Raw genomic sequence first — 72,089 nt, forward strand, 5'->3', positions numbered from 1 at the left:
TAACGAACAAATTTTGTAGTTGATTTACGACAAAATACATTTTTGCCATTGATCAACAACGAAAATATGTTTTGTCACAAGATCAGCGACGAAAATGTGTTTCATCGCAAATAAACAATGAACAAATTTCAACCAATCAGCGATGAGAACCATTTTCGTCACTAATGAAAACCATTTTAAACTGATTTAAATTAGTTTAAGTTTTTTTTATAAATTATGAAGTAAAATTTATTTTATCTATTATTTCAGTGATTTTTATCTTTGTTAATTGTGTTTTACATTGACTAAATTGATGAAAGTTCCCCACATTTCAAAAATAAAAACTTCTTTTTTATAATACAAATGCAAAATTTAAATTGGCCTTTTAATTTAATTTTGGCATGAATAGTATCTATTTTATGGATTTTTTTAATTTTGAGAATTTAATAAGTATCCATCTATACATAGTGTTTATTATTAATAGATTTTTTTTTAAATGGCATTTTATTTTTATTATCATCGAAATGTCCACTACTTTCTTAAAATATCAAAAGACACACTACATCACGAAAATACTTTTATTTTAAATAAAAAACCTTTAGTAAAAATTATTCACTCAAAATTATTAAGTAATTCTTATCATGATTATTTTAATATTAAATAAAATTACTTATGATTAAAATTTGTACGATATAAGCTGTTTTGCTCAATTTCAAAATGGGATGCAATTTTGATCATATTAAAAAAAATGATGCTCTTCTAATTTTTGCTGATCTTTTCATTATAATAACTTATACGCTTTAATTACTTGACAAAACATCCTTTAGCAAAACTATTTCAACATAATTCAAAATTACTAAGTAATTATTATCAAAATTATTTTAATATTGAATAAAATTACTCAAATATTGATTAAAATTTAATTAAAACTGATCAAATATTATATACAATGCTTTGCTGAATTTCAAAATAAGGTGCTATTTTGATAATATTGAAACTCTTTTAATTTTAGCCAGATCTTTTTTATAATAACTTATACTCTTTAATTAATTGATAGTTAATTATCCCACCATTAATGGAAAAAATCCAATCTAATGTTTTATATAATTAACTAATGTTTTAATAATTCAAAAAACAAATTTAAAATTGGCATCTTAATTAATTTATTCTTCCATGTGTGAAATGCTACCATTTAAACATATGATTCTCCAAAATTAAAATAAATCCCTAAATATATAATCGACTTGAATTTGTTCTTCAAAATATAGATTTGGTTATTGATTATATTCCTAAATAGTAATATTAATACTACCAATTATTCACTAACTTGATAATCTTTTAATATTAAGGCAAGGTTTGGTTTCCATAAGCAAAAGATATTTAAAAAATTTTAAAAGGGAAAATATATGATTTTAAAGTTTCCAAAAATTATCTTAGTTTTTGATTCTAAACTCTATATAAATCGATCACTATATACAATTAGAGAATATAAAAAAAAACTTCTTTGAAACCAATTGAGGAAGACATGGCTGTTAAACTCTCGACTTTGGTCTTCTTCGTTTTAGTCACATTGGTGCTCCTTTCGCACGAAGGTAAGTATATATATATATATATATATACACGAAGGTAAGTATATATATATATATATATATATATATATATATATATATATATATATATATATATATATATATATATATAATTCTTCCATTTAGATGGCTCTTAAACTATATAGTGATGATAATAATAAGATGATTTTATGCAGCTGAAGTTGAAGCAAGATCTGGATATACGATTTTAGATGACAACATCGGGTGCAATTCTCTCGGTTGTACACCAACACTAGATATGTGTGATCAGAAGTGTGAAGCTGCACATTGTGGCCTTTGCGTACCTGAACCGCGGCGCGGCCGATCAGGCTGTTACAATTGTTGTTGTGTAGCTTAAAACTAATATGTTAAGGATCTTTTCGATTCAGCATGAATAAAAGTTAATTATCGATATTTCATCGTCATTATTACTTGCTTGATGTGCCTCAAAATTGAAAGGATAGAACTCCTAGCTAGAACCCTAAAACAAAGTTAAAATTTTGTAAAACCACAAATAAAAATTTAGTTACATGATGATTTAGAAAACTAATTAAGCAATTTTTAGTAGTTAAAATGAAAAAGAAAACAAAAGAAATAAATTGTGTTAATCTCTTTTTTCCTGGTCCCTTTCAATTCTCATATTATTGTGTTACTTTAAGTTATTTATTTAATTAGATGTTTAAATTTATTCTTCTTTTGAGAATAGATGTTTAAACTTAAAATTATAAGTTAAATTTGCAACATTATAGAATTTATTTATTTTTCACGCAAGATATATATTAACTATTCTAGGCACGTATTAGCTATTCCAAGTGAATACTGTTCTACATGTTTAATTTATAAAAATAAAAAATTCTTAAAATCTTTTATAAAAAAGAATAGTCATGTGACAAATACTTTAATATTTAAGATTATATTAATCAACTAATTACAATCGATTTAATGGATTTATGAAATTTAAAATGAAAAATCAAACTAAATAAATACAAAAACTATTTTTAAAAAATAAATTAGATTTAACCTATCTTTTCTCACCCCTAAATATAATCACGAAAACAAATCATAGTGTTAAATCTTTTTGCTCAAATTTGAGAATAATTGAACTTAAACTCTAAATAATTGAACAAAAAGCTGGAGTGATATCAGATATCATTAATCTGATTTCAATCAGAAACTACAAACAATTAATTATAAAAAATTGAAAATAAAAAGAAAAGACTAAAACAAAAATTTTAAACCCGATTAGAAAGTTGAATGATGATTTTATAAATTGAATCATGAACGTGACAGTTTTATTGTAGTATTATTTGTAAAAATAGGGATTTTAATAGTTTGGTACGGAGCCGGTAAAAGAGAGGCAAATGCGAAGTAATGACACGGTCATCGCCTCCCTTTAATATAAATACATATCTTTCGTCTCCTCAATATAAAATTTTTAGCTCTCCATCCCTGGTAATAGGTTTCTCCGTCTCTAAAAAGATATTTGAGAAGAAGAAGATTTATTGATGGTAGAGTCTTACTTCTATGTCTTAGAGTAACAATTTCCATTGTGCAATCTAATAAAAAAAATTAGAAGCTATTCACCCCATGTGTGTGTCGAAAGTGGGAATGTGGAAAACTAGGGATGTGGTGGCTTCGCTTACTGACTGCAGATCTATCTCTGCTCTGTAAAACAGGTAATGTCAGGGGGCGTTTGGTTCTTTCCTAGGAATAGGAATCGGAATGGGAATCATTGTATTGTGGAATGGGAATGGGTATGAGCATGGATATCACTCTTAAAAGCAATGTTTGGTTAGTTACATATTTTCTATCGGAATAAATCAAAATTTCCTTTTTTACCCTTAAAAGAAAATAAGAGAAAAAAATTAGATGTGAGAGAAAGATGAATGTAAGAGAAAAATATGATGAAAGAGAATGATGAGAGAGAAAGTCTCATGAGAGAGAAAGTGTGATGAGAAAGAATGAAGAGAGAGAAAGTGTGCTGAGAGAAAATGAGAAAAAAGAGTGTGATAGGAGAGAGCATGATGAGAGAAGATGAGAGAGCAAATATGATGTGAGAGAAAGTATGATGGGAGAGGATGAAGAGAGAGAAAATGTAATGTGAAAAATGAGGAGAGAGTGATTGATGAGAGAGAAAGTATGATGAGAGAGAAAATGTGATGAGAAAAAAAGAGAACAGTGAGTGATGGGAGAGATTAAAGAGAGAGAAAGTATGATGAGAGAGAAAGTGTGTTGAGGGGAAAAAAGGAGGGAGTGTGACAAGAGAGATTGAGGAGAGAGAAAGTATGATGAGAGAGAAAGTATGATGAGAGAAAAAGAAGGAAGAGAGTGCAATGGAAGAGATTGAGTAGAGAGAAAGTATGATGAGAGAAAAAGTATGATGAGAGAGAAAGTGTGATGAGAAAAAAAAGGAAAGAGAGTGTGATAGGAGAGATTAAGGAGAGAGAAAGTGTATGATAAAATGATGAGAGAGAAAATATGATGAGAGAGAACAAGGAGAGAGAAGTGATATGAAAGAAAAAATAAATAAATATATTTTGATATTTGATATTAAGGGAGAAAATTTTAGTTTTAGGTCAAGGGTATTTTTGGAATAAGGGAATATTTTGATTGATGAAAATAGGGTAATGAGTCATTGAAGGGGAGGTACATGGGAATGAGTTATTACCCAATTTCAAGGATTCATTCCCTTATTTGCATTCCTATTCCTATAATCCAAACATTAACAATGACAATCAATGATTCCCATTCCCATTCCCTACTCCTATTCCCCTAAACCAAACGCCCCCTCAGTGCTGAGCCAGGGAAGTGGTCCCTAACGTTAGCTCTCCGACACTCAAGTCAGTCACCAGAAGTGTAGAAGGAAAGTAGAGCAATAGTAATGTAGGCGCAAATAGTGAATTACACGTACCTCCAACGGTGATGGACCCCCTTTATATAGAGCCCTGGTGGGTGACGTGCACGCTCCTTGAGGCGTGGGCACGTTCTCTAATATGTCCCATGAAGAGACCTGTCAGAAAAGTACTTTTAACACCATACCTTAACAGGACATGCATATCCCTGACAAGACAGTAGAAGCTTCTGCCGTACGATTCGCATGTCGACCATGCCTCGTGTCAGTGACAAGAGCAAGCTCACGGACACGGAGATCAACACCGCGGCCATGGACGAGCTGGAGAGCCATGGCTTGCAGCTGGTCGGCTCCTACGAGGATCTGCTCGGTGACAACGAGGGAATGTAAGCGCTGGAGAACAGAGGGGGAGCCAGCCAGACGGCTGCTAGCGGAGCGGCTACTATAGCAGACCTTCCTCCTGAACGACCGTCGATGCTTCCGATCGCGGTGGCTTCGGAGTCAGCCACTTCTAGCAAACCCTTACGACAGCGCAAGAGATGTCGTGCGGAAGCATCCTCCGGTTCTGCCACTTTCACCCTACAGACTCCAGCATGAGGTGGTTTGAGACCATCCTCCAAGCGGGGCGAGACATCTATTCCCACTCCTCCCGAACAAGCAGAGGCAGCGCTTCACACCTCACTTTCATCCGATCAGACACCGTCCTTGTCTGGGCTACCTCAAGGGACCATTTGTACACCGCCATTCGCCTTCATGCCACCTCCATCTATACCAGTAGCCCAAGTGTCAAGAATCCGACCGATCCCCTCGTCCCGATCTGTGAGCAGGGCGACCTCGGAACCCTCTAGCACAAGTAGCCAGAGGAAAATAATGACGATTATCCATTTGCCGACAGATAAGTGGCGTAGTATAGATGACGTGGCATCCCACACCCCCGAGCACCAGATAAGGATCCAGGGGCCACTCGCACAAATATGGGTCGATGCCTGGGCCCGTGCAATGGTCATCTCTCCAGGGGAACTTGCTAACAGTCACACCCAGATGTCCACTGGGATATGTACACTGCCCCGGTACTTCTTTTTATCCGATCGTCCCTTTCAATTTCCCTGCTATTGCAGTTCTGGGTAGAGAGTCTAGCCATGTGTCACAGGTTCACTTATTTGGAGCACAAAGTCCAGTAGATGCACGCTCCGAACGGTCAATCAGCAGCTTCAGAGATGCGTGTGGAGTAGCTATCAACTAAGGCCGCTCAACTGAAGGCCGATCTGTAAAAGAGCACCGAGCTGCTAGAGGCAGAGAAGGGCAAAAGCACCGAACAGGCTTTGCAAATGGCGTTGCTCAATAAGTAGGCTAGCACCTTCAAAGCGAAGATCCACTCGACCAACACCAGGAAGCTCCGAGCCATCGAGGATTTAGAACTCAAGAACAAAGAAGCTCGGGTCCTGGCTCAGAGTCTGAAGGAGGCGGAGGCAACACTGCAGGCTGAGTAGGAGAGTCGATCGGCTAAACAAGCAGTGGCGCAAGAAATGTTGGGCACTAAGGATGCCCGCTGGCTTCCATGAAAGCCGAATTAGAGGCCTCCCACACGGCTTTGGAGGTTTATCAAGGCACCGAATCAAGCCGGTTCGAGCTTATAAAGTGGGGCTACCTCCGCTCGAACCCTTTCAATGATTGGCTCATCGATCGGGCGCTTCACCTTTTCAACCTCGCCATCGATGGGATGCTCAACTAGCTGAAGGATGGTGGCCATATCCCTACCACTCTAACCAATAAGGTCATCAGCCAGGATAAGCTGATCGAGTCGCTGCCCGACGATATGTTAGACTATCTCAAGTGAACCTGCCTCTTACGAAGTTTGCCTCTTTTTTGTACTGCCCTTTGATATCTTGTATAAATTTTCTAAGTGTTAGTGCAAGTTAGCCCGTTCGGCATACCTTTATTTGTCCAAGTATGTTTATTGAAGCATTGCCCCGCACCGCCGTTCGGCATTTCCTCACTTGTTTGATTTGGCACTTGTTTATTCATGTGTTACCGTTCAGGCTTGAGTAAGACTACGAGCCATTTACTATTTTATGGGAAAATTCTAAGTACGGCTCCATGGCCTACCGATTGGTGACTTAAATAGTCCCTGAGATGCAAAGCGATCACTTCAACGCTGCTGAGTGGCCTTTTCAAGAGAAACTATTGCTTCTCAGAGCAGCATGTGTCCCGACCAGCCTTATTCTTGGCTTAGATGTTCATCGATCGGCTACTCTTGTCATAGATTTAGTTTAAGATAGGCCGATCAGACATAGTCATTGTAGACTTGGGTGTATAGTCGTCGCTCGGCTGTTGATTTGTCAACTTGCATTTAAGGTCGTCGCTCAACCGTCGATGAAGACTATGGTTTAAGGTCGTCGCTAGACCGTTGGTGAAAACCAAGGTTTAAGGTCACCACTCGACTGTTGATGAAGACCAGGGTTTAAGATCGCCGCTCGACCGCTGATGTAGACCAGGGTTTAAGGTCACGGTCGATCGTTGATGAAGACCAGGGTTTAAGGTCGCCGCTCGACCTTTGATAAAGACCAGGGTTTAAGGGCACTGCTCGACCCCTGATGTAGACTAGGGTTTAAGATCGTCGTTCGACTATTGATTTGCGTAGATGAGGGTTTAACATCACCGCTCGATGGTTGATGATAACAAGGGTTTAAGGTTACCGCTCAACCATTGATGTAGACTAGGGTTTAAGGTCACCGCTCGATCGTTGATAAAGATTAAGATTTAAGGTCGTCGTTCAACCATCAATTTGTGTAGACGAGGGTTTAATGTCACCGCTCGATGGTTGATGACAACAAGGGTTTAAGGTCGCCGCTCGACCATTGATTTAAGTATACGAGAGTTTAATGTTGCCGCTCGATGGTTGATGATAACAAGAGTTTAAGGTCACCGCTCGACTGCTGATGTAGACCAGGGTTTAAGATTGCCACTCGACCATTGATGAAGACCATGGTTTAAGGTCTCCGCTCGACCGTTGATTTGCGTAGAAGAGGGTTTAACGTCACCGCTCAACGGTTGATGACGACAAGGGTTTTAGGTCGCCGCTCGACTGTTGATTTGCATAGACGAGGGTTTAACGTCATCGTTCTATGGTTGATGACGACAAGGGTTTAAGGTCACCACTCGACCGCTGATGTAGACCAGGGTTTAAGGTCATCGCTCAATCGTTGATGAAGACCAGGGTTTAAGGTCGTCGCTCGACCGCTGATTTACGTAGACGAGGGTTTAACGTCGCCGCTAGATGGTTGATGATGACAAGGGTTTAAGGTCGTCGTTCGACCGTTGATTTGCATAGATGAGGGTTTAACATCGTCGCTCAACGGTTGATGACGACAAGGGTTTAAGGTCACCGCTCGACCACTGATGTAGACCATGGTTTAAGGTCGCCACTCGACCGTTGATGAAGACTAGGGTTTAAGGTCGTCACTCGATCGTTGATGGAGACTAGGGTTTAAGGTCGTCGCTCAATCATTGACGGAGACTAGGGTTTAAGGTCGTCGCTCGACCATTGATGTGCATAGACAAAAGTTTATAGTCGTCGCTCGACTTTTAACTTGGTCGGTCGGTATAAGAGTTTGGGACACTTGGGATTTTTATTCATTCTCTTCCTGCATCCACAAGGCATACATTTACACAAGTACATATGTATTTACTCAAGCACCTCTCACCCGACCCTATAGGGTTGGAGATGGTTCACACTCCAAGGTTATTCGAGCTTTCTTCCTTCCTCGTCCTGCAAGTAGTAGGCTCCCGAGCTGAGCTTCTGCACGACCTTTTAAGGTCCCACCCACGAGGCTTCGAACTTGGTGATGTCTCCGACTGCTTTATTCTTTTCCACACTAGATCACCAACATGGAAAGATCTTGGGATCACCCTCCGATAATAGTTTTACTTCATTCGTTGTCTATACTCCGTGATCCGAATGACGGCTTTATCCCGGACTTCATCCACCAAGTCAAGCTCCATGAGTATCCACTTGTCGTTCCCCTCATAGTAGAGTTGCACCCGGTCAAATTCGACTCCGACCTCGACGGGGACCACCGCCTCACCGTCGTATACCAGTTGGAATGGTGTGATGCTAGTCGCCTCCTTTGGTGTTGTGCGAAGAGCCCACAAGACACTAGGAGTTTATAAACCCAGATACCTCCTACGTGGTCAAGCTGAGCCCATAAGCCTCTGAGGAACTCCTGTTTGGTGACTTCTACCTGGCCGTTGCTCTGGGGGTAAGCCACTGAGATGAAGGCTTGCTGAATGTCATAACCTTCGTACCACTCTCTGAGCCTCCATCTGGCGAACTACCTCCCATTGTATGAGATGAGCTGACGAGGGATGCTAAACAGGCACAAGATGTTTTGCTAAATAAACTTGATGACCATCTGTTCGGTTATCTTTGCTAGTGGCTCAACCTCTACCCATTTTGAAAAATAATCTACTTCAACGAGTAGGAATCTTCGCTGAAGGGTTTCCATTGGGAATGGTCTAACGATGTTCATGTTGGTGCGGTTAGCACTAACGGTCTAACCCAGGTTTTGATGAATGACAAAATAGGTTAAATTAGTTTTGTTTGTGATCTAACACTCTGACCGAGTGTGCAGGAGAAGTCCAGTTAGGTCGACGGGCTAACCGGATGTCTGGCACGAAGCCCAGGTAGGTCGACGGGCCAACCGGATAGCTGGCACGAAGTCCAAACGGGTCGACGGGCGGACCGGACATTTGGCACGAAGTCCAGCTAAGTCGACGGGCTGACCAAATAGCTGGCACGAAGTCCAGACAGGTCGAAGGACTGACCGGACGTCTGGCATGTAGGTGAAGGTAAGTTACTGGAGGGGAGTGACTGTGAGGACGCATTCTCGGGAAGGGAACTTAGGCATCGATCCGACTTAGAACCGTTTCGAAACTCTAAGTCGAGATCTTGACTAGATTCCGGTCTCGAAGAGACGAAATCTAATTACTATTCTTTTTCTTATCATAAACTGTGCTAACACATTGTTTTGTAGGATATACATTTTGTATTTTATGCTCCGGACTAACATTTTATTGCAGGGATTGAAGAAGCTGGAAAATGGAGTCCAGGCGCCCGGAGGTCCAGGTGCCCGGAAGGACCCAGGCGCTCGGAGTCTGAGCGCCCGGAAGGGATCTGAGAGCCCGGAATGTAAATTTTATCCCCAACGCGTGTTGCCACATGGAGCTTCCTGATTGGCTGAGGTATGTCACATTCCAGGCGCCCGGAACCTCCTATATAAGGAGGGTGAAGGCTGGAGCTAAAGACACAACTCAGAACTCAAAATCTGCTCTCCTGTGCTCCTACGACGTTGCGACGCCACTCCGACCAAGCGCTGTTTTTTTTCTATTCTTCACTTTCTGTCGATATTATTTTCATTAGCATTTTTATACTTAATTTGTAATGAACTTTCGAATTGTTAGTGAATTGCCCACCAAATACACCCTTGTGTGTAGGCCTTAGAGTAGGAGTCGCCAAAGGCTCCGAACCAAGTAAAAGGTTCTCGTGTTAGCATTGTTTCATTTTCGTACTTTCTGCTGCGTACTCTTTCGAAAATTTATAATTTCTATTCACCCCCCTCTAGTGAAACTCACGATCCAACAAGTGGTATCAGAGCAGGTACCGCTCTGATTTGGTGCAACCACCAATCAGACAGGGGGTGAAACTTTCCTTTTTATTTTTTTTTCGGCTTTCAGTTTTTCGCATAATTCCAAACTAGTACTATTACCTTTTTGGAAATATTTTTTCCATTGTAATTAAATCTAAATTGGTGCAACACCAATTTAGTTCCTTTTATTTTTCTTAATTCTTCCCGCACTACTAATCTAAGACCAAGTCTTGAGACTTTGCTTGTGTAGTTGCTTTATTGTGTGCAGGGTCATCATGTCTCAGATTGAAGGCTTCAGCACAGTACGTCCTCCCCTATTCAACGGGGACGATTTTCCGTACTGGAAAAAATGATGGAAGTCTACCTGAAGACAGACTTCGACCAATGGTTCAGCATCACAAAAGCCTACAAAGCACCAGTTGACAACTCCGGAAATCCACTAGACCCGGAACAGTGGACTCCAGACATGAAGAAGAAATTGTCGACGGAGAACAAGGAAATCAACACGCTACAATGCGGACTGACAAGGGAAGAGCTGAACCGGGTAGGACCGCACCAGAACGCGAAAGAGCTATGGGACAAGTTGATCGAGCTGCACGAAGGAACCAGCGACGCTAAGGTAACGAAACACGATTTGTTATTAAATAGAGTATTTAATATAAAGATGCAGGAAGGAGAAACGGCGAGTCAGCTGCACGCGAGGATCAAGGATATCCTCAACGGACTCCACGTGATAGGCCACCAGATGGAAAACCGCGATCTAATCAGGTATGCATTAAACGTGTTTCCATGTAATAGTTTGTGGGCATCTATCGTGGATGCTTACAAAATTTCTAAGAATTTATCTAAGTTAAAATTAGATGAACTATTTTATGAATTAGAACTATATGAATAAACTAACGCTGGATCCGAGAAAGGTATTGCTCTATTTGCAGGTTCCTCCAAGGAAAAGAAGAACAAGCTTGAACTCGCAGAAGATTCTGACCAGAACTCTGAAGATGAAGAGCACCTGGTGAACCTGGCAAGAAAAGTGTTCACCAGGAGAAAGAAAAGCTTCAGCAAAAAGGACCAATAGAAGATCAACTCCCCAACCAAACCAAGGAACGTGAAGTGCTTCGGGTGCAATAAGAAGGGGCACTACAAGAACGAGTGCCCAAGGTTGAAGAATGAAAAGACAACCAAGAAGAAGGCCCTCACAGCAACGTGGGACGACTCGTCTTCGGAAGAATCAGAGGCCGAAGATTAGAAACACCAGAGTTACCTCGCACTAATGGCCTGCGAAGCAGAATTGGAGGACGAATCGGAAGACGGGTCTGAACCCGAATCGCGCCACGAGTCCATACTCATTTCCGAAGGTCCCGAAGAGGTATACCTAAATTTAAATAGAAAGTTCTTTAAAATTATTTCTTATTTAAATAGTAAGTTAGTTAAATTAGAAAATGAAAACAAATTGCTCCTTGAGGAAAATCAAAACCTCAAGGAACAAATTACAAATAATAATCCAACTCAAGATTTAACGCTTGAGGAAGAAAATTTGACACTAAAATTAGAAATTGACGAATTAAAAGAAATGTTAGAAAAATTTACAACAAGATCCAAGAATTTAGATTTAATCTTAAATAATCAAAAAGCAATTAACAATAAAACTGGACTTGGCTATAAGTCAAGCTCAAATAAAATATTTAAATCATTAATAACCCAACACAAACAATCAAATAAAGCTTGGGTTCCGAAAGCGTGCTTAACCACGCAAGTAGGACTCAACCAATACTACATACCCAAAGAAAAAATATATTATATAAAATCAAATCAATCGAATCAAAAACCTAAATACAAGCCTAAAATAAGAAATTCAAAATCTAACCAAAACACAGAATATCATCAAGTCAAATTTAATTATAAAAGAAATAGACATAAACCTAAAACTAAGAATTAAATTAAAGGCCAATAATGCAGGGGGAGGCTCCAAAATAGCTGGCACCTCCAAAACTAACTTACCCGATAGGGTAACCCAAACAAATATACCCGGCAGGGTAATTAGGATTAGTTAAAAAGGGACCGAATTTAACTTAACCCACTGTACTGGTGAAGTTTTGGATGATAGTATGTTAAGGAAGCTTAGTCTATGCATCTCTAGGAAGATATGACTTCGACCTGGTGCATTTGGCTAAGTGAAACTAGATGAAGCTACCCCTTAAGGATCTTAACTAGTTAGACCAAGGTTTTGTATTAAGTTCAGTGGATAGGACTATTTGGAAAACCTCGAAGGCATGGTTACTCTAATGATGTCTAGGTGACTCACCATAGCCCAGAAGTTTATTCAAAGAATGTCTATTTGTTGAGCTCAAAACTAAACCTGAATCTAACACAAAGTTAAACCAAACCCTAAAATCGAATCTAATTCATCTCACAAAATTATAGGATTCCTTGATTGACAATTTAGATCGAGTGAGATGACTAAGGATTAAAATTAAAATTAAATTAAAATTAAAATTAAAATTAAATTAAAATTAAACTTAAAAAATTTATTTTAAAATTAACTTTAAAAATTTATTTTAAACTTAATTTTTAAAAAAAAAACTTTAAATTTTATTTTAAAAATTAACTTTAAAAATTTATTTTAACTTAAAAAAAAAAATTTACACTTAAAAATTTATTTTGAAAATTAACTTTAAAAATTTATTTTAAACTAAAATTTATTTTAAAATTAACTTTAAAAATTTATTTTAAACTTAAATCTATTTTAAAACTTAAAATTTATTTTTAACTTAAAATTTTATTTTAAAATTAAACATAAAAATTTTATTATTAATTTAAAATTTTATTTTAAAATTAAAATCAAAATTTTATTTTAAACTTACAAATTTTATTACTAACTTAAAAACTTATTTTAAAACTTAAAATTTATTTTAAAATTAAACTTAAAAACTTATTTAAAATTAACTTTAAAAATTATTTTTATATATATTTCTAAACTTAAATAAATTAAATTAACTTAATTTTTTTAAAAAATTTAAAGAATGACTCTAAGGCTAAAATTTAGACTAACTTTAATTCCTACCTATTGTAGAAAACTAAGTGGATTTTAGACAGTGGTTAATCCAAACATATGACTGGAGATCACACCAAATTCACTCAACTCACTTACAAAAGCTTAGGAACAGTTGCCTTTGGAAACAATGACAAACTCAAGGTAATTGGTATAGGTAATATTGAATTAAAAATTGATTTCATTATTATAAATGTTTTACTTGTTGAAAATTTCAAATATAATCTCCTAAGTATAAGTCAATTGTGTGACACTAGGTATAAGGTTAAGTTCTTATCTACAGAATGCTTAATCAAACATCTAAATAATCCTACTATAAGTCTAAAAGGTTTTAGAAAAGACAACATTTATGAAATTAACTTAACCACTTCTTCAATTAAGTGTTATTTAACACAAAAAGAAGAAACTTGGTTATGACATAGAAGGATGTCACACACAAATTTCAGAAATATAAGAAAATTAAATGGATTAGTTAGAGGATTGCCAAAATTATCTAACTTAGACTCAACCATATGTAATGCTTGTCAACAAGGTAAACAAACAAAATCCACTCACAAACCAACTAATCAATCACAAACTAGCTCTATATTAGAACTCCTACACTTAGACCTATTTGACTCCCATTGGGTCAAATCAATAAATGGAAGTTTATATTATCTAGTAATAATCGATGACTATTTTAGGTTCACTTGAGTAAAATTTTTAAAAAATAAAGATGAAAATTTTGAAATCTTTACAAAATTTTGCAAACAAGTTGAAAATGACAAAGATCTTAAGATTAAAAGAATTAGGAGTGACAATGGGGAAGAATTTAAAAATCATAACTTTAACAAATTCTGTCTTGAAAACGGATATCATCATGAATTTTCGTATCCTAAAACCCCTCAACAAAATAGAATTTTAGAAAAAAAGAATAGAACTCTACTAAAAGCATCTAGAACTATGTTAAATGAATATGATCTATCTAAATATTTTTGGGCAGAAGCTGTTAGTACAACCTGCTATGTACAAAATAGAACAACACTAAATAAAAGACATAATAAAACCTTTTTTGAAATATATTATAATAAACAACCCAATATAAAATATTTTAAAGTATTTGGGTGTCTAGCCTTCATCCTAAACATAAGAGAACACTTAGGAAAATTTGCTTCTAAAGTAGAAAATGGAATCTTTGTAGGATATTTACTAAATAGTAGGGGTTACAGAATATATGATAAAGTTACATTAAGAATTGAGGAAACCACAAATGTAAAATTTGAGGAATCCAAAGAAACCCTAGGACAAACCCAACTCCAGCCAATTGAGTTTATTCAAGGCAATCAAGAAGGAACCAATCAACTCCTAAATCATGAAGAAGAAGAAGAACCTCAAGAGAGTCAACCTCCTAGAACTATAAGAGTCAATCCAAATCATCCAACTGATCAAATAATTGGTGACCCAGACCAAGGGTTCAAACTAGGTTATCCTTTAAAAACCTAAGTCAAATATCTTTAATATCAAAAATTGAGCCCAAAACCGTAGCTAAATCCCTACTTGACCCAGACTGGGCCATAGCTATGCAAGAAGAACTAGCTCAATTTGAGTGTAATGAAGTTTGTGACTTAGTACCACCACCTAAAAATAAGAAAATAATAGAAACAAAATGGGTATTTAGAAACAAATTATGTGGAACTGGGGAAATTACTAGAAATAAAGTTAGACTAGTTGCTAAGGGGTTTAGTCAAGTAGAAGGACTTGACTATGATGAAACTTTTGCCCCAGTAGCCAGATTAGAGTCCATTAGAATGTTACTTAGTTATGCAACCCACAAAGGGTTCAGATTGTATCAGATGGACGTTAAATCTGCCTTCCTAAATGAACTAATAAAAGAAGAAGTTTACGTAGGACAACCACCTGGGTTTGAAAATCTAGAACACCCTGACTATGTCTTTAAATTAAAAAAATATTTATATGGACTTAAGCAAGCACCTAGGACATGATATGAAAGACTAACTTCTTGCCTAATCTCTAAAGGGTTCAACCAAGGTCAAATTGACCCAACCCTTTTCATTAAGTTAATAAAAGAGGACATTTTTATAGCCTAAATCTACGTAGATGATATAATCTTTGGGTCAACAAATTCAGAATTTTTAGATGAATTTACAAGTTTAATGGAACACGAGTTTGAAATGAGTTTAGTAGGTAAATTGACTTACCTTTTAGGATTACAAATCAAACAAACAAATGAATGAAACTATATTTATCAACAAAAATACACTAAAGAATTACTTAAAAAATTCGGAATGGAAAATACTAAAGAAATAAAAACTCCTATGGCAGTAAACACAATCCTAGATAATGACCCCAATGGAAAACCAGTTGACTTAAAATACTATAGGAGTGTCATAGGTAATCTACTGTACTTAACTGTAAGTTGACCTAATATCTTATTTGCAGTTAGTATGTGTGCTAGATACCAAACCTGTGCTAAAGAATCTCATTTGACTCAAGTCAAAGGAATCTTTAGATATCTTAAAGGAAAAACAAATGTAGGAATTTGGTATCCTAGAACTAACAATTTTGACTTAATAGGATATTCTGACTCAGATTATGCTGGATGTAAGTTAGACCATAAAAGCACAAGTGGTAGATGTCAACTACTAGGTCCATCACTTGTTAGTTGGTTTAGTAGAAAGCAACACTGTGTTGCTCTATCTACAACTGAGCCAGAATATATAACTATAGGAGAGTGCGTTGCACAACTATTATGGATGATGCACACCCTAAAAGATTTTAACTTAAACCTTACGAATGTAAAAGTTTTAACTGATAATATTAGTTCAATTAATTTAACAAAAAATCTTGTGCATCATTCAAGAACCAAACACATTGAAATTAGGTACCACTTTATCAAGGATCATGTTACTAAAGGCGACATTGAACTCAAGTACATTGAGTCCAAGTCAAATTTAGCTGACATATTCACCAAACCTCTCCTTGAAAGTGAATTTAGCAATCTACATAGAAAATTAGGAATATGCTTAATAGACTAGGATTTTCAAAATTTTAAAATTATTTTCAAAAATAATTTTTTTAAATTCTAGGTTAAAATTGTTTTTATTTTTCAAAACTTTCCTATTTTTAAAATTTCAAAAACAGTTTTAGCCTTAGACTAGTTCAAATTCCTTAGAAATCATGTACCCATAGAACTAGTACTTGAACATCTCACCAACACCCTAGGCTTACATTGCTTGTGATTGACAAATATAGAAAGGGGTGAGATGCATAGGTCAATTGTCTGGACTTAAGATGTTTATTTCAGTGCATCGATATAAGTCTGGGCATTAAATACTAAACAGACATTGATCAGGTTAAGTTATTCAGTTTAGTCAAACACTCATTGATAACAATTAAACTTAACCTGACTAACCAAGTGAAAACTGTTATCTTCTGATAATCAGTAAGTAACTAATTGGTTGGACATTAGTTCTAATGTCAAGTTCAGGGGGAGGATCTAATTATTTACTTTAAAATCAGTGTTTGAAAAACATGTTCTTAAAAATATTCTAAGTCTGTTTCTTTTAAAAACTAAGTTGGTTTTAAATTTCAAATGTTACAACCGAAGTTATGTAAACTAGATTTTACAAACTCAGTTTTACAAGTCATTTTTGAAAATCAAAATTTACCTAGTTTTAAAATTTTAATTTGAAAGTTGAACTCTACCAACTCAAAGAATTATTATCTCTGAAAATCTAAGTTAATAAACCTAAGTTGTAAAACTATCTTTTATAAAACTAAGTTTTTACAAGATTTGGATCTTAAAAAGTTTTTACTAGGTTTTAAAAGTTAATCTTGAACATTGGATCTAACTTAGAGTTAAAAATTAATCATTAGATTCAAAACTTAATTTGAAAATTCGATTTTTACTTAAACTTTGAAAAGTTAAAAGCTAAATTTTCTAAAATTAGTTGTGTAAATTACTATAAACTTAATTTTGAAAATTTTAAAAATTGGATCCAGCTTAAAGTTGACTTAACTTTACTTAGTTTTGAAAATCTGAATTTTTGCAAAGTGAGTTTTATAAATTACTATCAACTTGGTTTCGAAAATCTTACTTTTATAAAATTATCTTTATAAAACTTATGTTTGAAAAGTATGTTTCAAAACTTAGCTATTTTATAAAATTAGCTATTTTCTCAAAACTTAGCTATTTTGTTTTAAAATTTAGCTATTTGACAAAAGTTAAAAGATAAAGTTTAATTGTCTATGTTTTGACATTTAACTCCCCCCAGTCAATCTGACTTTTGAATTTGAATTATTGTGTTCCTTCTTGCAATTATTCTATTTATTTGATCTATATATTTGATGAATGCCAAAGGGGGAGGGTTAGGTGGTTAAGTTAGCTAAAACAAATTGAAAATAAAAACTAACTTAAAAACCTATTAATACCTGTTTTACTTGCATTTTACACTAACTTAACCTGGTTATTATTCCATCAAAAAGGGGGAGATTGTTGGTGCGGTTAGCACTAACGGTCTAACCCAGCTTTTGATGAATGATAAAATAGGTTAAGTTAGTTTTGTTTGTGATCTAACACTCTAACCAAGTGTGCAGGAGAAGTCTAAATAGGTTGACGAGCTGACCGGATGTCTGGCACGAAGCCTAGCTAGGTCGACGAGCCGACCGGATAGCTGGCACGAAGTCCAAATGGGTCGACGGGCAGACCAGACGTTTGGCACGAAGTCCATCTAGGTTGACGGGCTGACCGAATATCTGGCACGAAGTCCAGACGGGTCGAAGGACTGCCCGGACATCTGACAGGTAGGTGAAACTAAGTCACTTAGAGGAGTGACTGTGAGGACACGTTCCTGGGAAGGGAACTTAGGCGCCGATCCGACTTAGAACCATTTCGGAACTCTAAGTCGAGATCTTGACTAGATTCCGGTCTCAGAGAAACGAAATCTAATTACTATTCTTTTTCTGATCATAAACTGTGCTAACACGTTGTTTTGTAGGATATACATTTTGTATTTTATGCTCCGGACTAACATTTTCTTGCAGGGATTGAAGAAGCTGGAAAATGGAGTCCGGGCGCCTGGAAGGGATCCGGACACCCGGAGGTCCAGGCGCCCGGAAGGACCTGGGCACCCGGAGTCTGGGTGCTCGGAAGGGATCCGGGCGCTCGGAATGCAAATTCTATCTCCAACGCACGTCACCATGCGGAGCTTCCTGATTGGCTGAGCTACGTCACATTCCAGGCGTCCGGAAGGGATCCGAGCACCCAGAACCTCCTATATAAGGAGGGTGAAGGCTGGAGCTAAAGACACAACTCAGAACTCAAGATCTGCTCTCCTGTGCTCCTGTGACGTTGCGACGCCACTCCGACCAAGCGCTGTTTTTTTTTTCTATTCTTCACTTTCTGTCGGCATTATTTTCATTAGCATTTTTATACTTTTGTAATTGAACTTTCGAATTGCTAGTGAATTGCCCACCGAAAGAACCCTTGTGTGTGGGCCTTGGAGTAGGAGTCGCTAAAGGCTCCGAACCAAGTAAAAGATTTTCGTGTTAGCATTGTTTCATTTTTGTTCTTTTCGCTGCGTACTCTTTCGAAAATTTATAATCTCTATTCACCCCCCTCTAGCGAAACTCACGATCCAACAGTTCATGCTCCATTGGTCGAACAGGAAAGACACTGCGGATGACTTCATCTCATCGGTAGGTCGGTGTAAGATGTTGTGAAATTTTTGGTATGAGAGACAGGTGGCTACTGTCCAAGTAGTGTCTGCTTGAAGCGTGCGCCAAAAATATCCAATCAGAAGGATCTTTCGGGCTGGTGATTGGCCGCTCGGATGGCTTCCGCAGGAGGCTTGATATACTTCTTGGAGAATGTACTCTATGTCTTCTGATTCAACACACTTGAGCAGCGGCCTTAAGAAAGCTCACTTATAAAGTCGGTCCCCAATCAGTGTAAATCGTTTGACCCTCTTTTTCAATAGTTGAGTTGCTTCTTGATCGGATGGTGTGCTTCTTGATCAGAGGAATTCAATCAGCGGTGTCCTCCAGTCACTCGGAAAGGAGATCCCCTCCATCCAATTGATGTGCACCACTAGTGAGACCTGCTCGATCGGCTAGCTTATCACCACCAAGGATAATGAACTAGCTAACTTAGCTAGTTCGTCTACTACCTGGTTGTCTGCTCGGAGGATCTTCTGTATAATGACTTCTTGGAAATTTGCCTTCAGCTTCTCGAAAGCTGTTGCATAACTTGAGTCGGGAGCTATTTATTTCGAACGTCCCTAATAGCTACTGAGTGTCCAACTGAGAGTCTGAGTGGATGAGGATTTTTGTAGCTATGACATACGAAGCTGCTTGTAAGTTGGCTATTAAGGCTTCATATTCGGCTTCATTATTAGTGGCTCGATAATCCAGACGAACGGACAACTGCATCTTGCCTTCCCACGGTGAGATAAACAAAATTCCAATCCTATTGTCTTGCCGAGTGGACGAACTGTCGACATATATTTTCCAAGTTGCATCTGGCTCAGTGTTCTGAACCTCTATGACGAAATCAGCTAAAGCCTGGGCTTTAATCGCCATTCGGGGTTGATATTGAATATTAAACTCACTGAACTCGATCGTCCACTTGATCAGTCGTTCGGACGTCTTGAGGTTTAGAAGGACCCTTCCTAGGCGCTATTGGTCATCACGATGATCGGATGTGCCAGGAAGTACGGGCGGAATCTCTGAGCGGCTAGAACTAATGTGTATGCTAATTATTCAAGACCGGTGTAACGAGATTCTGTATCTTTCAATATATGACTCAAAAAATACATGGGCTATTGTTCATAACCGTTCTGCTTTACCAATGCTGAGCCTACCGCATACTCGGTGGATGACAGGTAGATCCAGAGTGGCTCGCCAACGCTCAGCTTGGCCAAATAGGCAAGGAGTTGAGGTACTCCTTAAGCTCTTCCAAAGCCTTGTTGCACTCCACATCCCATTGAAATTTTGTTGCTCGACGCAGCACCTTGAAGAATGGATAGCTTCGATTGGATGACTTGGAAATGAACCTTGACAGTGTGGTGATCTGTCTGATCCGTCGTTGGGCCTCCTTCAAGTTGGGGGGCGGGAGCATGTCTTGTAGCGCCTTCATCTTGCTCGAATTCACCTCGATGCCCCGTTCGGTGATGATGTATCCAAGGAAGCAGCCACTCTTCGTGCCGAACAAACATTTGCTCAGGTTTAGCTTTATCTCATATGCCCTTAATGTTCGAAATGTTTCTTCGATATCTGCACAAAGATCAGCAGCTCAGAGAGATTTTATTAATATGGCATTGACATATACTTCTATGTTACGGCCGATCTGTCAACGGAACACTTTATTCATCAGCCTCTAGTAGGTGGCGCCGGTGTTCTTCATTCCGAATGGCATAACGTTGTAGCAATACGTTCCATCGGCCGTGATGAAGTTGACCTTCTCTTGATCCTCTCGAGCGAGCAGCACTTGGTGGTATCCTAGGTATGCGTCGAGCATACAGATCAGCTCGCAACCCACGTAGAGTCCACCATCTGATCTATCCTGGGTAGCGGATAGAATTCCTTTGGGCACACCTTATTCAAATCATGGAAGTCGATGTAGACCCGCACCGGCTTGGAGACTAGTATAACATTAGCGAGCCAGCTCAGGAATTGAACTTCTCGGATGTGGCCAACCTCTAGCAATTTTTCTATCTCTGCCCGGATGATTAGGTTTTGTTCTATGCTGAAGTCCCTCTTCTTTTGCTTCACTGATTGAGCGTCCAGTCAGACATGAAGCTCGTGTTGAGCCACTTTCAGCGAGATGCTCGGGAGCTCGTGTGTCAACCAGGAGAACACATCATGGTTTTGTCTGAGGCATGCGACCAATTTTGCTTTCTTCTTGGTCTCCAGGTTGGCGGCGACAAAGGTGGTTGCCTCTAATCGGCTTGGGTGGATTTGAACCTCTTCCTTTTCTTCATAGACCAGCATAGGAGGCTTTTTCGTGATAGCATTCACCTCTAAGCTCGGGTTTTTCGAGTGGCCCTTGCTTTGGCTTTGACCATCTTGACATAGAATCGCCGAGCGGCCAGCTGGTTGCCTTTGACTTCACCCACCATGTCGTCCATCGGGAATTTGATCTTCTGGCAGAAGGTGGACACCACCGCTCAGAACTCATTGAGTGCTGGTCGGCCCAATATGGCATTGTAGGTCGACGGTGCATTCACCACAATGAAATTTATGGTCTTTATCCTCTTTAGCGGCTCCTCCCTTAGCGAGATGTCCAGGTGGACTTGGCCGATTGACAACACTTTGTTTCCTGTGAATCCATAGAGTGGAGTCGTCATGGGTAGCAAATCACTCCGGTCGATTTGTAGCTGATCGAATGCCTTCTTGAATATGATATTCACCGAGCTCCCTGTATCAACAAAGGTTCAGTGAATAATGTAGTTAGCGATTACCCCTCAGATAATCAGCACGTTGTCATGAGGGATCTCCACTCCTTCTAATTCTTTTGGGTCGAAACTAATCTCAGGTCCTTCGGCCTTCTCCTTGCTACAACAGCCAACGACATGGATCTCGAGTCGCCAAGCATGCAATTTCCTCACTCGGTTGGAATCATTGTCGGTCGACCCACCAACGATCATTCCTATTTATTGCCCAACGACGTTACTCCTGTTCTCCTCCTCTTGAGCCGAAGGTCTACTCCGCTCGATAGAGGCTCGAGCAGGATTATGGTTGCTCCTCCTCTAAGATTGATGAGGGTGTGGTTCGGTCGTCGTCCTTTCTTCCTCCCTTCGCCCGGCTGATCGGTGCATGTGTCGCCAATCAGGAGATGGTAATCGACGATGATATCCCCGCGGAGCTGGCTTGCTAACTATTGACATTAGGTCGTAGCAGTCTCATGTTTTATACATCGCCGACTAGTGGAAGGAGCAAAACATTGGAGTCCACACTTTGCCTTTTGTAGCCTTTGGGCGGCCGGCCGCCACATGCTGTACGACATGCGTCCTAGGCTCATTGTGTGGATGCGCTCCCCTCGATTGAGGCCCTTTGGAGGCTGATGGCTGCTCGATGGACACTGCGCATGCGTTGTTGTGGGCTCGTTCGGCACCTCCCTTCTTCTTGCCGCTTGGGATTCCTCCATGTTTATGTATTCTGTTGCCTTCCTTTGTAAGTGGTCGAAGTACCTCGACCACTTCTGAATGAGCGATCGGAAGAAATCTCCCTTAGTGAGCCCCTGAGTGAAGGCGTTCACCAATACATTTGAGGAGACCGTTGGAATATCCATAACCACCTGGTTGAAGCGTTGTATTTAGGCCCTTAATTCTTCCCTAGGCCCTTGCTTCAACAAGAATAAATTCACGCTCATCTTCTGGTGGCAGCTGCTGCTAGTGAAATGGTCTAGAAACGCCACTCAGAAGTCCTTGAAGTTGTGGATTGATCCGTTCGACAGCCTCTTAAATCAACGTTGTGTTGATCCGAAGAGAGTGGCGAGGAAAACCCTACACTTCACCCTGTCAATGTACTGATGAAGTGTGACTGCGTTATCGAACTTAGCCAAGTGATCGTTTGGATCGGTGCTTCCGTTATATTCCCAGATCGTCAGCGGAGTGTAATGTCTAGGCAGAGGGTCGTTCAGAATCCCTTGTAGAAGTTGTCGATTGATCCGCTCGGGTGAATCATCATCCCTTGGTTCCTTCCCCTTTCTCGCGTCCTGTACGGGTTCATCATCTGAGGAAGACCCTCGATCCTTGTCCGAATAGCCCCGTTCCTCAGATGGGATCCTGAGCAATGCTCGATGGAAGGGGATCGGCGCATTGGTCGCTTCCCCATATGAGCAGGTCGACTTCTTGTTCTTCCCTTGAGTGGATATTTAATCCATTCGGTCTCCTTGTTCATTCGGTCGGCCAGCGGCTGATGCTACAGATTCCTGCGCTTGGCGCTCGGCCAGTGCTCCACTATTTTTGCCGCTCGAGCTTATATTAGCATGTCGAGCTCCTCTTGTGTCAGTGTCACTGTGGTGAATCATCCAGCATCCTCCATCTTCTCGTTCGGATGCAAGTTACGTTCCCACAAACGGCGCCAAAATGATCCTATTCGAAAGCGAGAAGGTGGAAAGCTGGGGATGTGGCGGCTTCACTGACCGACTGTAGATCTCGCTCCGCTCTACAAAACAGGTAATGTCAGTGCCAAGCCAGGGAAGGGATCTCTAGCGTTGACATCCAACGCTTAAGTCAGTCACCGAAGTGTAGAAGGAAAGCGGAGCAACAACAACGTAGGCGCAAACAGTGAATTACGTGTACCTCCACTGGTGATGGACCTCCCTTTATATAGAGCCCTAGTGGGTGACGTGCACACTCCTCGAGGCATGGGCACATTCTCCAATATGTCCCATAAAGAGACATGTCAGAAAAGTACCTCTAACATCATACCTTAACAGGGCATGCATATCCCTGACAAGACAGTAGAAGCTTTCGTCGTACAATCCGCTTGTCGACCTTGCCTCGTGTCAGCGACACTATCTCCCAGAAGGATATCAAGTGATACGACAACAATCCTGCTGCTTGGTCGAGCGGGTAGCCGCTCGGCTGAGACCCCTCCGCTCTGTCTCAGTTGCTCTTCTCTATGGTGATTGTGTAGTAGCGTGACCTCCACGTTCGGAAAAGCTCTCCGGTCTTCTTGGTGTCCTGTTGCTCCATATTGATCATCTGATTATCTTGTCATTTTATCGCTGGACATGTGGTCCGCTTGGACACATCTCGCACCGATCGGGTATTGACTATCCCGACCGGCTATTGTAGTCTTCCTCCATTCGACCCTTTGACATCTTGACTTTGACTTCTTGACATTGATCATCTTGACTTTAACCTCTATCTTGGCACCTGACATGTGTCAGATGGAGCTTCCTATATCACTACATCAATATACTTGATAAATGATATACTGACATTTGAAAAACATGCACTTTAGCTTATCTCCAATTTATAATTACTACATAAATCACAATCATCAATTTTAAATATATAATTTTTTTTGGTCTTTTGTTAATAACTTTTTCTGTATATCTTATGAATATGAATATGAACATGAACGGTTAGAAGCATATATGAGTTTCATTTCCAATAGAACCTAAACCGGAGGGGCATTTATTGGCTAGCTAGCTAGTTTTGTCATACTACTCTAGCTATAAATCAATGATAAATTATTTACTTTGATTATCGACAGCACAACCACTCGATATGAATAATTTGATTGTAGTAAAGGAAACTGAATTAATGCTATCGTATACTATGAATTTGTAAGCAATTAATGATTCTTGTCATCGATCAGCTTAATTAAGTATCTACTTGCTCTGCTCTTTTATTAGTATTTTTAAAAGTTAAATTGCGTTGAAAAAAAACGAAAGAAAAACAATTAATTAAAGAAATCTAATAGGCAATAACACATATCAATTGAAAAAATAAAATTAATACAAGGCATAGAATCTAATTAATTAATTAATATGAAACAATATTATTGGTTAATGTTTGTGATTTTGGACGAGAAGATTTAATTAAAATTTTAGAGACCATCTCTAATTGGAATAGCGTGGATAGTTATTCAAATATAATAAATAATTATTATTTATAAAGTAAAAGATGATTCCGTTCATCCTCATATCCTTCATCGTCAGCCTCCTAGCACGTAGCGATAATGAAGGTAGTGTGTCATCATCACTAAAAAATATTAAGGTCATGGATATAGTGTATCATCATCTCGAGATAATAGTTTTTTTTTAAATTTTTTTTAAAAAATAGAGAATAATGCAGCGGAAAGAAAGAAAAAAGAAACAATGCTAACAAGACCGAGTTTTACTTGGTTCGGAACGTATGACGACTCTTACTCCAAGGTCTGTCATCCTTGATCATTTTCATTGGGAAATCATTATAATTTTTTAAAAAAATTACAAATTGTAGAATTATAAGTGCAAAACTTAATTACAGTAATTTAAAATTATACCGACAATGTGGAATTGTTAAAGTAAAGCTTTCGGTCGTCGGAGCAGCATTACAGTTTCATTGGATCGTCTTTAGAGCAGCACGCAAGAGAAAGATCGTGAAGATGAGTTGTATCGAAGCATATGCTTGTGGTCTCCATTTATGGACTGTTGAAGGCACCTTCAACCCCATTGAAGCGCCTTTAACTCAGATTTCTATCCTCAAATCCGTAGTATCGATAAGCTCCACTTTCTGCTAACTTCATCTATTCGAAGGCGCCTTCCATCCCAACTCCAAGTCGCTTTCAGACTCTTGGAGGGCGCCTTTGAGCCTCTCCACGCAGGCTTTCAACCAAGCCTCCTGAGGCCCCTCCAACAGCCCCGGAGGCGCCTTGAACACTGTCCATCCGAGCCTTTTATATGCTTTTCTCTCCCTGTAAAATACGCTAGTCCAAAATATCAAACATATCATACAAACCAAAGTTAGCACAATAAAATATAAATGATAAATTATTTGACAGTCTTCGAACTGTCCGGTTCTAACTTTTAGATTTTTCAGAAAACCTAGGTCTAACCGACGCCTATTGTTCCCTCAACGGGGAACGCATCCTCACTTATGTTGGTAGCATGGAGCACCAAACGATCGAACCTAAGTTTTAATTATGGCAAAAGGTCCAAAGTTAAGGTTACTTGTTGTCTAACAAGGTTGAATGAGCTTGTAGGAAAGTCCTAAGTATTCATAGGCAAAAGTCCTAGTGGATGCTAGGCAGGTAGAAAATCCTAAGGGAAGATAACCCTAGGTCTTAGGGGAGGTAACCCTAGGTGGTGGAAAGTCCTAACTGTGATTAGGCAAAGCGAACTCTTGGCGGGTCAAGCATTTTAGGTGAAATCCTAGAGTCGGGGACTCTAGGTGAAAATCCTAGTAGTCGTGGACCAAGTGAAAGTCTGGACGGATCGTGAAGTGGACTTTCAGTATGAAGACATGAAGTCTCGGACGCTGAACAAAAGTCCAGACGATCATGGAGGACCGATCTGGCAAAAGGTAAACTCTATTGAGAGGAGTAAGTGAGGGTGCATTCCCTTGAAAAGGGAACAGTATGTTGGGTTTTTCGGGCCGCGAAAACCGCTTTTCGCGTCGCGGAAACCCCGAATCGCCCAAGCCACGGATCTCGTGCAAGGTAAAACCTTACGAAAATACGAGTACGAGTTTGAAAAACTTTAATTTACAGTAGATCTACATAAGGATAAACCATTTATACCTTTGATGCGATGCCCTTCGCGTTCCCGCTCGTCCAAATGATGCCGGATCTCAAGACCGTCAAGCGCCGGTCCTCTAGAAGTATCCACACGGACACACTAGATGGAGATGACCAAAAAACCAAGGTGTGCTAGCACCTATGTGGTTCAGCCAAGGGAGGAGAGGGAGAGGGAGAGCTTGAGAGGGAGAAGGAGGAAGATACACACACGTGAATGAAAAATGAATTTCTTCACACAAAAACCAAGTGGCCGGCCACTTTCAAAATTCACATTAATTGCATTAATTGCAATTAATATGAAACCATAAAATCACATTAATTGCATTAATTGCAATTAATATGAAACCATTAAGAGAGTGGCTTTGTCACTTCCATGAGGTGGCACCCATGATGATGTGGAACATCATTATTGGTCCACCTAATGCCAACTCACCAATGAGGTGACAAAAAGGTCAAGTCAAAATTGACCTTTGGTCTTCCTTCTCAAGTCAAGTCAAACTTGACTCAATCTCTACCATGGTGGATCTAATCCAACCATTTGATTCGAGCCAACTTAATATAATGAATCTAATTCATTAAATTAAATTGATTCAATGAATCAAAATCTAAATTAGACTCATTTAACACATGAATCAACTTGAGTCGAACTCAAGTTAGCTCAATTAGGATTACTCTTAATCCAATTTGATTCATCAAATGAATCTAATCCTCTTGCTTCATCATATGAACCTAATCTCCACCTAATTGTCCTAAGTGTGTGACCCTATAGGTTCTTGTAACGTTGGCAATGCCCTAAACCCATTTAGGAGCATAAGTAATGAGCGGTGTCTAGCAACACATCATTACTACCCAAGTTACAAGAATGTCGAGATCCGACATCACCTTGTGACTACCAATTGTGACTACTCACAAAATAATGACAAGTGTCCTTCTATCCTAGACATCTAGATTGATCAATATGAGGCATAGACCGTGTCATCCTCTAATCAATCTAAATCTTGAACTCCAAGTTAGACTCACTCGATCAAATGAGTTCAACATCTAATGTTGACTCATTTGGGCATGACCATGGACTTAGTGGTCTCACTCTATCAAGAATACCGATGTCGCTCCCGTCATATGGGAGGGATAGATCTCATCTACATCACTCACATCCCTCTACATAATTCGTTATATACCCAGTAATCGCCTTTATAGTCCACCCAGTTACGGGTGACGTTTGACGAAACTAAAGTACATAACTCCTTATGTAGGGATCCATGGTGACTTCAGGTCTAAGGACTAATAGTCATACTAATAGCCACATGAGAAAGTATATGACACTCATATAACGATCCATGATACTTTCTCATGGCGGGTCATTCAGTATACATTCTCTAATGCATACCCATGTGTCAGCTTGATATCTCTATATCCATGACTTGTGAGATCAAGTCATCGAGCTGACCTACATGCTAGTCTTATTGTATTAACATTGTCCCTGAATGCTAATACTCGACTAGGAATGATTTAGAGTAGTGTTCCCTATATCATCTCACTATCGATTCAACTAATCGATTGATATAGGTATGAACCTTCTACTCAAGGACGCTATTATACTTAGTCTATTTGGCACTAATATAAATAAGTATAATAACCAAACAAATGCCTTTATTAATATACAAGAATATGATATACATGAGTCCATACAATCATCAAATGATTGGCTCTAGGGCTCTAACTAACAATCTCCCACTAGCACTAGTGTCAATCAGTATAGGCTCTAAGGCCTAAAGACCTAGTGTGACCATCATGCTTCCTCTGTGCCAAAGCCTTGGTCAAGGGATCTGCGATATTAGCCTCTGTAGGTACTCTGCAAATCTTCACATCTCCTCTATCGATAATCTCTCGAATGAGATGGAAGCGCCGTAGTATGTGCTTGGTCCGCTGGTGTGAGCGAGGTTCCTTCGCCTGTGCTATAGCTCCATTGTTGTCACAATAGAGTTCAACTGGGTCAGCGATGCTAGGAATCACCCCAAGTTCAGTGATGAACTTGCGGATCCAAACTACCTCCTTTGCTGCCTCTGATGCAGCAATATACTCGGCTTCTGTTGTAGAATCAGCTACTGTATCCTGCTTCGAACTCTTCCAGCTGACAGCACCACCATTAATGCAAAATACGAACCCTGACTGCGATCGGTAATCATCCTGATCGGTCTGAAAGCTGGCATCACTGTAACCCTTTACAGTTAGCTCATCATTGCCTCCATATATCAAGAAATATTCTTTAGTCCTTCGTAAGTACTTAAGAATATTCTTGACCGCTATCTAGTGACTTTCACCTGGATCTGACTGGTATCTGCTCGTCATGCTCAAAGCATACGAGACATCAGGTCGAGTACATAGCATGGCGTACATGATCGATCCTATGGCTGAGGCATAAGGGATCTGATCCATGCGGTCTCTCTCCTCTCTAGAAGAGGGACCTTGAGTCTTCGAAAGACTCACGCCATGTGACATCGGCAGAAATCCCTTCTTGGAGTTCTGCATGGCAAACCGAAGGAGTACCTTGTCAATATATGTACTCTGACTTAGGCCAAGCAATCTCTTAGATCTATCTCTATAGATCTGTATCCCAAGAATGCGAGATGCCTCACCTAAGTCCTTCATTGAGAAGCAACTCCCTAGCCATGTCTTGACAGACTGAAGCATAGGGATGTCCTTCCCAATGAGTAGTATGTCATCCACATACAGTATGAGGAAGACAACTATGTCCCCTACAACCTTCTTGTAGACACAAGGCTCATCTTCGTTCTTGATGAAACCAAACTGTTTGATCGCATCATCGAATCGAAGATTCCAGCTCCGAGAAGCTTGCTTTAGTCCATAAATGGACCTATGCAGCTTGCATACTCTACTAGTATATTGTGGATCTACAAAACCCTCGGGTTGTGTCATGTACACATCCTCAGTAGGTTTCCATTCGAAACACGGTTTTGACATCCATCCGCCATATCTCATAGTCATGGTAGGTCGCAATAGCAAGCATGATCCGAATGGACTTAATCATCGCCATTGGAGAAAAGGTTTCATCATAGTCAATACCATGAATCTGCTTGAAACCTTTAGCTACCAAGCGACCCTTATAGATAAGTCCATCCATGTCAGTCTTTCTCTTAAAGACCCACTTGCACCCAATGGGTTTTACCCCTTCAGGTGGATCAACCAAAGTCCATACTTGGTTGGTGTACATGGATTCTATCTCGGATCTCATGGCTTCTAGCCATTTCTTAGAATCTGGTCTCATCACAGCTTCTTGATAGGTGGTAGGCTCATCCTCTATGAGCACAATGTCATCATGGTCAGACAAGAGAAATGAGTATCTCTCAGGCTGACGACGTACCCTATCAGACCTGCGAAGAGGTATGTCTACTTGAACTGGTTGTTGTTCCTCAACTCCTTGTGGAACAACATCATCCACAACACTTTGTGGTTCCAGTTCAATTTCCATCAGTGCTATTGTTCGCATCTTGAACTTCTTCAAGATCGAACGTGCTCCCACTAGTCTTTCTAGAAACAAAATCCCTTTCTAGAAAGACCTCAGTCTTTGCCACAACTACCTTGTGCTGACTGGGAATGTAGAAGTAATATCCCTTAGTTTTCTTGGGATATCCGATGAAATAGCACTTGTCGGATTTGGGTCCTAACTTGTCTGAGACTTGACGTCTAACGTAAGCCTCACAACCCCAAATCCTCATGAAAGACACCTGGGCATCTCTCCCAGTCCATATCCTATATGGTGTCTTTATCACGGCCTTTGATGGAACTCGGTTGAGTATGAAAGCTGCCGTGTCTAGAGCATATCCCCATAGATATGTCGAAAGATCTGTGTGACTCATCATAGATCGTACCATATCTAATAAGGTACGATTCCTCCTTTCGGATACACCATTCCACTGTGGTGTTCCAGGAGGAGTGAGTTGAGATAAAATCCCACACTCAGCTAAGTAGTCACGAAACTCATGGCTTAAGTATTCTCCACCTCGATCGGATCGAAGTATTTTAATACTCTTGCCAAGCTGGTTCTGTACTTCATTCTTGAATTCTTTGAACTTTTCAAAGGATTCAGATTTATGTGTCATCAGGTACACATAACCGTATCTACTGAAGTCATCAGTAAATGTGATGAAGTATCTATAACCGCCTCTAGCAGCGACATTGAAAGGGCCACATACATCACTATGTATGAGTCCTAACAAATCAGTCGCTCTCTCGTCGTGCCCACTAAAGGGAGTCTTGGTCATCTTGCCTCGTAGGCATGACTCGCATATCTCATATGATTCAAAATCAAATGAGTCCAGCAAACCATCCTTATGGAGCTGGGATAAGCGCTTGTCATTTATATGACCTAAGCGACAGTGCCAGAGGTAGGTTTGGTTCAAGTCATTCGACTTGATCCTCTTGGTATTTATGTTATAGACAGGGCTCTCTAGGTCTAGAATGTAGAGTCCGTTTATCAGAGGTGCACTATAATAGAACATTTCGTTTAAATAGATGGAACAACATTTGTTCTTTATTATAAACGAGTATCCTCTCTTGTCCAAACAAGAAACTGATATTATGTTCTTTGTCAAGGCAGGCACATAACAACAATCGTCTAATTCTAGTACTAGCCCAGAGGGCAGAGATAGATGATAAGTTCCTACAGCAATAGCAGCAACTCGTGCTCCATTGCCTACTCGTAGGTCTATCTCACCCTTCGTCAATGCCCTGCTATTCCTCAGCGCTTGTACATTAGTACAAATGTGCGAAGCACATCCGGTATCTAATACCCACGATGAAGAAATAGAGAGGTTGACTTCTATAACATTTATACCTGAAGTAGAAATCTTATTTCTCTTCTTCTTAAGATCTTCCAGGTATTCTTTGGAGTTCCTCTTCCAGTGCCTTGCTTGTCTTTGATATAGGTGACAAAGATGTTCAACCATATCGTAAGCGCTCATAAACTCATGTTGCTTCTGAAGCTCAAAGTTCATGGTTGCGAGCATAAGACAAGACACATCTAATGCGTCATCTTGATGCTTCTTGTAAGCATCTCGGTCTGCTCGCGTGGCAGTGGCAGGAGGGGCCTCCGGAATGGGCTGCTCCAGAACGTACAGTTTACGTTCTTGGGTGAGAACTATTCTCAGATTCCTGTACCAGTCCAGGAAATTTGCTCCGTTGAGCTTGTCCTTCTTAAGGACAGATCGCAGAGAGAAAATGTTCGTATTTGACGTCATGGTTATCTACAACAAAAATTTGCAGAAATAAATATCATATTCTTTAAAAATCATTTAATTAGGCCTTTAATTAAATGATGCTCCCACTGAATTCTATAATTCTTGTGGGACAAGATCCACATCATACTAACCCTTGAGTTAGCTTTGGCTAATACGCCCAAGGCTTAGTATGATCGGTAGGTAACGATTACCAATTACATCTCTATGCAACTCTTGTTTATAGAATCAATATCCGCATTTATATTAAAACTCGAGTTAGCTTTGGCTAATACGCCCGAGAGTTAATATAGATGTGATTTTGACCTATCTTTTCCAACCGTTGGAATAATGCCTATACTTGACTCGATCCAACCGAGTAACTAGGAATACTCAATCTAATTGAGTTTGTATTCACCCATGTGTTGATAGGCGGGACCAAGATTGTCCCTCCGTACCCTACCAAGATAATATGTATTGCTCTGCTTTAGCAGATTCAACAATACATGTGATCGAGGTAGTGATAGGTATCACGGCACGGTTAGCCATTTAGAGTTGGTTCGATCTAGATCTAATCTAATCGAGAAGGATGCATCTTGTGCATGACTTAGATCTAATCTAATCGCAAGGGTGCATCATGTGCACGACTTAGATCTAATCTAATCGTTAAGACACTAATTAATTAATTAACTATTAAACATGCATCAGATACATAATAATTAATTAATTAATCTATTTGTGATTTAGTCATGGCCCTACTACGATCTTCTCAAGCCAATGAGAAGATCGAATGGTCAACCTAGGGTCAACAGCTTCTCCAAGCTCCTCCCTTTGACCACCTTGTGTTGCTCGTGCCCACCTCGGAACTCCGTCTCGTGTGGACCCTCCACCGCTCCAATTTGTACATTACAATTTGAAACTCGAGTTACATTCGAGTCTAAATCTAATTTACAACAAGAATAAAAGAGACGCGCAGGTCGCGAATAATAAAATAAATACAACACGCGAAAACACATCACGGCACGCAGGCCGTATTATGAATTACAACACAACCAATCATATTGGGCTTTGGGCCATGACTATCACAAATTAATATATATAATTCAAAATTATATATTTTCATAATTTTCTATAATTTTAAAATTAATTTTTACAATTTTACGAGTAAAATTTCCCGGCGGTCCCGTTTAGCGGTTTCGGGCGCAATCGCGGAACGGATCCCCTTGCGGGGCCCAGGGGCAGCGCCCCTACCCGCGATCTAACCATCGCGAGGGTTCCTTTGCGATCCAACAGCGCCTAAACCCGCTGTCCCAAAACGATTTGGGTCGAGACATTGTCGTTTGTCATATCATGTCCTTGTCTTTTTAGCGATTTTGGGTGCAATCGCGGAGCAAATCCCCTTGCGGGGTTAGGGGAAGTACCCCTACCCACGATCTAACCATCGTGAGTTGCTCCTTTGCGATCTAATGGCACCCAAGCCCGCTGTCCCAAATGGATTTGGGGCAAAACGAAGCCGGTTTTGAAAGATCTTTCCGGTAGCCGAAGCCTACAAGTGCCGAGACACTTGTGCTTCGCTTCTACGGAAAAATTACCCATAAAATCATAAAAAACTAATTTTTATAGAAAATCACAGAAGGTTTTATTTTTCATAAAAATAAAAATAAACTCGTACAAGCCTTGCACGTGGCTCTGATACCACTGTTGGGTTTTTCGGGCCGCGAAAACCGCGTCGCGGAAACCCCGAATCGCCCAAGCCACGGATCTCGTGCAAGGTAAAACCGAACGAAAATATGAGTACGAGTTTGAAAAACTTTAATCTACAGTAGATCTACATAAGGATAAACCATTTATACCTTTGATGCGATGCCCTTCGCGTTCCCGCTCGTCCAAATGATGCCGGATCTCAAGACTATCAAGCGCCGGTCCTCTAGAAGTATCCACACGGACACACTAGATGGAGATGACCAAAAAACCAAGGTGTGCTAGCACCTATGTGGTTCGGCCAAGGGAGGAGAGGGAGAGGGAGAGCTTGAGAGGGAGAAGGAGGAAGATACACACACGTGAATGAAAAATGAATTTCTTCACACAAAAACCAAGTGGCCGGCCACTTTCAAAATTCACATTAATTGCATTAATTGCAATTAATATGAAACCATAAAATCACATTAATTGCATTAATTGTAATTAATATGAAACCATTAAGAGAGTGGCTTTGTCACTTCCATGAGGTGGCACCCATGATGATGTGGAACATCATTATTGGTCCACCTAATGCCAACTCACCAATGAGGTGGCAAAAGGTCAAGTCAAAATTGACCTTTGGTCTTCCTTCTCAAGTCAAGTCAAACTTGACTCAATCTCTACCATGGTGGATCTAATCCAACCATTTGATTCGAGCCAACTTAATATAATGAATCTAATTCATTAAATTAAATTGATTCAATGAGTCAAAATCTAAATTAGACTCATTTAACACATGAATCAACTTGAGTCGAACTCAAGTTAGCCCAATTAGGATTACTCTTAATCCAATTTGATTCATCAAATGAATCTAATCCTCTTGGTTCATCATATGAACCTAATCTCCACCTAATTGTCCTAAGTGTGTGACCCTATAGGTTCTTGTAACGTTGGCAATGCCCTAAACCCATTTAGGAGCATAAGTAATGAGCGGTGTTTAGCAATACATCATTACTACCCAAGTTACAAGAATGTCGAGATCCGACATCACCTTGTGACTACCAATTGTGACTACTCACAAAATAATGGCAAGTGTCCTTCTATCCTAGACATCTAGATTGATCAATATGAGGCATAGACCGTGTCATCCTCTAATCAATCTAAATCTTGAACTCCAAGTTAGACTCACTCGATCAAATGAGCTCAACATCTAATGTTGACTCATTTGGGCATGGCCATGCACTTAGTGGTCTCACTCTATCAAGAATACCGATGTCGCTCCCGTCATATGGGAGGGATAGATCCCATCTACATCACTCACATCCCTCTACATAATTCGTTATATACCCAGTAATCGCCTTTATAGTCCACCCAGTTACGGGTGACGTTTGACGAAACTAAAGTACATAACTCCTTATGTAGGGATCCATGGTGACTTCAGGTCTAAGGACTAATAGTCATACTAATAGCCACATGAGAAAGTATATGACACTCATATAACGATCCATGATACTTTCTCATGGCGGGTCATTCAGTATACATTCTCTAATGCATACCCATGTGTCAGCTTGATATCTCTATATCCATGACTTGTGAGATCAAGTCATCGAGCTGACCTACATGCTAGTCTTATTGTATTAACATTGTCCCTGAATGCTAATACTCGACTAGGAATGATTTAGAGTAGTGTTCCCTATATCATCTCACTATCGATTCAACTAATCGATTGATATAGGTATGAACCTTCTACTCAAGGACGCTATTATACTTAGTCTATTTAGCACTAATATAAATAAGTATAATAACCAAACAAATGCCTTTATTAATATACAAGAATATGATATACATGAGTCCATACAATCATCAAATGATTGGCTCTAGGGCTCTAACTAACACAGTAAGCGTCGGTTTGACCTAGAGTTTCAGTGAAACTCAAAGTCAAAACCGAACAGTCAAAGGCTGTCAAATTTATATTATATATATTGTTTATTGCCTATACTAACTTTGTTTTATAGAAAAAAAGGGATCGCTAAAAAAGTTAGTCTGGGCACTCGGACCAGCCTCGCCCAAGGTGGGCGGTGGGCCCATAGGCGGTCCGGGCGCCTGAACTTGGTCCAGTTCCCTAGACCCAAAAAATCATCCATAAGCCTACATGGAGCGCGTCGATTGGCCAAGACACGTGGTCCAGGCACCAGGAGGGGTTCCAGGCACCGAGAATAGCCTATATAAGCAGCATTCGACCAGGGGCTAAACAACAACATTCAGAATGACTTCTTCACTTGCGCGCTGCTTCGATAAAGCCTCTTGACACCTAAAAGCTGCTTTGATAACGACTACATTGGAGATCTATTTTCTAAATCATCGGTATTGTTTTATTTAAAAGTTACTTGTACTACAATTGTAAATCTCTTTGTAACTTTCGATTGATTAGTCCATCGAAAGCATGCTCACGTGTGAGCCTTGGACTAGGAGTCGTCACAAACTCCGAACCAAGTAAATCTTGATGTTCGCGATTACTTTCTTTCTATCTTGTCATTCTTATTCTATTGTGTTTTATTCGAACGTTTTCAAATGAACATAAAAGTCATGAGCGCTATTCACCATCTCCCTCTAGCGCAACGAATCTACAATTGGTATTAGAGCGGGGTCGTTCTAAATCGGTACAACTACCGTTTGAGCAATTTTTTACTTTTACCCCTTTCATTTTTTCCCTCCATTTTTTTAAAAAAATTTATTTTTATTTTTTAACCATTGGTCAGTGTTGATAAAATATCGCATTTAACAAAATTTGTAATAATATTTTTTTATTATTATTTTATTATCTTTTCTCGAAATTAATGAAATACTATTTTAATTTTCTCCATCACTGCTAATTCAAGACCAAGTCTTGGGACAAGTCTACTTGTTTTTGTTGTGTGCTAGATTTATTCAATAAATGGCCCATGAAGAAGGGTATAACACTGCACGCCCTACCCTCTTCTCTAGCGAAGACTTCGGCTACTGGAAGAGTTGAATGGAGTACCACCTCAAGACACAAGTCGAGATGTGGATAATATCCAAACAAGCCTTGTCCTCCCTCTCGACGGCACTGGAAAACCAGTATCATGTGAGAACTGGGACACAAATCTAATGAAGAAGATCGAAGTAGATGCCAAAGCAACATGCACTCTACAATGTAGACTAACCAAAGAAGAGCTGAACCGAGTCGTCTCATTTTCTAGCGCGAAAGACTAATGGGAAAAGTTGATTGAGCTGCACAAGAAACTTCCAACACAAAGGTAAGCAAACATGATTTGATATTAAATAAACTTTACAATATAAAAATACAGGAAGGTGAATCGGCAAGCCAACTTCATGAACGCATCCAAGACCTCCTCAATGGTCTCCACGCAATTGGACAAAAGGTGAAAAATTACAACGTCATCGGTATGCACTCAATGCATTTCCAAGGAACACTTTGTGGGCATCCATGGTAGATGCTTACAAATTGTATAAGGATCTTTCACAAATTAAATTAGATGAGTTATTTTTCAAATTTGAACTTCATGAACAAATTAATAGTACTCGGGTCGAGAAAGGTATTGCACTACTTGCAAGGAAACTTGTGAACAAGAAGTCAAAGCCTAAGGCCCGACCGAACCTGAATTCAAAAATGAATCGGACTCAGAAGAAGACGAAATCACCACGAAACTAGTCAAACTAGTTCAAAAAGAACTTAAGAAGAAGAAGGTGACTCAATTGTATACGAAAGCCAAGTCTGGAGTTACCTGCTACGACTGCAACAAGAAGGGACACTACAAGCCTGATTGTCCAATCAGAAGCAAGGAAAAGGAAGGTGTTGAAGGCAACATGGTCTGAGTCATCAGAAGAGTCGGACGAAGAAGAACATGAGCGAGCAAACTTCGTTGCTCTACTAGCACAAGCGTATATTGTTGAAACCGAGTTTGAGTCTAAAATCGATGTGGAATCAAAAATCGAGTTTGAAAGAATCCATGAATTCGTATCCATTTCTAAACCACTTTGTAGTTTCTCTGTTTGCTGGTACTCAAATAGATGAATTACAAAATTTATTTGAATACTTATTAAGAAAATTGGCTAAATCCAATCTCCGAGTCAAATCACTCTAAAAGGAGATAACAGTCCTTAAGGAAGTGACTAACTCGAGTTCTTTGACTGAGCAAATTTAAGAAGGAACCTCAACTCAAGTCCAACAACTTGAGGATAAGAGAATTCCAATTTGAAAAGTCAAGTAAAGAAACTTAAGGACACGTTGGAACAGTTCACCTTGGGTTCCAAAAACCTTGATCTGATTCTTGAAAAACAAAGGGTCGTATACAACTGAACCGGACTTGAAAACAATGCTAGAAATCGATTCAATTCTTACTTGTCTTTAGTGAATCGATCAACTAAGAACTTAGTCCAAGCATGGGTCTCCAAGTCTAACTTGATTAATATTGGATTCCCAAGGATCCAATCTATTACCTTGATAGACCTTATCGAGACTATGATTTAGGGGGAGCTAATAGAAAGACCATCTTTATAAATAAACCTGATTGATGCTTGATTTACTGTTTTTCTCTTATGCATGCTTAGATTAGGATAGATAAGAACTTAGGCTTGATATATACTTGACTAGTTAACCTAGGATTTTCAGAAAGGAAATTAAACATTCAATTTCTTTAAAAGGTTTTGTCTAGAAGTAGTTGATGATCCAATACCCAAGAAGACCTAGTGCCTCCACTACAAGAAAAACCTCATTCAACAACACTCAAACGACAATGGTTTTATACCAAATCGTTGTTTTTTTGCCTTTTAACAACGGTTTTAATAAAAACTGTTGTCTTTTAACAATTTTTTTGGCCTATGACAATGGTTTTTAAAAATCATTGTCTATTTATGTTTTTTTGGGGCTACGACAACGGTTTTTAAAGGCTACGATAACAGTTTTTTTAAAACGGTTGTCTATGTGCGCTTTTTTTGGGATTATGACAACAGTTTTTAAAAATTGTTGTCTATTAAGTGTTGTTGAATGCAGTTGTTTTTTTCTTTCGCCGCTTTTTCCTCTTCGTCATCTTTTGCCGCGACATTTTTTCTTTCCCTCTCCGCGAAATTTTTTGCCGCCATATTCCGCCCCTTTACCTTCTCGATCCAAGCCCTAAACCCATTGCCCCTTCTTTGCCCCGCCTCCTCCCTTATGCCACCCGCTTCCACAGCTCCATTTCCACTACCACTCTACACCTCTGACTGCACACTCATAGGTCCTCCCTCTTCCCCCGCCTCTTCCGCCTCCGCCCCTGCCGTCGCAACCACCATCTCCGTCGGAGACAATCTTCCTGACGCCAACCTCTCCTACTTCGACTCCGATGGGGAGCTCCAGACCATCACCATTTCTGATCTCACCAAGGGAAAGAAAGCCATCTTATTCGCTGTCCCGGTGCCTTTACGTCGACGTGCTCGCAGAAGCACCTCCCTGGATTTGTGGAAAAGGCTGGGGAGTTGCATGCCAAAGGCATGGACACCATTGCCTGTATCTCGGTCAACGACGCTTTCGTGATGCATGCCTGGAAGAAGGATCTCAACATTAAGGACGAGGTTTTGCTACTCTCCAACGGAAATAGGGAGTTCACCCTGGCACTCGGGGTGGAGTTGGATTTGTCAGACGAACTCATGGGCATAGGCGTCCGATCTTGGCACTATGCATTGCTGGTAGAAGATGGAGTTGTCAAAGTGCTCAACTTGGAGGATGGAGGTGCCTTTACCTTCAGCGGCACCGAGGACTTGCTGAAAGTCCTCTAACAACCCTTCAACGTCATCCCTATTTCAGGTCCGTGCTTTTTTTTTCCTTGTTTGTTTGCAGTTATCTATTTTTATGATCTCCAAAACTATTGAATTTGGATAAACAAATCATGGTTATGCTTTTTGAAGAATGAAATATTTAGTATTTACTAACTTTTTGGAGAACCAACTCAGGCAGTTTAATTGACTGATGATGATTGTTGTGTGTAGACCAATTGTTCGCCCAAATGCTTAAGAGAACGAAATACAATATCTGCCATTCATAATCTAGGTGTCTGCTAAAATCTATCATGGCCTCTCTACTAATTTTCAAATCAGTCACAATATCTTCAATCTGTCGAGTAAGGTAATGAACATGACATTGTTGATTCTTCTTGTATATGATACTAAATGAAAAGCATGCAAAGCTAGATTCCCACAAAGAAATAATTTATACAATTGTAATAACTCATTATTTATATGGTGGTATACTTTAAACAATTGTCGACCAATTTTGAAATTTTAAAAAAGCACAACAAAATCTACAAATAGAAAATTTTAATACTATCTATAGTATCTATCTGGAATCTTCAACAGAGGATAAAAATGTGAGTGATTTCTATTTCCTATCTCTGTTTCAGGTCTTGCTAGTTTTGTTGAGTACATTCCAAATGCAAGAGTTCCTCTGCTTAAATACATTAGCAGGCAGCTTAATATTTCTTTTGATGTCTCCGTTAATAATCATCTTGGTGTAATGAAGTCCAACATTCTTAAATGGCTATCTGAAATAGATGACTGTTTTCGTGACATGGTTTTAGTGGTTAGCATTTGTTGTAAGCATTTTTTAAAGTGTTATTAGATTCCTTTGTGATGTTATTCCATTCCTTTTCTCAACTGAAGGAGTGGGCTAAAGCACAAGATATTAATGATCCAAAGTCCAGGAGTTTAAGTTCCTATGCCCTTTGTTTGTTGGTTATCTTCCATTTTTAGGTAAAGTTGTGAGTTTGTGATTCTTTTCTGCTCATTTCTTGATGCAATATCAACTATCAAATTCTTTTCTAGAATCCTTCGTGTTGTTTTACTTTTTCTTTAGCAGACTTGCGAACCACCAATTTTCCCACCACTGCGAGCAATAATTAATGAAGAAAGAATTTCTGATCGAGGTATATATCTTCTAGAGCCTTGAAACATCTTTATTTCTTACATCTTTTTTGCATGCCTGCGTGTCTATAATTATGATATAGGCCTTTCCTTAGTGCATGTGTATTTTCTATTGTTTGTTGCTGCAGGATGGAGTAACTTCTCTGGGAGTCCTTTTGAGGATGTGTGTTCCGCAAATATACAGAGGTTCAGATCTAGCAGAATCATAAACCAAAGCTCTCTTGCTCAACTTTTGCTATCCTTTTTCGACAAGGTGCGATCTTTTAGATTCATGGCTAGTTACCTAATTGTACAACATTTAGCGTTTTAGACTGAGCAAGTCTCGATTTTCTTATCTTGAATTTATATAAAGTAGGCTATGATAGAAAGAGTATGTTGGGATATTGATCAAGATTTAATCTATATGTGCAGTTTTCAGATATTAGAACTTCTGGATCAGATTATAGCATCTCGACATATGAAGGATGACAAAAAAGCCATCGTTTTTGTAGATCGCTGCCCCTGATTGTAAGATTGTTGATGTTTCTACTGAAATTTCTTGGAATGATTACTTGCAGTCTATAGCTAGTTGATGATCTTTCAACTTTACAGATAGAGGATCCTTTCGAGTGAATGGAAAATGCTGCTAGAACAGTCCGCTGGGTTGAACTACTTAAGATATCAAATGCATTTCAGAATGCGCACAATAAGCTTTCGTCTGGTTCGGTGCTCTCTGATCGTGACTCCTTGCTCTCTCTTTTGACTAGGCCTTTCCTTGCTTCTAAGTTTCGTGAGCAGCAATCGTCAACACATTACATCTGTTTTATTTGATTATGTGAAAGATAACATTTTCTTTAATGCAAGAACGTGACTTGTTCATTCGACTACGTATATAATTTTATTTACTTCTTTTAGTGGTCTAGGATTAAATTAGAGAAACTGTCTACGTATATAATTTTTGATTACTTCTTTGTTGTCTCACAGCAAAGTGTTGTGCACAACTTGATATTTTTGCTTGTTGACAAATATCAACTGGCTGAACCTTTTAGCTTTAATTTTTTCCCTTTCCTCGTTCACTTTATTATTATATGTCATAGTTATTACAGGTGATCAAAAGTAGATATGTGAGACTGCCTTGGTTTAGTTTCATAATGTTGTTTGACAAAGCATGTTTTCAGGATGAGTAAACAGTACCTTGCCAATGTTGGCCTCTAGATCAATGGAAAGGTGAGTACGTGGAAGGTGGATCTATTTTTCTTGTTCTGCTTTGTGTTACTAAGGCTTGATTCATAGGTTGAAGGAAGGGACATGGTTCTTGTCGATGCATTGTCAAGGCGCATTCCTCTTGTTAGTGACCAACCAACTATAATATTTGGTGCTGACGTAACACATTCTCATCCTTGGGAAGATTATTCTAGCCCTTCTATTGTAGTTGTAAGTAATTTTGTCAATCTTCATTTCTTAGTCTATGTATAGTTTCTTTGATGTATCCTTACTATCACATGTAATGTATTAATATTTCATTTAGACAAGAGATTGCTAGAATCAATATAAAAATTCTGTTAGCTTAATGTAAAGTTTGTTCTTTATATTCAAATTTAATTGCATGATTTATTATCCTTTCTCTTTTTTATCAAATACAATTACTTAAATGAGGGTTAGTTTACATTGTTTAAAGTTCAGACATATTTGTATTATAATGCTTCATAGTAGAATAAAAAACCTAACTAGTTGAGGGGATAATGACCTTGTTTTGGATATTTTTATCTTCTAATATATGTTTATATTTTGCAGGTTCTATTGACAAAGTTTCCTAGCATGCCACCAACGTTCCAAGTAACATCAAATGTTGTCCAGGATTTGACAATTACAAGTAATATTCACTCAACAATCTATATTTCCTTATCTATTTTTTTCATAATTAATTAAATGCATTAGTTGAACATAACAATTAAAATAGACTTATATGGAACATGGTGGTCTATGTTCCCGTATGAATGGCACTTTTATTTGAAGCAGAAATTCTTATGTGCATGTTGATCCTTGTTACTAGTGTTGTCAAGCACTAACATTGCAAAATAGTGTGACAACTGACAATCAAGACTACATGGAATAGTATCATCCTCAAAGGTACACACACTTGCTGTAAAATTTTAGTATGAAAATAAGCTTGTTATAATTTTTCATACGGATTGAACTTCCTTAATTAGTATTACTCCAAAAAAAGATATATTTGCATTCTCTGCATAAATGCAGCAGATTCATGTCTACAAAAATGATTTGCTCCTATTTATAGAAAATAGGACCATGTTAGTTGCAACTCGCAAGAATTGATTCTACTTTCATTGGATTATAATTTCTTTAGTGGGATTGGCCATATGTGATACACGTTCATGTTTGCAAATTTCATACTTCTCCTTAATGTATTTGTTGGACTGCTACTCCAGATGCTTCCAAAGCTTATTTCTGCCATGAAGGGAAGTCGCGCACAGCATGATTCACCATTGAACTTCAAGTTACATGTGAAATGGGCTCCTGATGTCTATGATCCACCATGCACCTTACTATTACACACTGTGAAGAAGAATCACCCTCGACTTCCCAAAGCAAGGAAAAATTATTACAACAAGCACAGGACCAAGTCAGCTCAAGGAAGTAACAATGATAGAAGAACTGCAAATAGGAGCCTGACCAACTATAAGACTGAGTCCTTCAACGCAAGGTTTACAATAAGCACAGGACCAAGTCAGCTCGAGGAAGTAACCGTTGTCTTTTCATACTATTGGGATAAATTTTTTTTGAACATGAGATATGTTTCTTCTTTTGTGATTGTAATTCTTGTATAACTAACATTTTGAATGATATTGATATGGGAAATATTCTTTCTTGATTATGATTCTTTATTATATATTTAAATTGAAATATGATATATTGGTATTAAAAGATAATAATTTAAAAGACAACGATTTAAAACCGTTATTGTTGTCTATCACCCTCAAAGACAATGGTTAAAAACCGTTGTCGTAGCCCCAAAAATGATTATAACGGGCAGTGTTATTAAAAATGCTCTAAATAACAACGGTTTTAAACCGTTGTCTTTTCATTCAAAGACAACGGTTTCAAACTGTTGTAAAACTGTTATCTTTTCATTCAAAGACAACGGTTTAAAACTATTGTCGTAGCCCCCTACTTTTAACAACACTGTCAATTACAACGGTTTTAAAGGGTCTACGACAACAGTTTTTAACCGTTGTCTTTTAATGTTTTTATTGTAGTGCTCGCTAGAGCCTGGAAGCCAATTATTAAAATAAATATTTAATTGACTAACTATTAAATCTTAGTTTAACTCAAATATAAATCAATCTTAGATTTAAATTTTAATTAAAGATTAAAATTAACCATCTCATAAAACTTATAAACTTCCCTGATTAAAACTCTAGAAAAGGGTGAGATGGACCTAGGTTTAAAATAAAAAAGTAGTTAACTCAAATTAATTAAACTCAATTCAATTAAGTTAACTAAAATTAATTCAATTAACGAAGTCATCTTAATTAATTTCAAAAGATTAATTAATTTCAAAAATTTTCAAATTATTAATTAATTTTAAAAGTATAATTAATTTTAAATTATTAATTAATTCAAAAATATAATTAATTACAAATTATTAATTAATTTTAAAAGTATAATTAATTTTAAATTTTAAGTATAATTAATTTCAAATTCTTAATAATTTCAAAAGAATAATTAATCCTAATAATTGTAAATTCTTAAGTATAATTAATTTCAAATTCTTAAGTATAATAAATTTCAAATTCTTAATCAATTTCAAAAGAGTAATTAATCCTAATAATTTCAAAAATATAATTAATATAATTATTTTTCAATACATAAATTTCAAAATTAAAACTTAGTTATTCTTCAAATTAAAATTTAAACTTAAAAAAAAATAATCTATTTTGATTAAATTAATCTTCTTTGACTTAAATATTTTTCATAATTCTCAATCTCACATAAACTCATAAGTTTAATATGTTTGATAATTTAGAAAGGGTGAGATGGAAAATTAGAAAAAAAAAAAAAAGATAATTACTTTTACCTTATTTTATTTGCTTCGACTCTAGGACCCTCAAAACTTAAATAATTTTTATATTTTTTTTTGTCGTTAATCAAGGGGGAGTGAAAGGACTTAGGTTCAATTAAATATGTTTGGTTAAATATTTTCTCAAAGTTAAAGTTTTATAATTACTCTCAAAATTAAATATTCTTTCAAGTCAAAGTATTTTTTGTTAATTTTTTTAGTTTTTTTTTTTGGTTTAATTATTTTTGAAAAGAAAACCTAACTATTTTTGAAAAAAAAACAACTTTAAATATTTGAAAAAGAAAATTTAAATATTCCAATCTAAAAAAATTAGTGTTTAAAAAGGTTCTTTTAATTAAGCTTTCATGTACATATCTAAGTTTTTTAAAAATATTTTCAAAGAGTTTCTGCCTCCACCTATTTAAAAAAGTAATTCATCGTCACAAGCTGGAATAGTCTCTGACCGGGTGCCATTAGGAATGGTCCTATAATGTTCATGTCCCATTGGTTAAAGGGGCATGCGACTATTGAGATTTTCAGTATGTCAGTCGGTCGATGGGTTAGATTTTGATGTTTTTAATAAGATAGATAAGTATTCATCAATCGCTGAGGGTCCTCTTCTATTTTTTGTGCATCCATTTATTTGATATTCTTTAGTGTAAATATCTAGCACGATTGATTTTTTTGATATTCTCATATATGTGTTATTATACTGACATTTAAAAAAACATGCACTTTAGCTTGTCTCCAATTTATAATTACTACATAAATCACAATCATCAATTTTAAATATATAATTTTTTTTGGTCTTTTGTTAATAACTTTTTCTGTATATCTTATCGATATATATGAACGGTTAGAAACATATATGAGTTTCATTTCCAATAGAACCTAAACCGGAGGGGCATTTATTGGCTAGCTAGCTAGTTTTGTCATACTACTCTAGCTATAAATCAATGATAAATTATTTACTTTGATTATCGACAGCACAACCACTCGATATGAATAATTTGATTGTAGTAAAGGAAACTGAATGCTATCGTATACTATGAATTTGTAAGCAATTAATGATTCTTGAAACTGTATTTTAAATTTACCTCCTCCTATATATCCTCATCTATAAATAGATGGGAGTGGCATGATACTCTAAACAAGCGATCACTTGAGTGAATTAGCGAGTGATATATCCGTAGCTAGCTTAACCATGGCTGCCCTTGTCACGCTCTCTGCTGCTGCTGTCCTCCTCGGACTCCTCCTGCCTTCCGCCATGGCCAACAACAACGTTCTCTATCGCGGCGACAAGCTGTTACCCGGCGAATCCCTCACCGAAGGGACCTATGAATTCATCATGCAGGACCACTGCGAGCTCGGCCTCTACGACAACGGCAACGACAACCGCAGGGAATTGTGGTCCTTCCAATTAGTCAACGGCCGAGCCTGCTACGCCGTCTTGGATAACGAGGGCTACTTCCGCATCGTAGATGAGAATGGTGATAATTACACTTTCAACACCAGCCCCGGCTCCATCCTCGTCCTGCAGCGCGACGGCCACGTCGTCATCTACAGTGATGCTGTATGGACTATCCCTGAGGGTGAACCCAGGAACAGGAAGATCGCCATGGTGACTAAAAATTAGTTGGCTTCACCACTGTCGTAAGTTAACCATGCATGGATCGCTAGCTATTAAATAAAACAGAATAGCGAGGCATAAATAATTAGCGATATGCATGCATGCATGGTACGTCGCCTCGTTTTTATGTTTTTATGTTGTACGTACTTTCTGGTAAGTTGGTTTCCATCAGCTTAATTAAGTATCTACTTGCTCTGCTCTTTTATTAGTATTTTTAAAAGTTAAATTGCGTTGGAACAAAAAACGAAAGAAAAACAATTAATTAAAGAAATCTAATAGGCAATAACACATATCGATTGAAAAAATAAAATTATTACAAGGCATGGAATCTAATTAATTAATTAATTAATATGAAATAATATTATTGGCTAATATTTGTGATTTTGGACGAGAAGATTTAATTAAAAATTTCGACACCATCTCTAATTGGAATGGAGTGGATAGTTATTCAAATATAATAAATAATTATTATTTATAAAGTAAAAGACGATTCCGTTCATCCTCGCATCCTTCATCGTCAGCCTCCTCGTAGCGATAATGAAAATAGTGTGTCATCATCACTAAAAAATATTATGGTTACGGAGAGAGTGTGTCATCATCTCGAGATAATAGTTTTTTAATTTTTTTGTGTCATCCAATCAACTCAGCCTTTTTCGCATAGTGCACAATTTCCAGCCCCTAATTGATCGCCCGATCGATTGAGGATCATTCTATGCTCGCCATTTTGCTTCCCGATCGATCGACTGATCAATTGAGCTGTTACTTATCGTAGCACTGTTCCCAATCGATTAGTTGATCGATTGGGCTTGGTCTGATTTGATCACTTGATTAAATTGACCAACCCTAGCTTGTCTGAGTCAAGTTGAGGACTCCCAAACCCAACATCCGGTCAACCTTGACCTGTTGGGACATCTTCACCAAGTGTCTGGTCAATCCTTTGACCCACTTAGACGTTTCTCCTTGTGCCAAGTGTCCGGTCAACCTTGACCCACTTAGACTTACTATCTCATGTCAAGTGTCCGATCTTCCATTACCCACTTGGATTTCCTTCCACCAGATGTCTGGTTACCCTTGACCCATCTGGATTTCCTTGTGCTAAGTATCCGGTCACTCCTTTAACTTACTTAGACTTCCCAACACTAGGTGTCCAGTCAACCTTGACCCACCTGGATTTCCACATGTCTGGCTTCACTCACCAAGTATTTTCATCTACTTAGCTTCACTCACTAGAACTTTCACCTAGCTTCACTCACTAGGATTTCACATGGCTTCACTCACCAGGATTTTCCCACTGTCCGACTTCACTCACCAGAATTTTCACCTGTCTGACTTCACTCACCAGGACTTTCTCCTAACTTCACTCACTAGGATTTTCAACCGTCTGACTTCACTCACCAGGATTTTCATCTGCCTGCTTCACTCATCAGGATTTTCGACTGCTTGACTGTTAGATAACATACATTTATGGTTTAGAATGTTTAACTGTGAAAAAAGTTAAAAACTTATATAAAATTTATAATAATAATGATAAAAATAATAATAATAAGGCTTTGATAAATAATAAGGAATTATATAGTTATATATATCTTTATTGGAATGTGATAACTTTCTGGATTTATCTTTTTATCAAACTTAGGAATAAGCAATTTGATTAGGGTGGAAAGGGTCTATAAAATTTATCGAAGACCTATTTAAGGAGGGGTTATTAATTAAAAAGGGAGATGAGTTGCCCTAGCCTTGTCTCGCTGCAATATATAGAGCCCTTTCCCTCACGACTTTTCACTAAACACCACGCCTACGGAGCCGACGCCATGCTCACCTCGACCCGGCGCCGCCTCTCTCTCGTGCAGTCCCGTCGGTAAAGCACCTTCCTCTGCCACCCTTCGCCACAGACACCTCGTGCGCCCCTTGCAGCTGCGACCATGTGAGCATTGGGCTAGGGTTGGGAGATTGCTAGAGATGGAGATGTCGCTGACACCGCGTCGCCCATGTCCAGTGTCCAACCGAGCAGAGGGACTAGGGTTAGTGGTTTGCGATTCTACCGCCACCGCCGACAACAACCTCAAACCCTGGGACTCTATTCCCTCTGCCAGCCACGGTGATCTGCTGCCGAAAAAGGAGAAGTAGGTAACCGTTTCTGCACCTAAGATATTTGTTTCAGTTTAATCTAACTCTGTTTTAATAGAAAAGGCCACTCATTACTCAAATTGGTTAATCATGCTGTTTTGTAACACCAAATCCTCAACACAGACAAGCTATTCTTGGGCACTGATTTACTTGGTTGCTGAACATTAACCCTAGGAACTAGAAGTGGGTGGCTCTATTGGGTTTGATAAAGTCCTTTCTAATAACTAGTAGATGAGTAGAAGTTCATTCAACCATCCTATGCTAATCGGTTACTGATTTTCTATCTTTGATTTAGTTTGGCCAGTTAATAGATTGTGTTTTAGGAATTTATGTAACGAGTTATCAAATCTATAGAACATGAACAGAATAGATAGATTAAGTAACCTAGAGCTATTACTAAAGGGTGAACAATCAATAAAGAAATTGATACAATTAATATTTCTAGTGGTAGCAAACCTTAGATCTTTGGGTGTTTTCATTTAAAAGTATGAGAGCAGAAATATTTTAAATGCTATCAGATCCTGTTAATAGCAAATATCAAGAAAATGACAGTAATAATATTTAAAATTCTGATGTTAGTGCATTAATTCATTATCAACATAATAGTATTGGACACATCTCATTCTTGGCCTAAAATCACATATCATGAGGATTGGTTTTGGAGGTCAATTTGTATTCTTATATTTGTATACCATTAGGATGCGTGTCACATTCTCTGTTCTTCCCATTGATTTATCACTTAACCTTGAGATTTAAATTGTCTATATATAAAAAGTTGCTATTGGAATTGGCTGAATACTTAAGTAGCCTTTCGTATTTTCTTCCCTTAGGATTTGAGCGCGAGAGAGAGCATCGGATTTGAAGACTACTAGAATGTTCTCCATTAGAGGTGGGTAGTTCCATCTGGTTCTCTTTTAGATCCTTGGAAGGTGATGCTTGATTTTATTTCACTCTTATGATAGCATACACAACGTACCTTAACTCTATGTTTGGTTGATTCCTAATATTGATATTTGTTCTGCTTGTCCTTATGTCTGTTACTTTGGATATCTTGTAGTCTCCTTGTTACCACGTATGATTGTTTATATCGTACAATACTTTTAGATAAGGATATAACTAGTGGCGTGTACCTTAGTACACAGTGATGTTTGTTTATTATTCTTATTAGTTGGGCACTTGTAGACTTTGACTGCCCACGGGACTATTTGTGGTAGCGTGTTTGCTTGCAGTCAATAGCTAGACAGCTATGATTTTGCCCTGCCTACCCACGGGACTATCCATGGTAGAGTGTTCTCTCGTAAACAGTGGCCACGAGTCTACCCACGGGACCATCCATGGTAGAGTGTTCCCGTGCAGACAGTGATGTTTTACATGCCCTGGTTGACAATTCGGTTGTAGTCCATAGTTGTCGTGCACTTGTTATATCTATATGCCTTGTTTGGTTGTGCAGGTTGGTGTGTTACTCTTACCTTCACTAGTAAGTGACATCCTGAGATTTATCCTTTACCTTTTTATCATGCACCATCTATCATATACCCACTGAGTATTTTTACTAACTACTCATTTGTTTTCATTTATATTTCAGGTTAGCAAGTAGGAAATATCCATTTATATTTCAGGTTAGCAGGTAGGAAATAAAGTCATGTCGCTCGGAGGTCTCGATTCTTGATCCCACATCGTGCGAGATGTCCTTGGTTTATTTTTGGTTGTCATAGCTTTTTGAACTTTTGGTATTCGAAATTTGCTTTGAAATTTGTTATGAAAACATGTTTTGTTTTGACTTTCTTAGTCACTCTACTTGGTTGGTTTGTAAATAAAGTATGTTAGTTGTTAGTCATGCACACATGCAAGATTGTTCCTATTTCTACATTTCATGTGGGGTTGTGTGATTGCTCTTATTGTTGTTGCTCTTGTTGTCATTTGTGGTGATTGTCCCCAGTCGTGTGGGCTAAGATTTTATTGTTATTATACATGTGTGGCTATGTATTTATGTCTCCTATGTGGTCATATGGGGGGAGATGTTGTCCGTTTGTCATATAGGAACTCTTTCGGGGCGTGATACTGGCTTTACTCATTAGGACTTTCACAGTCAAGTATTCTGTCAATCTTGACCTACTTGATTCTTTTTCATATTAAACTGGTCAAACCTTGACTAGAGGAGAATTGCACCAACAATCTTTCCAATTAGATGATTGCACCTGCAATCTCTACATATGGTCAAACATTGAAATCCAAATATCAAGACTTAAGCTTGACCAACTCAAGTTTAGTCATCTTGGTCAACTTTGGCCGTACCAACAATCTCTCCCTTTTTGATGTTTGACAATACCTTTAAGCTAGGCTAATCCCATAGTCTCAACTTCCTTTTCATGCCAAAGCATGAATGAAAGTTTCCTTCATTCTCTCCCTTTCCTAAAGGGTAAACACTCTCTTTAGGTAATGAAGGCCTAATTTAAATCCTACATTCCTCTCCTTTGGCACACATAAAAAAAACTCTCCTTCTGAAGAGTTACTCATACATTGTTCACAACCTCACATGTTGTTCACAACATTACAATGAAGGTCTCATATCCTTCATTGTCTTCAATGTTCATCCTTGAGTATTAATCACTTTGCAATGCTCATCCTAGATCATTCACCATTCCAACAGTGAAGGTCCTATACCCTTCATTATTTTTCCATACTTAACCTTGAGCATTTATACTAACAAAGGTTAACCACCTTCCATGGTATTTAAAAAATTAATTTTCATGTCTTTAAAGAATGACTTCCCCTAAAGACATGCTCCAATCTTTTGTCATTGTATCAACAATGATTTGGAATCCCTAAATCTTTATGAAACCCAAAACTTGAAGTTTTGAGGTTCAAGTATCAATTTTTAAACGCAAACCTCAACCTAAACTCTAATTTAGTCTATTTGCAACCAAACCATTCTTGTTTCAACAAGAATATCACCCTCAGGTGTATATAAATATATTCCAAGAGATTAAGAATGGTTAACGAGACTAAAAAAAACTTAAGTGCTGAAATCAAGCTTTCCCATCCAAAATTAGTCTTCTCAATCAATTAGCGTTGGGGCTCAATTGATTGGCACCATTTCAATCGATCCAGCAATAGATTCCGCGAATTTTGCTTGTAGAAATTTTTTTTGAATCGATCGGACGATAGATTCAATGTCATCAAATCGATTGGTGAATCGATTCTGCGAGATTCTACTTGTGAGAAAATTTATCTCAATTGATTGCCCGATCGATTGAGACACTCCAATTGATCGGTTGATCGATTGGAGGTCTGATTTTTTAAAATTCAGTTTCAGCGAAATTTAGAATTACCCTAAAAATTCTATAAAATTTTAAAAATCATGAAAATTCTTGTAGACATTATTTAGAGTATATAATATCATGGAAAAATAGTTTTCTAAGAAAATATATCTTATTTTCAAAGATTGACACAAACTTGGAAACTTGTAAAAACCTCAATGTTTCTTTCAAGTTTTGTGTCTAACTTTTTAATGATTATTACTATCAAAAGATAACCTTCACCATTATTTTCCAAAGTATATTTAAAATGATTTTTTAAAATTAATTTCCAATCATATTCTTTGGGCTCAATGCACATGATTTGTACATTAGCTTTCCCAATGACTGGAGTACACATAACTACGTGTTTTGATGAAATCAAAACTCAAATAGATGCATTAAATCAACATTTTGAGTCTTGTTCATCATCCTAACATCTCATTTATATCTAATGTGCACTAAAACACATACAAGTACACTTATAGTTTTTGTGAGATGTAGATTTTGGTTTTTCCCTAAACTAGGAACCATGCATATTTATCTAGGTATTTTAGAAATTATGAACATTCACCTAAGATATCACTTATTGGTAAATGTCATTGTCCATAATTACAAGAAAATTAAAATAATACATGATGATTTTATGGTATACATTAAAATAAGTAATTTTCAAAAGAAAACATACTATAGATATATGATGTATGTATGACATGACATGATATTTTTATTATATTTTTCATAATAAGTATGAATACAAAATATGATGTCATAACATATGATGGGCAAATAATCATGGCAATTATCAGAAATAAATATACCTAGATAATCTATCTAAGTATCCTTAATTCTTAGCTAAGCTTAAAATTAACTCTAGATTCCCCCATCTTCTTCAAGAAAATGTCAAAACCCAACTTGACATTTCTTTTTCTCTTTTATATTTGTGTCAATTAAAATTAAGTCCAAATTCTCAACTTCTGGCACATTTTACTCTTACAAAGAGTAACTAATTAATCCTTTTCATTTTTAAATGTTAACAAAATCTTTGAAAATACATCCAAGTGTCAACTTTATCAAGGTTGGGTTAACCACTCCACCCATTTAGAGTTGACACTCTCTAACCCATCTAGGGCATCGAGAATATGCTCCTAGGAACCCAAAACTTATTGGTGCTCCTTGAATACTCTAGATACTCACTAGGAATAACTTTCCTAATTACTTTCCTAATGACCTTTCTAGGCTTCTTAGAAGTCTTGGTCATCTCCTCTAGGTCAACTCTAGGGATTGCTTTCCTTGTGACTTTCTTAGTGACTTTCTTAGACTTCTTAGAAGTCTTAGTCACATTGATCTTGGAAAAAAAATACTTCTAGGGATAACTTCCCTTGTATCTTTGACTTGACCCCTAAACCTATGGTTGGTTTCATAGCTATATGAAACCCTATGATATTTGGTAACATCCTTCTTGGTTTTAGGCTTGCACCCCAAAACTCTACGACCATTGGATGGATCTTGATGTCCTAAACCTAGGTTTTTGTTCTTGGACCCTTGTTCTTCATGTGTGATTTTTCTAAGGGTCCTCTCTAATTTATCAAGTCTTGACTTCAAGACTTGATTTTCCTTCCATAACACCTCAACCTTAGATTTTTCATTAAAACCTTTATTTTTATTTCTCTTAGGCATGTTCCTAGAATCCTTAGAGTTATTTCCTAAGTTGTTTTCTATTTTTCTAGCCTTAAATTGAGTAGTTTTAGCATGATAAGCTTCATAATTTTCCTTAATTCTATCATGTCTTCTATTTTCATGATAAATAGCATTAAAGTGATATAAACTAGACTTAACATGCTTTTTATCATGACTTAAATGATTAAGCTCAATAAATGATACCTTGGGTTTGCTCTTGAGAGCTTCCCCTTGAGTTGAGCTTCCTCCTTTGACCGATTTTTTCCCGTTAGGACATTGACTCCGGTAATGTCCTCTTTGATTACACAAGAAGCACACTATGCGCTATGTACTCTTTGCTCTTCTTTGTCATGGGGATGGTCTCCTTGGGCTTCTCCTTGTCCTTAGGTGCTACTTGACCCTTCTTCTTAGCCAATTTATGACACTTACTCTTGTAGTGTCCTTTTACCCTACACTCAAAGCATATAATGTGATTTTTATTATTTAAAATTGAAATAGTTATACCTTCTTTGCTTGTAGGGGTACCATATGATCCTCCATTTGATTTTTCTTGATTTGTGGAGGTGGCACCGTCTTCTTCTTCATTTGACTCGGAGGTAGAAGCTTCTTCTTGCTCTGATGTCAAGGCATGACGCTCCCCCTCAATCATAGAGATGGAGACCTCTTCATCTTCATCCTCTTGCACATGAAATAAAGAGTATACTCCTTTGCCTTTGTCTTGGTGCTCTCTGGAGGATGGAGCTTCTTCTTCTTCTTCCCATGTTGAGCACCTCTCAACTTCGAAATCCTCTTCCTCTTGGTTTTGCTCCAATAAGTCGTCCTCTTTGGATTTCTCTTGGTTTGGTGCAGTGGAGGGTTCTTCATGAAGCTTGGTCAATTTGCTCCATAGCTCATTTGCATCATTATATTCTCCAATTTTGTAAATGATTGTGCTTGGCAATAGACTAACTAATAATTTGGTTACCTTGTCATTTGCCTCGCACCTTTGAATTTTCTCCTTGTTCCATTTGCTTTTCTTGAGGATTTTGCCTTTCGAATCCGTTGGAGCTTCAAAGCCTTCCATTAGAGAAAACCATTTCTCTATCTCCATCATGAAGAAATTTTTTATTTTTGATTTCCAAGAATCGAAGCTTGTCGATATATAAGATGGAGGCACCCATGTGTTGAATCCGAATCCATCTCGAAATTCCATTTGAAGTTAAGCTCTTTGAAATCTTTGACTCGTTGACTTTTATGCTTCAACTTCTTCAACCTCTAGCTTGTTGCCCTTTTCGGTGATGATTTCGGTGAAGAGAGGCTTCTCTCTTATACCACTTGTTAGGGTCGATTTGTAGCTAGAGGGGGGGGGGGGGGGGGAATAGCTTGTCGTGCTCGTTGTCTTGCTTCGTGATGATGATATGCAGCGTAATGAACTCGAAACAAGACTCACAACGCTAACACAAGAATTTACTTGGTATCAACCTCATGAAGAGGTGACTAATCTAAGGATCCATCCCTCACTCACTCATCCACTATAAACACTCCTTCTCGGTAATTATTAAAGGCGGAGAAGCCTTGTACAAACTCTCACACAGACAATAATAAAGAAAGAAATACAAGCTAATATTATATCAAATCTTACAAGATTTACAATGAGAAAACCCTAGCTTGCTTCATCTTCTTGTGTGGAACACCTCTTGACCTTAGAAGTGCAGCAATACTTTGCTCCAACACAACTTCAAGAATTGGCATAAAACCTGTGAAAAATGATCGCAAGGAGTGGAGAGAAAAGAGATGTCGAATCGCTGCGAGGAAGAGGGATTTTGTGCGCTTCCTTCACAATGGTGATTGACCAATTGATTGTGGAAGCTTAAATCGATTGGTCGATCGATTCAGAGTGTCTCTGTGCTCTACTGGAAAAGGCCTGAATCGATCACCCAATCGATTCAGCCTTTCTCGCGTCGTACGTGATTTCTAGCCCCCAATCGATCGCCCGATCGATTGGCGGTGCCCAATCAATCGATCGATTGATTGGGGAGCATTTTATGCTCATGATTTTGCTTCCCAATTAATCGGCTGATCGATTGGGTTGTTGCTTGTCGCAGCACTATGACCAATCGGTCAGCTGATCAATTAGGCTTGGTCTAATTTGATCACTTGATCCAATTGACCAATCCTAGCTCACCCGAGTCAAGTCTAGGACTCCCAAACCCAACATCCGGTCAACCTTGACCTGTTAGGACTTTTTCACCAAGTGTCCGGTCAATCCTTTGACCCATTTAGACTTTTCTACTTGTGCCAAGTGTTCGATCAACCTTGACTCACTTGGACTTACTATCTCATGCCAAGTGTCCGGTCCTCCATGACCCACTTGGACTTCCTTCCACCAGATGTCCAGTCACCCTTAACTAATCTGAATTTCCTTGTGTCAAGTATCCGGTCACTCCTTTGACCTACTTGGACTTTCCAACACCAGGTGTCCGGTCAACCTTGAAACACTTGTATTTCTACATGTCTGGCTTCACTCACTAGGTCTTTCCATTTGCCTAGCTTCACTCACTAGGGCTTTCACCTAATTCACTCACTAAGATTTTCACCTGGCTTCACTCACCAAGATTTTTTCACTGCTCGGCTTCACTCACCGGGACTTTCACCTGCCTGGCTTCACTCACCAAGACTTTCATCTAACTTTACTTACTTGGATTTTCAACTGTCTGGCTTCACTCACCATGACATTCATCTGTCTTGTTTCACTCACCAGGACTTTCAATTGTCTGACTTCACTCACCAGGACTTCCACAGTCAAGTATTCGGTAAACATTGACCTACTTGACTCTTCTTCACATTAAACTAGTCAAAGCTTGACCAGAGGAGAATTGCACTAAAAATCTCCCTAATCAGACGATTGCACCTGTAATGTCCACATATTGTTAAACATCGAAATCCAAACATCAAGACTCAAACTTAAGCCAACTTAAAGTTAGTCAACTTGGCCAACCTTGACCTAGGGATATTACACCAATAAGACCCAGGTCTCATGGGCCTATCGATAAGTAATTCACTATAAACATCTTTCGGTACCACCGGAAGAGGGAATCAAAAAACAAGGAAAGTTAGAACAAGTGCAACACCATGCACTTGTCCTTTTGAAGTATTTTAATTACATGAATTAAAAATTTACCGATACTTTAGGGATCGAAGTGGAAGCGTTCGTGTTGATGTCAGTTTGCCGGCCATGATCGAAAGTCCTCGGAGCAGTCGTCGGATGCAGTAGCTTTGTAGCAGAGTCGTAGCAAAAGCCTGAAGTAATTGGAAGTTGAATCGGATGCATGGTAGGTCGTATAGTAGTTGTTGTTCAATGCCTTCTCAAGACAACCTTATAAAAGGCATGAAAGACACTTCCAATGAGGAAAGTTGGATCCCGAACACCTTGGCACTTATCTGCTGCGACGCCAAAAGTTTATCCTGTGGAAGACACCTTCCATAGCCATGGAAGGCGCCTTCTATGAGCAGTACGAAGGTGCCTTCGCTGCTTGAAGGAGCCTTCAGACACTGTTCATCCGAAGGAAATTTTCTTCTTTTGTCCTGCAAAATAATATTAGTCCAAAAATACCCTGTAAAATAAGTATTAGGACAATTTAATAATAATACAGAGTAGTAATTAGTTCTGTCCTTTCAGGACCAGGAACTAATCAAGTTCTCAATTTATGGATCCCAAATGGACTTAAACTGGACCGATGCCTACTATCCCTCCAACTGGGACACATTCTCACTTGGTCACTCTCCTCCAGTGACTTATCTTAACTTACCAGTTTGCCAGACATTAGGTCAGCCCGTCGACATGTCTGGACTTCGTGCCAGCTATCCGATTGGCCCGTTGACCTAGCTGGACTTCTTGCTAGATATCTGGTCATCTCGTCAACCTATCTAGACTTTGTACCAGCTATCTGGTCGGCCCATCAACCTAGCTATATTTTATATCAGCTATCCAATCGACCCTTCGACCTAGCTGGCTTTGGTACCAGCTATCCGGTAGGCCCGTTGACCTAGTTGGATTTCCTGCACACTTAATCAAGTGGTTAGACCACAACAAAGCGTAATTTAACTTACTTGTCATTCATCAAAACTCGAATTAGACCATTAGTGCAAACCGTACCAACTGTATCTTTTTGATTATGTCAAAGGGGGAGAGAAAGTTAAATATTAGAAAGATAAGGTTAAGTTTTGATTAAGAGGAAGCATAAGAGAGTTTTTTTTTTCAAAATTATTTTGCTTATGCATAAGTTCTTTTTTTAAAAAATTATTTTTCTTATGCATAAGTTCTTTTAATTGTTTTACTTATGCTCATACTTAAGTTCTTTACATTATTGTTATGTTTTACTTAACTTTGAACCAGGTTGTCATAATAAAAAAGGGGGAGATTGTTGGTGTAGGGAGCACCAGACGATCGAACCTAAGTTTTGATTATGGTAAAGGGTCTAAAGTTAAGATTACTTGTTATCTAATAAGGTTGAATGAGCTTGTAGGAAAGTCCCAACTGTTCTTAGGCAAAAGTCCCAGTGGATGCTAGGCAGGTGTAAAACCCTAGGGGGAGGTAACCCTAGGTCCAAGGGGGAGGTAACCCTAAATGGTGGAAAGTTCTAACTACGATTAGGTAAGGTGAAGTCTTGGCGGGTCGAGCACTTTGGGTGAAATCCTAGAGTCGGGGACTCTAGGTGAAAATCCTGGTGGTTGCAGACTAAGTGGAAGTCTGGACAGGTCTTGGAGCGGACATTTAGCATGAACACCTGAAGTCTCGAACGCTGAGCAAAAGTCTAGATAGTCGTGGAGGACCGATCTGGCAAAAGGTAAACTCTCTTGAGAGGAGTAGGTGAGGACGCGTTCCCTCGAAGAGGAAACAGTAAGCGTCAGGTTGACCTAGAGTTTCAGTGAAACTCAAAGTCAGAACCGGACAGTCAGAGGTTGTTAAATTTATATTATATATATTGTTTATTGTCTATACTAACTTTGTTTTGTAGAAAGTCCGGGCGCTCGGAAGGGGTCCAGGTGCCCGAACCAGCTTCACTCAGGGCGGGCGGCGAGTGCCCAAGTGATCCGAGCGCCTAGACTTGTTCCAAGTGCCCGGACCTGAAAAATCATCCATAAGCCTACATGGAACGTGCCGATTGGCTAGGACACGTGGTCCAAGCACCCAAAGGGGTTCCAAGAGCCCGAAATAGCCTATATATGTAGCATTTGACTAGGGACTAAACAACAACATTCAAAACGACTTCTGCACTTGCGCACTGCTTCGATAAAGACTCTTGACGCCCAAAATATGCTCCGACGATGACTACGCTGAAGATCTATTTCTCTAAGTCGTTGGTATTATTTTATTTAAAAGTTACTTGTACTATAATTGTAAATCTCTTTGTAACTTTCAATTGATTAGTAGATTTCCCATCGAAAGTACTCTCATGTGCGAGCCTTGGAGTAGGAGTCGCTACAGGCTCTGAACCGCGACTCCTACTCCAAGTAACTCTTGGTGTTCGCAATTGCTTTCTTTCTGTCTTGTCTTTTTTATTCCGTTGTGTTTTACTCGAACATTTTCAAATGAACGTGAAAGTCACAAGTGCTATTCACCCCCCTCCCCCTCTAGTGCAACGATTCTACAACCTACTCCTCTCAAGAGAGTTTACCATTTGCTAGACTGATCCTTCAGACTGACTAAACTTTTACTCAGCGTCCGAGACTTCAGGATTTTGTGTTAGATGTCTGCTCCACAATCCATCCAGTCTTCCACCTAGTATCCGTGACCCCTAGGATTTTCACCTAAAGTTTTCGACTATAGGATGTTGCTTAAAATCCTTGACTCGCCTAGACTTCACCTAGTCCCCGGACTAGGATTTCGTTACCTAACCACAGTTAGGACTTTCCTTTGCTTAAGATCACTTAGGACTTTCCTACATACTTGGTTCAACTTGTTAGATCACACGACAACTTAACTTTGAATTCTTTATCATAATCAAAATTTAGGTTTGATCATCTGGTGCTTTCTTCACCAATAGTCTTCCCATTTTTTATTATGGCAACATAATTTAAAGTGAAGTTAAAATAAGTAACACCAAATATATGACAAGTAAAGCTAAGTAAATATTCTTCCAGGTAGATAGAAACTTTTTCAAAACACTAAGTGTTAGATCGTGACGCACGTGAGGGGGGGGGGGGGGGGAAATCATGTGGTTTAAAATACTTCTTTTTCAGTTTTTAAAACTTGAGTACGCATTAGAAAGTAAGAAAGAAAGCAACAGAAAAATAGGAGTGATTTTTACTTGGTTCGGAGCCTTCGGTGACTCCTACTCCAAGGCCCAGGTCCCGCGAACCTATCGATGGACAATCCACTAAAAACCTCTTCCAGTACCCTTGGAAGAGAGAATCTAGTACAAGTAAAGATAGGTCAAGTGCAACACACTATAGTTGTCCTTTAGTAGTAAGTAAGTATAATAACAAGATTTTACCAACACTTTTTAGGAATCAAAATGGGGCACTTTGTGTTGATGTCTGTCTGTCGGGCGCGAAAAACTCGTCGGAGCAGTCATCGGGCTCAGTAGCTTCGCAATAGAGTTGTGGCAGGAATCAGGAGAAGTCGGAGGCTCAAATGTGCACACAGTAGCTCGTATGTAGTTGTTGTGTAAGTGCCTACTCGAGACTTCCTTATAAAGGGCTTGGAGGGCACTTCCATAAGCATGGAACACGCCTCCAATAAGGTAAACTCTTGTTGGTGTGGGAAGCATCTGACAATGAAACTCAAATTTTGATAATGACAAAGGATTCAAAATTAAGGTTGTTTGTTATCTAATGTGTGTAAATGAGTTTGCAGGAAAGTTCTAATTGCATTTAGGCAGGTAAAAAATCCTAGGGGGTGGTAACCCTAGGTACTAGGGGGTGGTAACCCTAGGTAGAGGAAAATCCTAAGGGGCGGTAACCTTAGGTCCTAGGTTAGGGGGTGGTAATACTAGGTGGTGGAAAATCCTAAGGGGCGGTAACCTTAGGTCCTAGGGGGTGGTAACCCTAGTGGAGGGAAACCCTGAGGGGTGGCAACCTTAGGTCTTAGGGGGTGGTAATCCTAGGTAGAGGAAAACCCTAGGGGGTGGTAACCCTAGGCAGAAAGTCCAGTCGATCTGGAGGACCGGACTGGCAATAGGTATGCTCTCCTGAATGGAGTAGGTGAGAGGTGTGTTCCCCACTGAGGGAACAGTAGGCGTCGGTTCGACCTAGGGTTTCTGGTCAAAAATCCGAAGACAGAACCGGACAGTCTGGAGACTGTCAAAATATTTCTGTTATTATGTTTATTATGTACTAACTTTGTTTTGCAGGATATGTTGTTGTTTTATGGACTAACCTATCTTGCAGGGACAAAAGAACATGTGTTTGCCTCGGATAAATAGTACCTGAGGCACCCTCTATGGATCTTGGAGGCGCCTCGGGTGCAAGGCTGAGGAGTCTGCGTAACGGAGCTGGAAGCGCCCTCATAGAGGCTTGAGGCGCCTCAGACAGCCTTGAGGGCACCCTCAGGAGTATGGAGGCGTCTTCAAGAGGATAAGTTGCGAAGAAGTCAGGCCTTATCTACGCGCAATTGACCCGGGGATTGGAGGCGCCCTCGAGGTGATTGAAGGCGCCCTCAACATCCTTTATAAGGAAATCTCGACCAACACTTAGGAACAACACATTCCAAGCGATCCTACTTCTGTGTGCTGCTCAAGAGACAGTCCAAAACAACCATAGCGACACCTCGACGACGCAGAGCTTCGAATTTAGTATTTTCCGTTGTCGGTATAATTTATTTATTACATTATAAGTAATTCATATTTGTAAATTTGAGAACTTATAGTGATTGCCCAAAGTAAACGCTCAACGAGCGTGGGCCTTAGAGTAAGAGTCGCCCAAGGCTCCGAACCAAGTAAAAATACTTGGGTCATTCTGTGTTTGTTTTAATTTCTGTTGTGCTTAACTCTCGTCGAATTTCGGAATACAAAACGCATGAAGGCCACGAGCGCTATTCACCCCCCTCTAGCGCTTCTCGATTCAACAATTGGTATCAGAGCGGGGTCGCTTCGATTTGGTGCAACCACCAGTCAAGCATTATTTTTGTGGGGATTTTCAGTTTTCGGAGTCAATCAGAATCAATATCTTTGCTGCCTTCTGATCTAGTGTTTTTCATAATCGTATTCTTTTCTCGAAGTTGGTGCAACACCACTCGAGATAGTATTTTATTCTTTCTTTTAAACCACACTACTAATCCAGGATCAAGTTCTGGGACAAGCTTCTTTTTATTTCTTCTTGTGCAAGATTTTATGGCTCTCCAAGAAGGCTACAATATAGCCCAACCTCCGCTCTTCGCCGGAGAAGATTTCGGCTACTGGAAGGGCCGAATGGAGTCATATCTTCAAACACACTTTGAAGTTTGGATGATCATCAAAACTGGTCTGCAAATTCCAACTAACAATGTTGGAAAACCAATGCCATACGAGAACTGGGATGCATCACTAATAAAGAAGGTAGAAGCAAATGCCAAAGAAACATGTACACTTCAGTGCGGTCAAACCAAGGAGGAGCTGAACCACGTCGGCCTATTCTCAAGCGCCAAGGAATTGTGGCAAAAGCTGATCGAGTTGCATAAGGGCACGCCCGACACAAAGGTAAGCAAGCATGACTTATTGCTTAACAAATTATACAATATTAAAATGTAGGAAGGTAAGACGACCAGCCAACTCCACTCCCTAATACAAGATCTGCTCAATGGACTCCATGCAATCGGACAGAAAGTGGAGAATCGCGACATCCTAAGGTATGCTCTAAATGCCTTTCTGAGGATATCTTGTGGGCATCCATAGTAGATGCGTACAATTTTTCTAAGGATCTCTCCTTAATTAAACTAGATGAACTATTTGCTGAATTTGAATTACATGAACAAGTTGACGCTCAATCGAACGAGAAGGGTATAACTTTAATTGCAGGTACAAGCAGAGCACGTGAACCAAAACCAAGACGAAAAACTGAACTTAAGTTAGAAGAAGAACCGGATTCGGTCGATGATGACGACGACTAGCTCATGGCCGAACTCGCCAACTTGGTGAAAAGGCTCTATAAAAAGAAGGGCTTCAACAAGAAGGACGTCAAGAAAATGATCTAGTCCAAGGAGGCCCAACCAAGCTCAAATGAAATTCGAAGTAACATGCTATGGCTACAACCAAAAGGGACATATCAAAGAAAATTGTCAGAATCAGAAGGATACGAAGAAGCAATGAAAGAAGAAAGACCTGAAGGGACCTGGGACGAGTCTTCTTCAGAAGAGTCTAATAATGAAGAGCTCGAATAGATGAGTTTTCTTGCAATGACGGTCTGGGACCAAGTCAACGAATCTGGAAGCGAGGACGAATCGGAAGCTGAGTCCGAGAGAAACCACGGATCCGTATCCATTTCCGAAGGGCCTAACCCCTCTGTAAGTACTTCTCGTTTGTATAATTTAATTAATTATCTGATGCATAAATTAGCTAAATCTAATGTTTAGATCAAGTCACTTCTAAAGGAGGTAACAACTCTTAAAGAAGTGACTAACTTCGAATCCTTGACTAACTCTATTCAGATTAGAACCTCAAATCAAGTCCAAAAGCTTGAGGAAGAGAATTCCAACCTAAAAACTCAAGTCAAGGATTTGAAGATTGCATTGAAATGGTTTACACTGGGTTCCAAGAATCTTGACTTGATTCTTGGAAAATAGAAAGCCGTATACAATCAATCCGGACTAGGATTTAGAACTAAAAGAAATATTGTTCTTATCTATCACTTGTTAACAAACCAAATAGAAAGATTGTCTAAGCATGAGTACCTAAGTCCAACTTGGTCAATCAAGTTGGACTTGGTCAATATTGGGTCCCCAAGAATCAAGTCCATTACCTTGATATACCATATCGAGGCTAAGATCCAAGGGGAGCCAATAGAAAAACTACCTTAATAAATAAATAGAATTGTTTGATGATTGTTATTTTATTTGCTTTATATGCATGTTTAGATTAGGCTAGATTAAGGACCTAGGTGTAATTTACACATGATTTGTTAGTCCTAGGAGTTTCAAAAAGGAAATTAAATATATAATTTCTTTGAAAGGCTCTGTCTAGAAGTGGTGGATGATCCCATACTCAAGAAGGCCTAGTGCCTCGCCACAAACTGGGAGCCAATCTTTGAAATGTGTATTTAATTGACTAATTGGAAAACCTAAGTCTAACTCAAATATAAATTAATCCTTAGATATAATCTAAATTAAAGATAACAATCTCACAAAAATACATAAAGTTCCCTGATTGATAACTTAGAATATAATTTGGTAAGATGGATCTAGGATGAACTTAGTTGAATTTAATTAATCCTTTTAAAAATTGTTTAAAAAAATTTTCATGAACAACGCAAGCACAATTGAATGACAGTACAAGCATAAGTTAAGTGTAAAGCTCTCCCTTAATAAAGGCTCCCTTTTAATAAAACATGACTTAATTTTTTTATTAATTTCCTTTAATTTTTTTTATACTCTCCCCCTTTGTCATATATCAAAATAAACCAACTAATAGAGGGCATATCTGAATTTAGCTATAAAAATACATAGTTAATGTCTTATTTTAGCTTTTTAAAACTTAGTTTTCCAAAAGAAATTTTATCTTTTAAAAACTCAGCTTTTAGAAAGATTTAAAAAGTTAAGTAAAAATTTTGATAAACATTTAGCTCAACAAAATAAATTTTCTTGTAAGAATTTTAGCTAAGTAAAAATTTTATCAAAAGTTAAGTAGGGAAAATAATCTGATTTCATTTTTAAAACTTCGAAGGTTTTATCTTTAGTTTTTATAAATTTTACCCAAGTAAATTTTGAGTAGTCATCAATTATTACTAAGCAATATTGATTTTTACTTAGTGACTTGGCCCCGTGTGAATCAAACAAATCTATGTGAAGGAGCTCAAGTATTGAAGTTGTTCTATTCAAGTTGGTTAACTTATGGTTTGATTTAATTTTTTTACCCTGTTGACAAGCATTACAAATTAAATTTTCAGTAAATTTTAATTTGGATAAATCTCTAATTAAACTATTTTGACTCATTTTTGAAATAAGTCTAGTATGAGTGTGACCCAGTCTCCTGTGCCACAACTCAGTTTCCTCTTGTTGTGTCAGTAGACACTCTAGTGAGGAGATTGGTAGGTCTATTGTATCAATGTCCTTTTCCCTAAATCCCGTAAGTGTATTTTCTGGATTTTTAATATTCTTAATTATGCACTCAGTTTTTGAAAATATGACTAAGTAAGTCACACAACTGGCTAATACTAAGTAAATTGAAATTGAATTGTTCAACCAATAAGACATTTCGAATGTAAACATCGGAATTTAATTGGATATTACCTATTCCAATTACCTTAAGGGTTCCGTTATTGTCGAATGCAATGAACCCTAGGTTCTTGAGTTCCAGCTTAGTGAATTTTAGTTTATCTCCAGTCATGTACCTAGAGCATCCACTATCTAGCATCCATTGATCCAAATCTTTATGTTCCTACATAAAGTATTTGATTTGGGTCAATTTAATGGATTTAGAAGATAATTTGACTGAAATCAACTCCTTAATGTTTCATCTCACCCAGTCTAGATGATCAAACATGGTATTCCTATGGATGATTGTGAGATGGTTTATTAGGTTAGGTTAATTAAGTAGTTAAGTAATAGTTGAATTAATGGAATGATTTGATTAAGTTAAATGGTTAAATTAATAATTAAATTAATTACATAGATTATTTAAATTTATTTAATTGAATTAATTAAGTTAAATTGATTAAATGGTTAATTTAGTTAATTGGTTAAATTAATTATTTTAGTTAAGTTAATTTGATTAAGTTAAAATTAGATTGAGTTAGATTTGATTAGTTAATTAAATTCTTTTAGTTGGATTGATTAATTTGGTTAAGTTAATTAAATTAAGTAATTAAGTTATATTGATTAGGTATTTTTAAAATAATAATTAAAGTTTTTTTATTTTTTAAATAATTTTTAAAAGAATTGTTTAAAATAATTTTAAATAAATTTTTAAACAATTTTTAAAAGGATTTTAAAAATAATTTTAAAGGGATTTTTAAAATAATTTTTAAAAGGATTTTAAAAATGATTTTAAAAAGGAATTTTTAAAAGAATTTTTATAAATTTTTAAAAGGATTTTTAATATATGGCAAATGGGGAGAGTATAAAAAAATTCAAAAGAAATTAATAAAAAAAATTTAAGTCAAGTTTTATTAAAAGAGAGTGTCATGCCCCAGGTAGTCCCTGCCAGAAGAAATTTCGGCAGCATCTCTCCTGTACGGGTGACAATATGAATCCAGAATACATATATCTAAACCATTGGTCCACACGGTCGGAATCAACACAATACAGATACTAAACAATCCACGCAATTATATTCAACATTCTACACAGATATATATATCATCAATCCACACAGTTTAATAAGGAAAGGCGATATAGAAATCATCGTAGATATATGTAAAACAACCTACTCCACTACAACGAAGAAAACGAAATCCACAAAATAATGAAAATATCCGCAGCGGAAAACAAGAGTAGCAAACCCAAGAGTTCGATATACCATCCACAATACAAAACCCACAACACAGGTATATGTATAGAAGCGAAAATAGAAATCAACAACTAGAAATCCTCGTGACAATGGGGCTAGCGACTGGAATATCTCCCGACAGCCTTAACCTGAAAAATAGTAACAACGGGGTGAGTCCAAAGACCTGAGTAGGTAATCCAATAGATATGTACAACAACATATAACCACCAGCAATATCCTATGGTATAGTCTCCTAAACCATAGAACCTAAAGTACAGTCTCCTAACAGTATAACAGATATACATAGCTGAATAAACTGTAATAACTAACAAGAAGCATGTAATATAGTTTTCAGCAAGAATAATAAGAAATGCATAACTGAAATAAACTGTACTCACTTGCGAGGCTTGTGCAACTGACTGTGAACATACACAGATAAAAATAGTCAGAGCAAATAATCATGTATCCTGTATGCATGACAATCATATGCAGTCACCAAAGTGCATCATCCAATATGCAACAATCACAATAAATGCAACCTGTGCATATGATGCAATATGACATGGTCACCCCTATCAACCAGTCAGCCATCTCACACGCGATGGTGAGACCGAGTGGGTAGGGCTGTGACACCGTGCACTCTGCCATCATTACTCCTGATGAGTTACCGAATGGACGGGATGCTGTCGGAGTACACCTATCCTCCTACCTCAAACATAGTGATGGAGCGTAACGCTCTCATCTCCCAGTATGCAATGACGGGGAGGGATCCCGGCGTGCTACCACGCCGTCATCGTGGTACCCATGTGCACCCCAGCGGAGCACCACCGAGCAACCTGCCATACACACCCTGACTGTTGTGCCACCACCCATGCAGTGGACACGTCGTGTGCTGGCCCTCATGTAGCCGGCCGATGAGCTCAACAACAATGGAGTCGTCAATCGCCCAGCATACAATCATTTGATATGGTGCGTGCGGCTATAGTATGTCATACCTGAACGTATCCTCCTCCATATGCGTAGGTACCAATAAGACAAACGCATATGTATAACAATGATATAAACAACGCAAATCCAACAACATATAACAAGTATCTCCAGCAACTAATCAAGTGTAGATAAGCATTATAAATATCCATCTCTATGAACACATGTACACATGGTAAGAGATAAAAGTATACCAGACTAATGTATAGTAGCTAACAGTAGTAGTGTGTATCATGTATCAACTAAACCTAAACCAGGGAAATGCTAAATCTACCAAACATTAGTAACCACCTACAGATATCGATTAAACTATAACCAAGGAAATGATAAATCTACCAATCACTAGTAAGTATATATAAACTGCACATATCATAAGACACTATCAAGAGATAAGTCAAAGGGTACCCGCATTAAATAGAATGTACTCTCAAGTGATCCAAGGTCGAGACACTCGTCTCGAATCAGAGTCCTGTGTAAACAAATACATTTACTTTTATTTAGATAGAATACAAACAAATAACTAAATAAATCCTAAATAGAAATTTAGAGACAAACCCTAAATCATATCCCTCAACCTTTCTAACGGTTAATTAGGGATAGTTTCCTAATTCCTAATCAACCATTAGATTAGAAAATCAAATCTAAATCTATATAACCTAATTAATCTACACAACCTATTGATGAATAAATTATCAATAGGTATTATCATACCTAATCATCTAACTATAACCTCCAATCAAACATACATATAAACACCTATCATAATCGTAAATCTAAATATGATCTACCACATGGATCAATTACTCCTACACATACCTCAATCCCAGATCTCTGCTCTTGATCCACGACCAAAGAGGAGCTGCTGGAAGGAGTGATGCCGGAACAAAGTGAGCTGGATCAAGAACACCACAGCAAGAACAGAACAGCACCTCACTGATTGATTCACCTCACGAATCACAGAACCTACCTCACTAGATCAAGAAGAGTTCAATCAATGGAGAACACGGATCACACAATACCAGAACAGAGTAGTACTAATCCGTGAATCAACAAGAATCCAACACTGAATCAAGAGGAAAGAAGGGTCTCGATAGCTTACCCTTGAAGCCCTAACTGCTCTTCCACACCGGCGATCGGGTGGCACGGCTCAATCCAGTGGCATCGATCGGAAAATCGCAGACCGTGCTAGGGCACAGATTGGAGAAGATTCAGAGAACACCGAAAAGAACCTTAGAATCTACCAAAGATCCGGCGATGCCTTACCTCCAAGACCACTCCTCGTCGATGGCGTTGCTCTGTCCGATCCGGCTGGAGAAGACACAAATTGCTTTATGAGCAGCGCGAGGAGAAAAGAAAAGAGGTCGATCGGTTGGGAGATGACGCGAATCTAGTTCCTCGCTGTGCCCTAACCACCAAGGAGTTGTTGTTCGGCCGCAGACACCACCGGAGCAGAGACTCCTCAGCCGAAGACCTGGAGCCCGCTGGTTTCCCTCGAGCTCCGGTGCAGTGCCCTCTGGCCTCGGCGTCGAGTCACCCATGAGAGAGAACAGAGAGATCAGGAGGAAGAGGGAAGGAGGTCTCGGGTGAGGAGAGGAGATCGGGGAGGAAGAGGGGAAGGCTTTGAAATCGACGATTTACAGCTTGTTTGGAATGATATGGAATTCAATTCCTTTTAGAATTGGAATTGAATTCTATGCTTTGGAATGATTTTTTAGCTAAGAATTGATATGGAATTCAATTCTAATTCCATCAAACAAGGCAAAAGTAAATCACATCTCTTTATGTGTGATTTAGATAGGGAATTCAATTCTCCATATTATGTCCATTGTGCCCTCATTCTCTCTTCTTTGTATTAAAAGAAAAGAAAAAAGAGAGAAGGATAAAATGGTAAAACATAAGAATTCCATAACTTAAGTTGCAATTCATTCCAAACATGATAATTGAATTCAATTCCTTATGAAATTCAATTCAATTCCATGACTTAAGTTATTTCCAAACAGGGTGTTAGGGTTGGGGGAGAAAATAAATGAAAAAGGGAATATATATATATATATATATAATCCAACATTTCCTCTCTTAAACGGGTATCCCAAACAGACTTTATCTGCACCCGCTGATTGATCCCCTCAAACTCATTGTATGAGCTCCGAAAAATTTCCAGAAAATTTCTAAAAATTCTAGAAAAATTCTATAAGGCTATTACCCAAATAACCTTATTAATTAAATTTTCCGATATCTCACATTCTCCCCTACTAATAAAAATTTGGTCCCCAAATTTCGCTATAACCAACAGCAAACACTAGAATCAAATCAAACAATACAAATGCTGAAAGAAACTCTAACCCACATACCTCAAGTAAACAGTTAAGGGTATCGAGCTCGGATTGTATCCTCAAGCTCCCATGTAGTCTCCTCATTAGAATGATACTGCCATCCGACTTTGACCAGCCGGACCATCTTATTCCACAGCTGACGCTCTCTGTGGTCCAGAATCCGCACTGGAACCTCCTCGTAAGTAATGTCAGGCTGAATAGGAACAGATATATCTGACAGAACATGTGATGGATCGGATACGTATCTCCTCAGCATAGATACGTAGAAAACATTGTGAATTCCGGCTAGAGATGGTGGTAGCGCCAGACGATAAGCTATTGCTCCAATCCTTTTCAAGATCTGGAATGACCCAATATATCATGGAGCTAGCTTACTGATAAGCCGAAATATTGAATGTCACGAATGGGCTTATCAAATTAATAAATGTATATTTTTACTGAACCCCTTAATTAAACAATAATGTCGTAGTAACGAGCCCAGGATCGAACCTTGAGGAACCAACGATATATGTAACTCTAGGATTGTATTTTTATTCCTATTTTTGGGGGTTTTAACATATAAATGAAATTGGGGGAGTTAAATGCTTTGAATATAAATCTAACAAAAGTGAAACACAGCAGTAAAGAAATTAATCTAAAACAAAAGTGAAACCTAAACAAATGAAATCTATTTGTGTGCCAACAATCAAACCATAATGCATTGTCACCCTAAATTATAATTAAATCATCAACACACATCAAACGAAGATTGAAATAATAAGACTCAAGTAAATCTGATCTACAGCAAAATGTAAACCCTAACTTAGAACTTAAACTCTAAACACTTAACCAAGCATCAAATTAAACTTAAACTAAGCTTCAATTAAGTAATGAAATACTAAATTACTACTAAAAACATAACAAACAATTAATGAATCCAATCTAAGCTATAAAACAGAAATAAAATGAACTAAAAAGGTAAACCAATCCAATCCCTCAACCAATCTAACAAGCTCACACTCTTGCCGTCACACAAGAGTGCCAAAGTCGAAACCACCCGACTCTGGACCTCAATGGAGCATCTCAGTAGTGTATCAGCTCCAGGTACGCTCAGCTACACCGACGGACCACCCCTGGCGAGCTAAGAACATCCAGGAACCCATAAATGCCGAAAATCTGGAAATCTGGTCTCGGAATTTGGATGGAGGTTGTAGATTGCGGATTGTGGATGGATTAGGCTCAGCAACGCCGAAGGACCACCGCCGAACGTTTCTGAATGGAATCGGAGCTCAGATTTGGAAAACCACCTCCAAATCTGGCGAAAATAGGGGAATGCTGAGAGAAGACTTCCGCCGGAGAGAACCCCCGCCGATGGCTCCAGATGATCAGGATGACGCCGCCGAGAAGCTCTCCACCGAGGTAGAAGCTCAAAAGATTGATCGGAGAAGAGAAAGGGGTCGGAAATCCCGGAGAAATGCTGCCGCGGGATGCAGCTGCGCGGAGGAGTTGACGACGACACTGTAGCACTGTAGCTTCTCTTTTGAATCAGATCTGAATCTGATCGAACGGCTGGGATTAATTTGGCGCTTGATCAACGGTGAAAATCATCCAAAATCTGATCCGAAGGTGCTGATCTTGATCTAGGGTCTGGATCTACTCTCCCTTAAGTCGGATCGGCCAGATCATCACTGGATAGCTCAGATCGGCCTAGTCTTCATTGAACGGCCCAGATTAATTCAGCTTGATCAATGGCTAGATGAACTCAGATCTGGATCAAACTTCTGGATCTTCATCAATGGCTCAGATCTGCTCCCCATTAAGTTGGATCGGCCAGATTTTCAACGGATGATCCAAATCTCTCCTATTCTTGATGAACTACCCATAATGCTTCAAAGCTTAATTTTCTCGTTTGAACTCCGATTTGAGCCCAATTTCGGTCCAAATAGATCAAATCCAAGATCCTTTGATTCCTACAAAATAAGAATCAAATATTAGCATCAAATAGCACCAAAAATAAGATAATTTGCAATTAAGTCCAAAATAAAGACAATGCACAAAATATGATGTAACCATGATTTAAACCTATAAAATCAACATCAAACCATGCATATATGAATCAAAATAATACAGTAAAATCATGGTTATCAAATCCCCCATACTTAGTCTTGAACGTCCCATGAAAGTAAAGAAAACTAAAAATCATCTCCATAGAAAATTCCCTAGCAATATCTAAAAGATAGTAAAAAGAATTTAACTAAGACCATCTAAAGATCACAAACAATCATGAATACAATCCAAACAATAATCAGTAGGTATGGTAGTTTCAATCCAATTGAAAAATAAAGCAAGTTGTAATCTCACAACGAATTTACCTATTCTAGCTCTCACACTCAAACATGTGTATAAGTGGAGCTCACTCAATGCAACTCACAACATTTCACTACCATAAGCTTGCTTATTTTCTAATTCTCCACCACTATAAACATAGCATACATGAATCAAAAGGATTTAATCAACAAGAATTGAAATGGAAGCAAAAAGAATAATGAAAGTGGATGAAATAGGTAAAAGAAAATGCATTAATGAAGAAAATGAGAAGATTAGAGTATTGGAGGAATATACTTGATGAGTTGACCAATTTGATGTGTAAAAAGATGAATACCATTTAATATTACCAATTCAAAAGATCAAGCTAACCTCCCCTTCAATTTAATGGCCAACATAGAATCTTGATACTCTATCTCCACTCTTGATACTCTTTGTTTTGCCACTTTTTTTTTCAATTCAATTTCAGCAATTTAAAACTCAAAAATAATCTCAAATCATCTCATGGAGAAGAGCTTCCCTCCCCCACACTTAAAACATTGTCCATCTCAGACAATTCAACAATTCTTGCACACACATTGAGCCACTGTTTTCTCTAATTTTTCTTCCATTCTCTGTCTCTAATTTGTCATATTAAAATTCATTGTAAACAAATATCATTTGGTGGTGTGGTAATTGCAAGACACTAAAGAATCAAGTACTAACATACTGAAAAACAATCACTGGAGCTTGTTACAATTTACACATCTATCAGCGTTTCTGAAACTCAGTTCAGAACTCAAGTCTGTGCAGTATCGTCACTGTCAAGGTAATGTATCAGTGCAGCAATTGACTCACATTGCCACATAATCCATGAAGTGCCAATTCAAACTCTATGCAC

General features: G+C 38.4%; 1 protein-coding gene, 1 long non-coding RNA gene and 1 pseudogene across 3 annotated transcripts; all 3 read left to right on the forward strand.

Moving 5' to 3' along the window:
* Positions 1–4,674: 4,674 nt before the first annotated feature.
* LOC121978607 lies at positions 4,675–39,056 on the forward strand (annotated as a pseudogene).
* Positions 39,057–45,457: 6,401 nt separating this feature from the next.
* On the forward strand, positions 45,458–45,889 carry LOC121978608 (mannose-specific lectin-like). Its single transcript, XM_042530931.1, has one exon. The coding sequence runs from the start codon at positions 45,458–45,460 to the stop codon at positions 45,887–45,889; it is 432 nt and encodes a 143-aa protein (XP_042386865.1).
* Positions 45,890–47,439: 1,550 nt separating this feature from the next.
* On the forward strand, positions 47,440–49,842 carry LOC121977904. 2 transcript variants are annotated; one of them, XR_006111089.1, is made up of 3 exons: positions 47,440–48,010; positions 48,841–48,899; positions 49,596–49,842. It is a non-coding gene; the product is annotated as an uncharacterized LOC121977904 (long non-coding RNA). The 2 variants fall into 2 exon arrangements; XR_006111088.1 differs by having other exon boundaries at positions 47,440–48,006.
* The last annotated feature ends 22,247 nt before the right edge of the window (positions 49,843–72,089 follow it).

Source organism: Zingiber officinale, chromosome 4B (genome assembly GCF_018446385.1).
Source record: "Zingiber officinale cultivar Zhangliang chromosome 4B, Zo_v1.1, whole genome shotgun sequence".
Taxonomy (NCBI): domain Eukaryota; kingdom Viridiplantae; phylum Streptophyta; class Magnoliopsida; order Zingiberales; family Zingiberaceae; genus Zingiber; species Zingiber officinale.

Coding starts and splice junctions, on each gene's coding strand:
- LOC121978608 (XM_042530931.1), top strand. CDS start 45,458: ATGGCTGCCCTTGTCACGCTCTCTGCTGCTGCTGTCCTCCTCGGACTC.